The following is a 72089-nucleotide window of genomic DNA, read 5'->3' as shown; positions in this document are numbered from 1 at the left end:
TGTGAGTGTTAAAGTTTTTGGTGCACTGGTCTCCACAGGACAGTGTAACAGGAGAAGCCTGGTGGTTAGCCTCCTTTTTCCTGGGTTCAACCTCCTTTGGGCATGACCTCTGGCAAACTAGTTTGGGTCTCTGCATTTCAAGGGCCAAGGGAGCTGCTTCTGTGTTTACTGTTAGAAATAAATAAAATGCTGTTTCTATGTGCTTTGTAAGCATTGAACCCTGCAAATTTTGGTTTCCGCCCACTGTGAAGTTCTACCATGGGAGGCATCTATGGTTGTGTTGTTGCAAAACAGAGAAATTCAGATCTTCCAAACTCTTCTTAGTTCAACATCATTCCTCAAATGTTAGTTATTTCAGAGCCCTGGAGTGCTTGTTAAGCACAGATGGCTGTGCCGCACCCAGTGTCAGATACAGAGGGTCAGGGTGACCCAGAGTTCACATATTTAACAACTCCCTCCCAGGGGATGTCAGTGTTGCTGGGGTGATCTCACTTTGAGGCGTTATCTCATTAAAAAGGCACTGGTGTGGATGCCGAGGAAAGTGCTTAAATCCTGGCCTCAGGGGCAACTGCCCTTTGCTTCTTGGTACTTAGGAATCCAGAGCAAATTCATAAAGTTCTAGTGGATCTTCAACCCAGTCCCAGCTGCCTTTTTGAGTTGAAAATAAGAATTTGGGCTAAGAGTACTGTTCTTTTACAACCTACCCAAGGTCTACGTGGACCAGAATGACAAGAGGAACAGGGATGGGCTATTAAACCATGGTGAGGAAGGGTTAGATTGGCAGGTGAAAGATTGCCTCAACATGGGGCCTGAGGCTGTGCAAGTTCTTTCACTCCAGCAAGGGTCTGAGATACTGCCAGCTCCTAAGAAGACCTGATGGGCCACAGAACTCAGACCTGAGCACCTGGCTTGGAAGCCACCCTCAGGCTTACTTTTCTAGTCATCTCTGACTATGTACATGGGCAGATTGGAGCCTCATCCACTTGCTGCACTTGCTAGGTGCTCAGTGACAAGGGATAAGGTTATGTGGACTTCCTGAGATCATGTGCCCTGTTTCAACTTGAAAAATGCTTGAATGTCTAAGACTACATGGACCTCTAAGGAGTTGGGACCAGGAGCTGACAACTAGCAGGCATGAGTCGTCTCAGTATCTGTATGTTCCCTTTGCAGTTTATGAGCCCATCTGAGGTTCCCACTAAAGCTCATGTGTTAGAGCCCTAGTAGCTCAGTATGTGACTATATTTGGAAATAGATCCTTTAAAGAGATGATGAAGTTATTAAAATGAGATTATATAGGTGAGCCTTAATCCAATGTAACCGGTATCCTAATAAGAAGAGCTTAGGACACAGACTCAGAAAAGAGAAGACCATATGAACACACAAGGAGAAGATGGTTACCTTCAAGCCAACAGAAGAGACTTCAGGAGAAACCAATCTGGGACAGCTTTATCTAAGACTTCCAGCCTCCAGAACAGAGAGACAATAAATTTCTATTTTAAACCGTTCAGTCTATGAGTACTTTATTTTGGAAGCCCAAGTACACCAATATACCTATCTTCAAACCTTCAGGGACAGGCAACCCATTAAAAACCTTGCATTACTCATAGCATGTAGCTCAGTTCAGGGTTATGATTTGGCCTCAAAAAGCATGTAAGGATGGAAATAGTAATGACTGGGATTCATTCTTAGCATGTTTAGTTAAATGAATTGATACTTAAAAATATTAAAGTAGAGGCAGAGGAGCATAAACCAAGAGGTAGTCTATGTACCCTCTCTGTCCTGGCCTGCTGTCTCCAGCTCATGGGGCTTCACAGATGAACTCTCATCTCTTTGGGTTTTGAATATCTCAGTGTAAAATGGGGGTAAAAAAGGTATCATTCTCAAAAGGCTGCTGCTAAAGTTTGTGTAAAATGATTTAAGAATTTAGCACAGTAACTGACAGAATACAGAGCTGGCTATTGTAGAAGCTTCTTCCAATAATAATTATAATGATAATCAAAAAAGGCATAGTCATTTTAGAAATTCACCATGGCACACTGCAGAATTAAGTATATTTAGAAAGATAAAATCTAGTTACAAAGAGGCTTTGAAATTTGTTTAGAACATTTGCCTAATGAAGAGTGTTGACAAAGACCTACCTCTGTTTTTTTTTTCTCTCTTCGGTCCTACAGCTTTAATTTGTATTACTGAAGAATGAAAAGCATTTATTAGAAAATGCCAAATAATCACTGAAAATTAGAAGAGATTAAAAAGACACTTGAAGCCTCATGAACTCAAAGTTGCAACATTTTTACATAACTCTTTTTTTGTCTTTCAAAAAAGTCTATTAAAATGTTCTATTTGCATTTATCAAGTTTATGATACATATTATTTAAAAAAATCTAATTCCTTTCAAGGCATGACCCTTGAGCCAGCCCTCCCTCTTCCTGCCTGTGCCCCATTTCTAGCTCCCTGGCAGTGGCAAATCCCCTCACTTCCAACTGGTTCTTCATTTCAATTATGTATTTATATGCTGATTTACATCTTAATTTTTTTCTGTCTTAGGCATTGTCATTGAGTTTCTTTATAAAGATGGGGACTTGACCCGATGCTTACCAGGATGGCAGTGGTGATGGAGTGGAGCTGGTGCTCGACTCACCACATGCAATAGGCTTCTTTTATCTCTGACCACATTGCCTTACTCCCAGAATGCAGGATGGGGAAAGCAGCATGTCCAGCATCTTCACCTTTAGGAGTCCAGTAGCTTTCTCTCCACATGAGATTCGTATAGCTGTCACAGAGAAGAGTCATAGTGAGTAGGGTTACCTGGACAGAAAGGCCACATATTTGGTTTCCCCTCAATCTTTTATATCAGCCTGGTATCACAGGTCCCAAGTTGAGGGTCAGGTCACAGCCTCTCCACTTCAGGTCAGCCCTAGAGATCAGGGATTCCTGAGCAAACCAGGTGGATATTGTATCCTTATTAACCAGACTTTTGTCATCTCCAGGAAGCAGACAAGAGACGCTCTGAGGTCTTTTTCTGAGATGAACTTTTATCAACCCAGGGCTGATGTTAACCTTTGATTCTATCCTCCTCCGTCGCCGCCTCCTCCTCCTCCTCCTCCTCNCTCCTCTTCCTCCTCCTCCTCCTCCTTCTTCTTCTTCTTCTTCTCTCTCTCTCTCTCTCTCTCTCTCTTTCTCTTACACACAAATACACATTTGCACCCACACATATATCACACACAAAGGCACACAGGGATGATATGTGGCTACATTTTCACCCAACTTTCTTCTCAGTATAGTCATATTGCAGTTTTGGTGAAGTCCCTATTCAGGGTTTATGTTTTATGACTGTGTCACAACAGTTAAGTCCTGTATTCTGTAAGTCTACAGTGTACTATGATTGCTTTCCCCACCCCAATATAACTTTTTGTTTTTCTTGGAGTTCATAATTGTTTTTGTTTGTACTTTTTTTGGGGGGGGTTTACTTTTTTAAATTTTTATTTGTTTTAATTAGTTATATGTGACAGTAGAATGCATTTATGCACTTTGATATGTCATACATAGATGGGATGTAATTTCTCACTTTTCTGAGTGTACATGTTGCAGAATCATATTGGTCATGTAGTCACATATATGCATAATAATGTCTGTTTCATTCTACTATCTTTCCTATCCCCACACCTTCTCCTCTCTCCTCCCATCACTTCCCTCTACCTAATCTAAGGTAACACTATTCTTCCCTAGTGCCCCTCGCCTTATTGTGAATTAGCATCCGCATATTAGAGAAAACATTTGGCCTTTGGTTTTGTGGGATTGCCTTATTTTGCTTAGGACTTTTCAAACTGAGAATGTATTTTCAAATTCTTCTCTAGTTACTTAAGATATTTATACCAGATTGTCTTTTTTTTTTTAAACCTTTATCTTATTTTATTTTTTAACGTAGTACTGAGGATTGAATCCAGTGCCTCACACACATACTAGGCAAGCGTATTCCCACTGAGCTACAACCCCAGTCTCCAGATGGTCTTTTAATTTTGACTCTTCCACTGAAGACCAAAGTCCAGATCCCCTGTATCACTGCCATTCTGGCACCTTTACCTGGAGTTCCTGCAGGGAATTCTCTGCTTCTGAAATTCTATGTTTCCACATTCTTTGATTCATTCTCTCAGCCTTATGGAGTACAAACTCCAGTACCTTCTTGAGAATGAGAGAAAGGAAGGAAAATTTCTGATATCTTGCACAGTTGAAAGCGACTATAGTCTATTCCCATATTTCTCTGGATGATGCTACACTTTGAATGTTCTCCCAAAATTCAGTTGTTGAATTCTCTACTTCAGTGCTATTAAGGTGGGTGGACTTTGGGAGGTGACTAGGTCCTGAGGGCTCTGTCCTCATAAATGAGACTAGTACTCTTATAAAAAGAGACTTGAGGGAGCTTATTCATCTTGTCTGTTTATACAAGGACACAATGAGGAGATGGATATCTAGGAAGCCTCACCAGGGACCTAATCTATTGGCTTGATCTTGAACTTCACAGCCTCCAGAACTGTGAAAAATAAATTACTGTTGTTTATAAATTACCTACTTTAAGATATTTTTTTTTATTGCAGCCCAAATGGAGTAAGACAGCTGGGTATAGAATTCTAGGTTGGAGATTACTTAATGAGAAGATACTGATATATGTCTATGGCTTCCACTGTGGCTATGGAGAATTCTGATGTCACATGACCCTTGGCCTTTGATGTAAATATTTTGTGATTTTACTCTAGAATACATAGGGATTTTTGGCCTGGGTCATTCATTGTGCTGGGCTCTTATAGGAATCCCTTGCCCTGGAAATTCCTATCCTGTAGCCATCAGTATATATTCTATTAGGGAGTGAATTATACTACATCTGGCTGGTTCACCTGATCCTAGCAAATCATTTTCCTCTTCCCAGCCGAGACTGCCTGGGGTCTAGAGGAAGTTGACTCACTTCCTGATGCAAATGACAAATTATCAAAACTGCTCTGCTTGCAAGTGAATTTTCCATATATCTAAAGTAATAATGGTTTAACAAGGAGCTTTAAAAGCACTGAGGCTTCATTGAAAATAAATTGTAGGACTTGAAGAGAAACGTCCAATCTATTGTGAGTTACTGAAAGATATATGGTCTATTCAGAATTCCGCTTTGGGTTCATCCCAAAAAGGAAGGTCATTTCCCTCTTTTTGACCTTCAGTAACTCAGGTGTGGGCAGTTATCAGATACTGAGCCTTGAAACCAACAGAAATTGCTTAAATTCAGATCAGCCTCAGTCTAATTGGTGATGTGATCTTTTCTCCTCTAAAAGAAGCTTTTGGAGTGTTTAATGGAAAAATAGCAGTACTGCTTATATGGTTCACAGTGGGAGGTATGACTGTGGGCTATATAAATGCTACTTTTGTCTTTGCACCATGGTGCCAGGCAGGTATGACAATGAATGGATTGAGACTGAAAACTTTGGGATTTTGCCCAAGACAGCACTGATTAGCTTCACATTTGGTCTTTCTGCTCCAAGTTTCCAGTTCTTCCTGTTCTGGACTACACTGTTCCCTGGTCCTCAAATGCAAATATATGTGCATGGATAGCCATAAAAAGTTGTGGCAACCTGTGGAGTGATCCTGTGAGGTCAGCCGGAAACTAAAGCCCATCTCCTGGGGGTGGGTGGCTGCATTGCCTTCAGAACAAACCAGGCAGGAAAAAAAGTTCTTTTTAGGTAGCACAGGATCTTTACAGGGGCCCTGAGCCTGGATCAGTCTTGGCTGGGTAACTGCTCTGCGCCTGAAGTTTCTCACCTGCAGAATGGGAATGGAAATGCTGGCAGACTTACGATCATGGAACTCTAGGAGGACCCAGATGAGCAAGGTGTCTGCTAAAAAGTATTAGAAAATGTTAAACTTGTGACTCCTTATGTGGAGTATCCTTAATGTGGACACTAGGAAATACCAGTTCATATAGAGGATGCTGTGCATTTAGGCAACTGGATGGGTTTCTGTCTACATGACACTTTTGCTATTTAAGAGAAGAGTGACCTGTATTTCCTTGGACTGACACTGGGACACTTGCCTCCAGGTGGGTGAGAAAGGGCATCTCTCAGAGCCCTGAATGGAAATGGAGCTTCTTCCTTTTTGGTAGGTGTGGTGCTCATGGAACTTCAGCCAGGAGGGAGGGAAGGGTCTGGAGGAAGCAGAAGGGACTGCGCCCATCTCCTCTGGACCTTTGTCAGGTTTCGGAGGTGATGAAAGTATCTGTTTCTGTGTCCATTGTGTCAATGCTCCCAGGGTCAGTGAGGCCATCCAGAATCTTATCAACGATGAGTGACATTGCAGGACCTGCTGCAAATGGGAAAGATGAGCTGTTGGAAAGAAAGGATGGAAAGGTCTGAAATAAACCTTCTGGGGCTTAACTGTTGAATTTATTTTCCTGAGTTGCTCTTGTTATTAATGGCAAATGCAGAATGAATTGTATGAGGACATTTTTATTTAGGTTTTTTTTTTCCTAGCTTGAGATAGGATAGGATTGGAATCAGGTTTTCCATGAATTGAGCATTTAAAAGGATCATCATTTCCTAAGCATTATGATATCCTATATCTTAAGAGGCAGTTACTGAGGTTTAGAGGGACTAAGAAAGTGGGACATGTTAAATAATACTGAGCGTCAGGACTTAGGTTGGAGCCTGGGGATCTGACCCCAAAGTCTTTGTGGTTGTGTCACTTTGTACTGAGGCATCTCATCACTTCCTGCTAGGAACAAGCTGCTCTTACAACAGATGAAAATCCTGTACTCTATTAGATTCAGGAGCAACCTTCCAAAACTCATGTTTTGGAGTTCACAATGTGACCAAACAAGACCACATTCACATAGAGTCATTGCAGATGTAAACAGTTAAGGTAAAGTCATAATGGAGTAGGTTGGGCCCCTAATGCAGTAGTAATGTTGTGTTTATAAGAGGAAAAGTGACACCCACACACAGAAGAACATCCTATGAAGATGAAGGCAGAGACTAGAATAATGCCACCACAAACCAAGGAATACCTGGGGTCACCAGGAGCTAGAAGAGGCAAGGGAATACCCTCCCTAGAACTTTTGGAGAGAGCATGGGCCTGTCAATTTTGGACTTTGGTTCTCCAGAACTGTGAAAGAATACATTTCTGTTGTCTTGAGCCATCTAAATTTGTGATAATTTGTTGTGGCAGTGACAATAAACACATATAGCAAACACTGGAAACCACCTTGTCTGAGTGCTAGGACTGTTTGGATACTTTAGACATAAACTTTCCTTCTTAACAGCTGCATTATGATAGCACTTGCTATTTGGCCTAGTCCAGAGTTGATATTGCAAGTTGCTACTAATCTATCTCATTGCCCTTCCTACGTACTGGGAAGTTCATAAATAAGAAGCACTTTTTAGTCAGCTCTCTGCTTTTGTAACAAAACCCTGAAATTATCAGTTTATAAATAGGAAAGGTTTATTTTGACTCACAGTTTTGGAGGCTTCAGTCCATGGTTTCTTGGCCCCATCTTTTCTGCACCAGTGGTGAGGCAGTGTGTGAAGGTGCAGGCACATGGTGGAGCAAAAGCAGTCACCTAATGGCTGGAAGGAAGATAGAAAGAATACATGGAACTGGCAACCTGCTGTTCTTTTTTAGGGCACACCCAAAGATCTCCCATTAGGCCACACCTCTTTCTTAAAGATTCTTCCTAGTGGTACCAAGCTGGGGACCGAGTCTTTATCACAGGGGTCTTTGGGGACATTTCAGATTCAAACTATAGCAACATTCAACCACTTCCCTCCACAGAACAGAGTAAGCTGCCTGGATTTGGGGGTTGTCAGAGGCTCAGAGGAGCATCACAGGGCTCTCTGCATAGGCAGAGTGAAGAGAGCAAGCCTTGGAGAAGCAGGATCCTGGGCTCCAAGCCAAGCAGTTCTCTCTGCAGAGCTTGGGCCCTGGAGGGGACCTAAATGGGCTGATTCCACAGCCCTGGAAAAGTGACAGGAATGCTACACTTCCAGCCTGTGCCCACGGACCCATTCTCTGAAGGACCCAGGCCTTTAGGCTCACACAGCCTAAACCAAGCTGGGCTGAAACCATATCATCAGTGGCTGTGATTTAAAATCTGAGAACCTAACTGCAAGGAAGGGTTTATCAGTGACCTCAAGAGCCAACTGGAGGCCCTAACTAGTTTCCTTAGCAGGCATCCCCAGAGTACCCCCATCTGGGACCTCTGAGATTTCCTTGTAATTGTAGGTTTGGTGAGAACAGCATGGAGGTTTAGTGTCTTCTCATCCCAGACTCAGGGACACGTTGACACCCGTCCGACTTCACTGAGCTTCATCACCAGCATCACTGGGTACAGGTGGCATCTGCTATGCTTCTCCCCTGCAAAGCCACCAGTTTTCCCTCCTCATATTCTGTTCTTTGTAAGTGACTCACGGAGTCCAGCTCCCCTTCAAGGGGAAGGAGGGAAATGAAATCCCTGTCCCAAGGGGGACATGTCTATCTATGTGAGTTTGTGTCCCCTACTTTACCATTCTGACTCCCATCTCCATTCCTGTTGTTGAATTTTGTCCTCAGCACTTAGCATACGGGGATGTGCTGCCTATTTATGGGGTTTCCCCTTTCTCTCCACTAGGACCTCAGTTCCAGCAGAGCTGGGGTGTGAGCAGGAGTGGGAAGGAAGTGCAGAGGAAGAGAAAGAGGCACTCACTTGAGGTTTGTCTTGGCCAACTGTCAGCTGTGTGATCTTGGGCAACCTGTGAGGTATTTCTGAGCTCAGGCTGAAAAAAAAAATGGAATGAGGAGGCCTAGCTAGTGGGGATGTTGTGAGAGATTAAGGGGAATACATGTAAAGTGCTCAGAACCAAGAAACTGTGGTATCATTTTTAAAAAAGTTTCTTTTTTTTGTTTGTGTAGGGCAAAACTGATCTAGTTATTATTTCCCAACTGATCTAGTCATTATTTCTCAGAATGTACTGAAGCTCCTAAGGAAGTCCTTCCTGACTGACTGACTTCCTGGCTGCCTGCCGCCCTTCCTCCCTTCCTTCCTCACTTCCTTCCCTTCTGTCTGACATCCTTCCTTCCTCCCTTCCTTCTTGTTTTTCTCCCTTCTGTCCCCTGACTTTCTGGTTGGGATGTCTCTCTTTCCTTCATTAATTCACAGACTCCTGCAGACCCTTGTCTCCCTGCTGGGACCGGACAGTTTGTAAATCAGAGCCCATGATTTCATACAGTCTTATTCCAGATTCCCTTTTAGCTTTCCCTTTGCCCACAGGAATTTAAACTTACTTTCTTGATGTGTGATTATTTTTAGACTCTTCCTTTCATGATCAGGGAAGCATATGAAAGCTACCAGGAACAATGCAAAGAAATGCACGCTTCAAGAGGCAGCCTTGGTTACAGGAACACTGTCCTATGGAGCTCAAAATTCCCAAATGGCCACGGGAGGAGGTGACTCACTACTTTAAACCAAGACTTTTTTGTCTCTCTTTTTTTTTGTGAAATACAGAAGCCCCATGGCTCAAAGTTAAAAGGGCCTGTCAAACTCTCTCAGATTCAGTGTCCAAAGTGTAGAGTGGAGTGGGCTGTGTTTGAAGCCTGTTTTGAGGCTCATCTGGGAGATGGGGGAGCCAGCACAGACCTGTCCATGAAAGCCAGTGGTTAAACATAGCCATTATGAGAAGATCAATTATATAAACTTACAAAGAAATAAATCCTATTAGAGCACAGGTAATAACTATACAAAGTATTATTTTCAGACAATTTTATATTTTCTACATCTATGCTCTTAAGGTTAATGTCACCTATTATGTCTATGCTGTAGGTTACTATATAATGATGGCATTTTACTGGTAGCCTGTAGTTGGCTACTGTGGAGCATTTACACCATGGAAATAAGCAGACACTACATATCTGGATTTTTCTGTTTGCATTTGTCAGCACTACTGGCTCTTCCCCAAAACTATGCATCAGCCTTTCTGAGACTGGGCATGGACCTTTGTACTTTTGCAAAGTTTCCCAAAGGATGTTGATTGGGCCAGACAGGCAAAGTCTATGGAGTGGGTTTAGGAATGCTGATCAGCCTACCCACTCATAAAAAGCTGGGATTTCTATTGAACCATTTCCAGTTGGTGCTTTAATATCTTCACATACAGGGAGCTCACTCTTGCTCAGCAACCAGTGGAATAACACTGCCTACACATACACATGAAGTGCTGGAATATGCTCTTTTATTTTTAAATATTTGACAAAATAAGTATATATTCAAGGAGTACAATGTGATGATTTAATATGTGTATATGTCATATACTGTATACTATGGTCAAATCAAATGATGTTTCTATCATCACTCATAGTTATTTTTTTTGTGTGTGTGTTGGACAGGCAGTCAAAATCTGCTCCCTTATCAAATATCAGGTAAATAATAAAATATTGTTAACTCTCGTCACCATGTTATAATTAGATTCTCAGAACTTAATCATTTTACAGCTGAAAGTTTGTATCATTTGACCACCATCTCCCCAGTATGTGCTAGGTATTGTTCTGGGCCCTGGGGAGTCATCACCAAACACACAGTTAGCAATCCTGTCCTTGTACCATTTATAATGATTTTCTGTAGAGCTAATACCTAATGGGAAGTAGTAGTTAGCTAAGAGGCTGTTTTTGACATCTAACTCATATTTTGGTATGCCCCTTAATTTCCATGTCTCTTCCATAATGGGAATTGTCAATGTGCAAAGATTGGTATCTTTCTGGCAGCTTCCACAGTGGTTCAGGCTTTGCAGGTTGCTGGAGTGGGGTGTAAATCCTGTATTTGCTTCAAGTGAGTTGCCAAACTTCCTGAAGACATGATTTTCTCACATTTGGAGTGGTAATGCTTCTTAGAGTAGGTGAGATTTTTATTTATTTATTTATTTATTTATTTATTTATTTATTTATTTATTTTTTATTGGTTGTTCAAAACATTACAAAGCTCTTGACATATCATATTTCATACATTAGATTCAAGTTGGTTATGAACTCCCAATTTTACCCCAAATACAGATTGCAGAATCACATCGGTTACACATCCACATTTTTACATAATGCCCTATTAGTAACTGTTGTATTCTGCTACCTTTCCTATCCTCTACTATCCCCCCTCCCCTCCCCTCCCATCTTCTCTCTCTACCCCATCTACTGTAATTCATTTCTCTCCTTGTTTATTTTTCCATTCCCCTCACAGAAAGAAAAGGGAAATTGCATGGTGATGGAGGGAGACCCTCATTGTTATACAAAATTACATATAAGAGGTTGTGAGGGGAATGGGAAAATAAACAAGGAGAGATTTTTAATAAGAAAATGAAGGTAAACAGATGATCATGAAGGCATGACTAGAAGTGAGTGCTGAGTTCACAATGGATTGGCAGAGGGCAGATGGATTCTAGCCAGTCTTGCAGGCTGGAAGACTAACAGAGCTAGGGCCAGAGGTTTTAGAACAAGCTAGGAATTCAGCAGAGACCAGAATCAAGAACTTAGTGATGGGTATTGAGGGGCAGTCATATGTTCAGGGCCCATTTGATGATAGAATTGAGACTTGTAAGGTTCATCATACAGCGTCAACTGCAAAAACAAGCTCAAGTTAAGTCTACGTGTCTTTGATTAGATTTCAAAGTCAAATCCATTAGACAGAATAAAACAAGGAGCAGCAGTTGCCCTAACTGGGTGGTGAAGATGTGTTCACTCCAGATGGAGGATGTAAGTAGATGATTCTTTTCTGGGTGATGAGTTGGTGACATCCACCATCACGTACAATACAGATGGCCAGGCAGTTTGACTCAGTAAATCACTTTTTGAGGACCTATCCTGACAAATAACAAATGATATAGGGTATAACATAGTGTTGTTTATTGAGATTATTTATAATATTAAGAATTAGAAGTGTCATTAAACACTATAGAATATGCACATGAGATCTCCACCACTGGCAAAATGTAGAGCTATATACTCTAAATTGGTGATGAGAAGTTGGGTCATCCAAAATCCAGTACAATGTCAGATAAGCATAAAACTTCCATATAGGAAGCTATTGTGGGTCAAAGTTCTGGAGGATTTGAGAGAGAGAGAGAGAGAGAGAGAGAGAGAGAGAGAGAGAGAGAGAAAGAAAGAAAAGGGAGGGAGGAGCATGCACAGAGGCTCTCTACAAAGAAGCAGAAGATGAAGAAGTAGAAGCCCTGAACTTGTTGGAAGTAAGAGGTATCAGTTTTAAGCCCAGAGGGTATGGGTATAGGGAGCCAGTGGAAGTCCCAAAACATCCTTCAAGGAGTTGAAGTTGAATCTCAGAGCAGGGAGAAGCTGAGGACTGGATTCAAGGTTGCATGTACAGCAGCCAGGAGGGCAGAACACCAGGAAAGCCTGTGTCTGGGAGGTTCACCCTGCACCTCTGTCATGAGTCCTGCCATCAGCCTAGGCAAGCACAGCCAGCAGATGGATAGCATTCTCAAAGGACGAAGGCGAACAAATCAGCACCATGAAAGACAGGTGTTGATTCAAAAAGTGGAAATGACACTGGAGGAGAGAGAGAAAAGAGAATGTGGCTTGAGCCTATAAGACAATGAATGACACAGCCTTTCAAAGAAGTGGGAATGTTGGTATTTTCACTAATGATATTTGGATTCAATGACAATACTTGGATATATCTTTGGGGAGAAAAATACCTCCCTTTGTAATATAATTAATATTTCTGGAAGCTAGTTTTGAGAAGTTACATACTTATATACACACGTATACAGTACTGAGGATTGGGCCCAGGGTTGCTTTAACACTGGAGCTACATCCTTATCCCTTTTTATTTTGAGGCAGAGTCTTGCTAAATTACCAAGGCTGGCTTTTTTGCAATCCTCCTGTCACAGCCTCCTGATTTGCTGGGATTACAAGCATCTTCCACCAAGGCAGGCTGTACTATCCTTTTTAAAAGGTGTCATCATCCATGGCTAGCCCTAGCCATCTAGGCTGATGACACGGCACCTTGGGCCTTTGAGTGAGGGGTGCTGTGCATGGCCTAGACTACAAGGGAAGGGCAGGGGCCAGGCACAAGGAGAGGGTACTCACAGGGTCCTGGGGGGCATTTGGAACTTGTTTCCATGCCAAGAGGCTCCTCTATCACTTCTGAGGTCAGGGAAATTCCCTCATTCATTCACCATGGGGCCTGGAACTCAAAGCATGAACCTGGAGTCAGGGCCTTCCAGATCCAGCTGACAATGTTAAGCAGCCCCCTCTTCTGATAGATAAGAATCTTCTCTGAACATCCAAGCTGCCAGACATATGTCTACTCATCCTCCCTGTGAGGCAGGAGACTGTGAAGCTCAGGACCCCCTAGATGTTGCTTAACTGACTGAGACTGAAGAAGCACAGGTCTTGTGACTTCAGCTTTCATGAAAGTCAGAAATCAGCACAAAGTATTAATAAGTGGACCCTTTTGGCAGGGGGAGTCAGTCTTTAAATTATGGGAACTATTATGGTTTCAAAAAACAGTTTTAGACCCCCTGACCTCTACAGATTTTACATAGGCAGGCTGTGTTAGAAATGTTGGTAATATATCTACTTATTATTTTTAAAAATAATTTTTGATATTTAAATTTTTATTCAAAATTATTATTATTTAAATTGTGTATATGATGGGTTATAGTTTGATAATTCCATAATGCATATAATGTATAATGCTCAATTCAAGACTGGGGGAGTAGTGATAGAGTGTTTGCCTTGCATACCCTGGGTTTGATCCCCAGCACTGCCTAAAATAAATAAATAAATGCTCAAATCAGGATAATCAGTTTACCATCCCCTTAAACTTTATCACTCCTTTGTGTTAGGAACTTTCTAGTTCCTCTCTTCTATAAAATATATAGATGAGCATGGTGATGAACAGCTGTGATCCTAGTTACTAAGGCAAGAGGATCATTAAGCTCAGTACTTTAAGATTAACTTGTATAATGTAGAGAATCCTTGTCTCAAAAAAAAAGAAAGAAAAAAAAAAGAAAAAAATCCTATATATACTGCATATATATGTATATATATATATTGTTTACTGTACATATATATTTGAAAACTATATAAATTGCAGACTATAGTCATCCTTCTGTGTTTCCTAACAATACATCTGTTTTTGTTTCTATGATCAAGATGTACTGGAAACCAGAACCACATTCTTGGTGCCTGAGCAGGAAAAAAACTTGATATTTCCATTAAAAGGGTCACTGCCCGTCACTCTGCACCATGAGAAGTGCTGACTATCAGTGAAAATTCCAGCCACTTCAGGGACTAAGAAAAAACAAAAACAACTTTTGAAATGAATACTTTACAGAGAAAATTATTAGAGAAAATTTGGAAAATGTGCTACGGATAAATTAAAAATGTGCATGTGTCCCATAAAATGTGATCTACTGTGCTAAGTGTCATCCATGCACACCCAGCCTCTGCCAGCCCTGAGAGAGCAACTGCAGAATCAGCAGATCCCTCTGAACAGCACAGGGTTGGGTGGACTAGAGGCCACTTCCATCGTCCTTTGCCAAGGGGTGGAGCCCAAACATTCCTGACTGAATTGGAAGTCCTGACCCTGGGACTAATTTTGCAAATGACAACCAAAATCTTTTTAAAAGGGGAAGGCCTGGAAGGAGCAGCAGGAGGGAGAAGCTCCCAGAGTTGCAGAAGGCAATGTGCTCAGTGTTATCAGTGAGTGAAGATTTAAAGGATGGGCCATTTCTGTAATCCTTAATCAGCAAACATTCCCAGCTTGGAGCAACCATGTGGCTGCACGTGACTTCTGAATGCCACTTTCATTTGGGCTTGTAGTTCACTGTGCTGAGTCCCCATCCTCCGATTGTTCTGGGTAATGAATTGATGATTTTGTTATACAGAGATGCTCTCAACCTCCTCTAACATTCTGCTAGACACATAACTTCATGTTTCTAGCAGTCTTGTAGAAAACATTTTTATCCCCCACGTTTTAGTCAGCTTTGTGTTGCTGTGACCAAACAACCCAACGAGAACAACTTAAGAGTAAGAAAGGTTATTTATTTATTTATTTGTCTGTTTTCGAGCCAACAGCAAAGACGTTTTATCTAAATACAATGCCATTGTTATTTTTGTTAGAACTATTTCTGTCATTTCAATACCTATACCAAAATGAAGAAATTCAGGTACATTTATTCATGTCAAAAGGAAAATTAATGTTGGGATGTGAAATGATTTAAGAAGATTTTAGAACTCTTTACACTTAGAATAAATTAGTTCTTTTTGAATTTTCTATTTTATTTGTTCTTTTTAGGTATACATAACAGTAGAATGTGTTTTAGCATATACATATGTGGAGTATGACATTCTAATTAGGATCCTATTCTTATGGTTGTACATGATGCAGATTTATGCTGGTTGTGTATGAAAATACAAGACTAGGAAAGTAATGTCTGAATAATTCTACTATCCTTCCTATTTACCTCCCCCTCTGTTCCCCTTTGCCTAATCCAATGGACTTCTATTGAACTTCCCCTCCCCACCCTCCCTTGTTATGGATTAGCATTCATATATCAGAGAGAACATTTGGCTTTTGGTCTTTTGGGACTGGCTTATTTCACTTAGTGTGATAGTCTCTAGTTCCATTCATTTATCAGCAAATGCCATAATTTCATTCTTTATGACTGAGTAATATTCCATTGCGTGTATATGTACCACATTTTCTTTATCCATTCATATCCTGTTGAAGGATACCTAGGCTGGTTTCATAGCTTGGCTATTGTGAATTGAGCTACTATAAACAATGATGTGGCTGTACCACTGTAGTATGTTGATTTTAAGTCCTTCGGGTATATACTGAAGATTAGGATAACTGGATCAAATGGTGGTTCTATTTCAAGTTTTCTGAGGAATCTCCATACTGCTTTCCAGAGTGGTTGCACCAATTTGCAGTCCCACCAGCAACGTATAAGATCTCCCTACATCCTTGCCAACATTTATTGTTATTTGTATTCTTTATAATTGCCATTCTGACTAGAGTTAGATGAAATCTCAGTGTAATTTTAATTTGCATTTCTCTAATTGCTAGGGAAGTTGAACATTTTTTCATATATTTCTGACCATTTGTATTTCTTCTTCAGTGAAGTGGTTGTTCAGTTCAGGAGAGGTTTATTTTCACTCATAGTTTCAGAAGAACCTCTGAACAGTTTATGGTCAGCTGAATCCGTAGCTCTGGGCTTGAGGTCAGGTGGAGCATCATGGTGGAAGGGCATGGTGGTGGAAAGCAGCTCAGGACATGGCAATCAGGAAGCAGAGAGAAAGAGCTATGCTCACCAGGGACAAAATAGAAACTCCAAAGGCACGTGTCAGTCACCTCCTACCTCCAGCTTACAGTTGTTACCCAGCGAATCCATATCAGTGGACGAGGCCCCTGATTGCAGCTCTCATAATCTAACATTTTATCTCTGCACTGCCTCATGTATGAGTGGGGACACTTCATATATAAACCATAACACTCTGATTCTTAGTGAATGATGACATAGAAAACAAGAGACATGAGCATGGTGGTAGGGGACATGGGCCAAACCTCTGTGAGGGACCTGGACAGATGCCCCAGCTTTGCTGGAATCCTGTCTCCCAATCTGTAGAACGGAACAATAGCACTATCACTGGAGGTGATGACACACATAAACCTGATGGAATTGGGTTTTTATTCATATTCATTATTTTAGAATTTCTCCTTTACACAACTGTTGTGAAAATTTCATTGGCCTTCATTTGATTAATTCAAGAGCAATTAGAATTCCTTCCAAATAAGACTGCGCATGGCTGATTAGCAGACTGTGTGAGCCTGTTTATTTATAACCAGCATAGTGATTTGATTTCGAAGAGGTAATGAGAAGGGGCAATCAAAAGAGAGTAGGATGGGAGAGAGACCATTTCAGCGAACAGAGGCTTGTGGTCATTTCTCCAGGGCCTGAGGTTGGTCACTGAGGGACCAATGGGAAGAAGGGACACTCCACCAACTCTCACTAGCAGTGACCAGAGGCTGGTGTTGAGGCAACTCAAAAGCCCTCCCTCTTGCCCTCTGTGCCTGTCACTGAGCTAGGCACCAGGGTGCAAGTGTACTCTGAGAATCTGATTTTGAATTAGCACTAAGCCGTTTACCTGGGAGGTGATGCCAGAAAGCACAAATAAGAAAAGGGGAAGTGCGGGGGGCGGGGAGAGGAGGTGGTGAGTCACTGGTGTGTTACTTACATGTGGCTCTGTGGCAACTATAGCTCAGTCCTGGGAGGAAACTTTTGGAAACCCTCTCCCCACACACACACACATACACACATGAATCAGCATTGTCCTTTGAATGGCGAGGGAGCCCAGGGTTTGTGCACTTACACTGGAGAGGGCTGCTGCTCACTATCAGCAATTGCTTCCAGGTGGTGGCTGTGTGCATGCACGAGGGGGTGCAGATCTGCCACTCTGGAGAAAACTGCCAGGCACGGAAATGCAAACTTGAGGTCAGGAGCCACCTGAATGGGCCAGAGGACCAAGTTGAGCACTGACATTTTCCTCCTCTTGAGGCTGGACTCTAATGGGTAACAGGAAGAGATAAGTGCTATAAAGGAAAGTAGAAAGCTGTAAAGAGACTGACTGAGGGATTGAGGGATGGAAGGAGCTTCACTGAGGGAAGTGGCCACGTGGAGACCTGGGGAAAAGGAGGAGTCAGCAGGAGACAGGGCAGTGTCCTGGGTAGGCTCACACCCTATACAAACACATGGAGAAAAGGCAAGGACATTTTCATTTTTCTTGAGTTTTTAAGGGAGATGTCACTGCCCCCCCCCCTCCCCCCCCATTTATGTGTTAAGATGGCTCTGGTCTCCAAGTGGAGCCTGGAGGCAGGAGGGGACATGAAAGTCTAGTTAGGAGGCTGCTGCATTGGTCTGGGCAGAATGGTGGTTGGACTTGGATGACAGCTGAGGGAGAAGGAAAACGTGGGTGGATTTGAGGCACATTTAGGAGTGAACACTGATGGGCCTTAGCAGCTGACTTGACATGGGAGGTGACAGCAAGGGAGGTTTGGAGGGTCATCTTCTTGTCCATACATAAAGGGCTGGGAGAAGGGGTGCCACTGCAATGAGACCCCCTGAAACTCAGCATGGCTCCAGCTCTCTCTTCCTTTTCTCCTGGACCTGGTTCCTCCTCACGGCAGAAGGCTGCTTTAAATCCTGTCCCCTCTGGGCCCTCCAGGTGTGGGCCTGGAGTGCTGGGGCCAGGTAGGCGTCTTCTTTAAGGCAGGAGCTTGGCTGTACAGGATGACCAGGGGCCTCTGGGCTGCAGTCCTGGCTGGGCCACTCTTTATTGTCTCACCCTGGACAGTTCCATGAAGCTTTAAAATCTTATTTTTGATAAGAATAAACAGTGACATATCATCTGGATAGTCAAGGCCAAGTTCAGCAAAATTAATATTCCAAAAAAATCAGGATTCCGATTTCCAGGGAAATACATTATAAGAGAAAGAGGGTTGCTGTTCTGGTCATTCTCATCAGTCTTCAAGAAAGAGTCTTGTGGTCCTGCGTCACATTCACTGTTCACACAGATCTGCTTGGTTCTTCATAAATCTAGGACAAAGGCCCCTTGGTCATGTGGTTCTGTAACACTTGTTCTGCTGGCCCTGTTTTGAGGTTGTACTTATAAAGGTGTCACAGTGCAGAGGTAAAAGGCCAAGCAGGCAGTGGGGTGGGGGTCCCTGGTCCTTTTCAGGAGAGAAATATCAGTCCCCTTCTGTACAGGGTCATAAGGTCCAGGGCAGAAGTGATACTTGACTAGAGGCTTAAGGACAGGAGGGGAAAAAAGACAGTTGCCCATATGTGTGACCCAGTTTGGCTCACAGGGTCACTGAGGACGATACCATACTCCTAAACAGGAGCCTCCTGAAACGTTCACCTGGCAGTGGGGAGGACAGAGCCTGAGACCAGACTGGCTGTGTTCAAATGCTGTCTGTGGTCTTGGGCAAGTTCATTATCATATCTCTGCCTGTCTTCTCTTTAGTACCTACCTTGTCAACTGTTGGCAGGACCAAATGAATAACTCCATGAGGGCTCTGGGAAGCATCAGCAAAGTGAGTTGTTAATGTGGGGATTTGCCGCAGTCTGGCTGGGCACAATTCAGGAGCCACTTGTCAAAAGAAACGAACTTTATTTTTAGAACTACACACACCAAACAAAACAGCTCCTCAGGAAAAACCCTCAGAGCCCCAACTGCCACCACTGGCTTCCCACAAGCCTCTCAACCTCCCCCATTCCTCCTGCTCTTGAGGCCGATTGGCTGGGTCCTGTGGGCGGAGCCAAAAAAAGTCCCCCAATGAGCAGCTCCTTAGTCTGAAAGGGTGGGGGAAACAGCCCAATGAGCATCACCTCAGAGGAGCCAATCAGCTACATGTTGCTGGGGCCGCTGTGAGCCAATCATCAGCTGGCAGTCTGAAAGTTTGCTGGGGCCCCTTTGGCTGTGGCTCTCAACAGGGATTTGGCAGCTTCTGCTTCAGTTGCTGCTCTTGTTTGGAGTGTGAGCCAGTAGCCTGGACATAGAGGAGTAGATGGTTTTTAAGGGAAAGGTTAACATTTTCTTTTCTTTCTACTTTCCTCTTCTTGTTGGCAGAGTCACTCCTACCAAAGCTCACGTGCCTTGGGGTGGCATCTTGTAAGGTTGGCTTCAGTTATCCTTTTGGGTATTTAGATGAGAGGTTGGCAAACTGTGGCTCTTGGAGAAAATCTGTCTGGCTACTTGTTTTTGTATAGGTTTAAAAAATTTTTTTTTTAGGTTGGGGGAAAAAAAAATCAAAAGATTAATATCACATGACACAAAAATTATGAGGTTCCAAGTTTAGAGTGTATAATAAAGTTTTATTGGCACACAGTGATAACCATTTGTATATTGCATAAGACTGCTAGTAATGCTACAGCAGTAGAGCTGAGCAACTGAGACAGACCAAATGGCTTGCAAAGCCTGAAGTACCTGCTTATTATAGAAATTAGCTGACCCTGGACCAGGTTGTGAGCTGTCTAACAAGGATGCCAGGTTAACCCAAGTGGAAAAGAGTGCAGGCTGGCCTCTGTGCCTGTTTCACTGGTAGGTAGGGGACTTCTGCAGTCGCTCAGTCACCTGCTTCTACAACCAGGCATGAGAGAAAGTATGGAAGCTGAGGGTAGAGGGCTGCAGAGGGAAGCCCGGGGGGCCATTGGGTGCTGTGGAATGCTGTGGCAGCTCTCAGACTGGGCAATATTAGGTCTGGTGTCCTGATGGGCACTGAGGACTCCTCTTTGCCTTCTCTAGCCCAATGTTGTTAGAGTCTGTAAACAAGTCAGGATGGCACCTGGCATTTTGCCAGGGGAATGTTAGAGTTCGTAAACAAGTCTGGATGGTGCCTGGCAAAATGCCAGAGGGAGTGGTTTGAGAAGTAACAAAAGCGAGCCATTAAGTGTGGAGATTCCTGATTGGTTGACTGCTGTATCTAGTTTATGTTAATTAGATAAGCTGTGTGGAATGTATAAATACCGCTCCTGTCCTGCAATAAACGGCTCCCACTCCTGCTGTATCAATCTAAACAAGTTCCTCGTCACCCCCTGGTTAGTTTGCCCAGCCAGCCGGGCTGCGGCACAATGTAGCTGTTTACCTGACAGCAACTAAAGAAGGATCATTCCAATAAGAGGAATGGCCACTTGCATCTTTAATTCATCATGGTTTCATTTTTAGAAGGTTTCCTGGCTACATTCACTGAAATCCAGGTCCTTTGGTGGCTGGTGAATCATGCAGGTGGTCCTTGAGTGATTGAAGGTGAGCAGGGAAAGCAGCAAAGGGTCATAGCTCTGCTCTGCTGAGGAGGACAGGCTGCCCCTAGGATGGCCAGGCACAGAGGAGTCAGCTGCCTGGGCTCATCAGTTCCTCCTTCTCCATTAGCCTGTTGTGCTTCCCTCACATCCTGTCAATGGGTTCTGTTTGCCCTCTGGGCAATGCCTGGTGGACTCAACTTCTGTCTCTATTTCCTCCCACACAGGGCTCCATCTGGTGAAGGCAAGAACCAGTGAGGGACCATGTATATTGCATTCAAGTAAGCAAATGGGTCCAATTCTCAGACAACCCATAGTTTAAAAGATGTCTGCTTGCCTGATTTTGGTTTTATTTTGTAGGGAAAAGTCAATTTCTCTTTAATTGATTGAGTGAAATATTTAAAATATACAGAAAAATATATTAAATTATTAATAAATAAAATTTTGTGTTTCAAAAATTCTTAAATCTTTTTTAAAATTTTTAATTTTAATTGGCATATGTATACTTATTTATGGGGTAAAGTATTATAATTTAATCAATGTATACAATGTGTATGATCAAATCAGGTTAATTAGTATTTCCGTCTTGGAGTAAAATATACATACATATGATAAATATATGTCTTGGAATAATATATAATTTACCATTCCAGCACCTTTGACTATCTAGTTTTGTAGTATTCTGTAGTTCACCTTGTTGTACAACCATTACCCCCGACCATCTTCAGAACTTTTCTTCTCAAACTGAAACTTTATGCCCATTAAACAATAAGCCCCCATCTTCTCTCCCCCAAACTCCATTTGCTTTTTAAGATTTATCCTTGTTGATAACATGTGAATAGCATGTTGATTTTAACTAATATATAGTATTCTACTCTATGGATATATCACACATTGTCCATTTCACTATTGGTTGATATTTAGGTCATTTCAAGTTTTTACTTGTTCCAAGTAGTGCTTTAGAAAAACACACCAGAGACTTATGTTTTTGTGCATGCATCTCAGAGACGGAGTTTTTAGAGTATCCAGAATACGGTTGCTGGGTCCTGGGGTAAGCTCAGTTTTCATTTTTACTAGACATTCCCGGCTTGCATTTCAGAGATGTGCTTCCAGAAGTATATGAAAACTCAAACTTGCCTACCATATCTCCAACATTTTGTTAGTGTGGAACTTGGTAGATTTCTTCTCCTAAGTCTTGAAGTGTCATATTAAGTAATTAATAGAGCAATTAAGAATTCTTATTAGAAAGAATAACCATATTTTCAATATTTTTGATTATCTATTTTTTGTGTGTTTATTTATGCTGGGACAAGGGACATGATTAAACTTTTGTATATTTCACCATTTTGATGTATTTTTTTAGTGTGAACTGTCAGAAGTTTTTTGAAGGATATGGTGAAGGTATAAAGATTAAGTGAGAGAGATAAACTATTTTAGAGAATAGAGAAAAGTTAGGTTTAAATGCCAGGACCCAGATCCAATAGAATCAGAATCAGAAATGAAACCAAAGCACCAGAATAAGACCTGGATTTGTTGATCTTTTAAATTGCATTAATAATATTGAATTTGCTTTAGAAATATTTAATTTACTCCCAGTTTGGGAATTATCTTATGTTGTTTTTGTTTTTGAAAGTTGGAGGCAAAAGAGGGGCAGCTACTTTGAGATTCGATAATAGCATTATCATTGTGATTTGTCTAGATGTCGAGGAGACCCAGGTAATGCATTACAACAGGAAACAAATGAAAACAAAAACAAAAGAAAATAAGAAAAGTGTAAAGATGGGGAGGTCTGGGGGCTGGGGTTGTGGCTCAGTGGTAAAGTGCTCACCTAGCATGTGAAAGGCCCTGGGTTCCATCCTCAGCACCACATGAAAAAAAAAAAAAAAAAAAAAGACAGGGAGGTCTGTTAGAATCCTTCAAACCGTAAGCACAGGAATACCTGACTCAAATGGACTTACTCAGAAGGTTTCCTCCAAGCAGCTCTGGCTGGGCTGTGCTGGCCCAGGCTTGAGGAACCCCTGGCCAAGGCCAACCGCATAAAGAGGTGTAATTAGAATTTGATGTGGGAACACAATAGCTCCTGTTTTCACCCACACAGCTTATTTCCTCACAATAAACACCTCCAACTTAAGGATAAATAAGGTTTGTTATTGAAAGAAAATGATTTGAAACACAACTTTGGCTTTCACCCAAACCAGCTTGAGGAAAGCACTTGGCTCATTTTGCAATGAGCTGATGTCTTTTAAGTCACCTTGGATACTCAGCTCTGAGAGGGGAGCAGAGAACTACAGGCACCAGTTGCCAAGACTAGTTAGTTATTGGTTCCTAGCAAATTTTTCTCACAGACTACATCACTGATCCACGTTCAAATGGAAAAATAAAATAGAGTGATTTTTCTTCCCATTCTAGGCAGTGTTTCAGGTGGGAAAGCAGGAGTTGCTTGGGGGTGCTTTCTTTTGAATTTTTTTGTTGGTGCATATAATTATATATAATAGTGGGATTCTTTATGCCATATTTGTACATGCATGTAATTTGATCTACCTCATTCCACTGTACCTGCCCTTTCCTCTCTCCTCCTTGCTTCCCCCAATCTGCTAGTTCTACTGTATTGCTCTCCCTTTTATTATTATTATTATATTATTTTGGTTAGTGCATTATGCTTACATATAAGCATGATTCATTGTGGTATATTCATATGTGGACATAGTGTAATTTGGTAGATTTTGTTTTCCATTTCTTTCTTCCTGTTTTGACCCCCTTCCTCTGCTCTCTTGGTCACTCTTCTATTTCCATGAGATTCTATTTTTTATTTCTGTCTCTGTCTCTGTATCTCTTTCTTCCATTCCACCCTTGACTTTATGAGTCTGGCTTATTTCATTTAGAACAATGTTCTTCAGTTCCATCTACTTACTATCAAATGACATACTTCCATTCTTCCTTAGGGCTGAGTAAAACTCCGTTGTGTTCTACTCAATGAACCACCACATTTTTCTTATCCAGTTGTCTGCTGATAGGCAACAAAACTGGGTCATATCTTGTCTATTGCAATTTGTGCCATTATAAATATTGATGAGCCTATATCACTATTGTATACTGATTTTAGTTCTTTTGGATAAATACCAAGGAGTGGATAGCTGGGTCATATGGTGGTTCCATTCCTAATCTCTTAAGGACTCTCCATACTGCTTTCTAAAGTGATTATACTAACTTGCAGTTCTGTGGGGTTATTCTTGTTGACTGGAATGCATTGGAATTCTGGAACTGCCACTATGTCTTTGGATAGGAAACCCAAATTCTGAAAGCTCCCAATAAATGGTGTGTCAATACTACTCACTTCACAGGGATTTTTCTCAAGGAGTAAACAAGATGATATTTCAGGGAGAAAATGGGAAAATACACAGTGTTCTTTGCGGTGCCAATAGTAATGATAATGATAAGAATAAGAGTAATTGATGAGGAAGAACTCCTAGTTCCTTTTTCTGAGTATGTAGATAAGAATTTTATGTCCTTGCCCAATTTCAGTTCTCTCTAGGCAGGACACAGGTAAGTGGACACCACTGGCATTTTTCCTTCATTTGGACATTGAATGTGTGCTGCTTCTCACCAAAGACCCTTTATAGGACCATAAGACTCCAGGATGTGGTTACCTTTTGCACAGTGTTCTGAAATAATTTTCTGAGGTGTTGCCCCCACATCTTTTTGATCTCATTTTGGTAGGACAGTCATGCTTTCTGGAGACAATTGGGTACATGTTGTGTACTCATTAAATGATTGATCATTACTTGTATTCTGTTTGGATCTGGAGTGTCCCCCAAAGTCTCATGTTCTAAAGCCTTGGTCTCCAATACAGTAATGGGAAGATGGGGCTCCAATGCAGAGGTGGGGCTTTAAGAAATTATTAGACCATGAGGGCTCTTAACCTCATCAGTGTATTAATGCATTTGATGGATTAATAATTAAATAGTCCACTTAAATGGACTGTTGGGAGGTTGGAAGCTATAGAAGTTTGGACCTAGTTGGAAGGAGGTCAGTGGGGTTGTGCACTGGAAGGGTATTTCTTCTTTCCTTTCACTCTTTCTGCTTCCTAGCTGCCATTAGCTGAAAAGCTTTCCTTCTCTACAACTTTTTGCCATTATGTTTTGCCTCACTCAGGCCCAGAGCAATGGAGCAGGCTGACCATGGACTGAACCTATGAAACAATAAGCCAACATAAATCTTTCCTCCTCTAAGTTGTTTTTCTCAAGTATTTGTCACAGCAACAAAAAGCTGACTAACTCAAAACAAAGTATTGATTCTACTCTGGGATGTTTAATTTTGTGTATTAACTTAACTGGGCCAAAAAGATATCCAGATGTTTGGTCAAGCATTGTTCTGAATGCTTCTGTGAGGGCTTTTCAGATGACAGTGCACTGAGTAAAGCAGACTGCCTTTTCCAGTGTGGGTGAGCTTTGTCCAATCAGTTGAAGGCCTGAGTGGGCCAAAAAGGCTGACCCTCCCCCAGGCAAGAGAATTCTTCTTGTCTGATGCTCTTCAAATGTGGACAACAACTTTTCACTGTCTCAGAACTCAAAGGGAAACATTGGCCCTTTCTGGATTTCAAGCCTGTAGGCTTTTGGACTGGAAGTACACCTTTGGCTCCCCTGGATCTCCATCCTGCCCATTTACTCTGCAGATCTTGGGATTTGTCAGCTTCCATAATCATATGAGCCAATTCTTTGTCATGAATCTGTGAATGCATACATCCTATTTGTTGTTCTCTGGGAACCTTGACCAACCCACATTCAGACTCATTGGAAACATAACATCTAGGTTTGGCAAATATGCTAACTTGGACCTACAAATCACAACACTTTATTTTTTGACTTCCAGAAGAAGTCATTGTGTATACCTCTCCTTTTGCAACTGCTGAGAGACTTCATATATTTCTCATCACACTAACATTATATCAATAGTCAGACCTGATTCTGATAGAGTGACATGAACTCCTAAGACAAAATAGTAATTTTTGATCAGAGATTTTGGAAGTATGTGACTCAGTGTATACATTTTTTTTCTTTTCTGGAATTAGTACACATTAAGCACATTAATAAAAATACCTACTGTGTCAGACCCTGGAGTTGCAGTGTGTCTCACAAGTGATTTTAATCCAGTGAGATTCTAAAAGTTCTTGAAAGTACAGGGTCACCAATGATGCTATTTTGTTTCAGATCTATTAAAATTTGACCAAAGGGCTCTATACAGTTCACTGATGATTACTGATGATTACAACCCATGCTCTGAATTTTACGAACAGTAGTTTAGTATGAGGGGATTTTAATTACAATGTCTTGGTTGGGGAGCTTACAGGAAGACAGAAATCATATATCATGAACAATAGAGACATCTTGGGCCTGATGGGTTCTCCCCCCAATCAGCATGATTTTAAGTTGCAATCTCTCTAACCCTTGGTGGACATATTTATGAGTGAATTTTTTTCTATATTTGATGGAATGTCATGGGAGGGGTTACATAATCTGGCACCAACACTGTTCCTGGGCAAAGACAGCCATCCCTGCATATCCCATTTTTATCTTTGAGTAATGACATCATATTCACAAGGTACATAGTGAGATATGCTGTAGGTGGCAAATCAAGAAAGAACATGTTTTCTGTGTAGAGTGAGAGATACACTCTCCTTCCCCTGGGGCACCCTAGAAACAGCCAGGCCACCTCCTCACCTCCATTCTCTGCTGGCTTTTTCTTGACAGCAGCAGAAAAGTGCTGGAAGCTTGCTTTTGCATTGGAGCAAACATGGGCAATTGCACGTAATGCTGATGTGCTTTGTGGTTGTCTTGGTCTCTACTTGTTCATGCCCTGTGGTTAACATGGACAGGTGTGGCTCTTCTGGAATGGCGTCTGCTGTAAGTTTGCCTGGAAAAGATTCTTTTGCCTGGAGACATTTCATACTTTCAAGAAAGGTTTGGTACTGAAGAGGTGTTTATTAGCGGTTTACAGTCTTTCTCTGTTGAATTTACCACAGGTCAAATTCCTGGACATTTTCATTCTAATTCTCATATCCCTTCCCACAGATTACATAATTCATACAATTCTTCATTCCTTTGCATTTCTGTACAGGTTTGATTTGTTAATTTGTGACTTATAATATTCTGTCAACTGGACTTATGTATTTGGTCATTAAATAATTTAAAAAGTTATACTTATTGGAAAAATATTGCCAAAAAGGACATTAAAGGGGACAATTGGTGGAATTTAAATACAGACTGTGGATTAGGTAATAATATTGCATCAATGTAAGTTTTCTAATTTTGATAATAATACTTGTCTTTGTTCTTAGGAACTATATACTGAGGTAAATTAGGGGACATTTTTCAACATACTGTCTCAAACATTTCAAGATTAATATATTCACACATTATTATACTATCTTGAATTGTTATATGTATACAAGGTTATGTATATATACAAGTATATATGTACTTGTACTATCTTGTTCTATTCTAATAATCTTTCATGTTTGAAATTACATCAATGTAAAAAAGATAACAACAGATTTTTAATCCCAGGGACTTAGGAGGTTGAGGCAGGAATTCAAAGTCAGTCTAGGCAACTTAAAGAGATCTTGTCTCAAAATAAAATAAAAAGGACCTGGGATGTAGCTCAGTGGAAGAGCACCCCTGGGTGCTGTGAAGGAAGCAATTATAAGGTATTTTATCAGGGTAACCAGTTCACACAATTATAAGGTATATTATCAGGGTAATCAAATATGGTCTTGCCATTTATCTTCTACCTACTACATTTTATTGTCATTATTTGCATGATGTCTGAATATAGGAAGGACAGTGTGTCTTCCTTGAGCCATCATAAGGCTTATGACAAAAGAGAGCAAGTCTTCATTCCACACCCCAGTGCACAAAGACCTGAATCTGCTCATATCATAACTGCCATTCCTGTTCCTGCCACATGGTGTCGCTGTTGGAGATGGAGTGTGCAGATTCCTCTGTGCTGCACTGAGCTCAGGCTCCTGTAAAAGCTACTTTGGATCTGGACAGCGGTTAATATGCAGGTACACATCCCTGTATAGAGGAGAGGGTGATTAGCACCCTTGAGGGGATGTGATTGGGTTTCCTGATGTTGGTATAGTTTGGACCTTGATGGTGAGATAGGCTGGATTAGGAGGAGAGGAGCAGAAACCACCTGCGGGTTCATGTTCCTGCCTGATACCAGGTATTGACTGTAGACTGAATGTGACATGTGGTGGCCAGGAACAGAGAGTTCTTACAGAGAGGGTGGGGGCTCATTTTGGGGTCTTTGATAGTTTATGTTCCTGGGCTTGTTTGCCTATTTGTAAGCTAAGCCCATGACACATTTTCATATTCAATAGATTAATGATTTTGCAGTATCTTGGCATTTTCTGTGGTAATATTGCAAAATGGCTGCAATGCTTCACTCCTCCCGTGTCATGACTTTTGCAATGTGACTTGCAGCTCAGCTCATTTCTCTCGCCTTGAATCTGAACTGACCTCCCTGTCCTAGCCTGTTAGAGGATGAGACCCCAACAGTAGAGAGGAACTGTTCACACTGAGGCCACCCAAGACCAACCAGCCCCAGCTGACCCAGCAGCTGACAGCAGACCCATGAGTTAGTCCTGGGATTAAAAAAATGCTCAAATCACAAGAGGAATAGATAGCTATGTTCTAAACTAGATTGTGGGCTGAATAATGCATACCCCCCAAATCTACTTACATGGTGAAGGGAACTTTGTAAAAGTGATTAAAGATTTCAAGCTGAAGAAGGTATTCTGGAATATCTATGTGGACCCAATATAAGCATGAGAAACACAGGCAGGTCAGACAGAAGACAAGGAGTAATTGGGATGAAACAGAGATTGGAGTGGTGCTACCAATGAGTTCCAGAAGGCTCTAGAACCTGGAAAAGGCCAGGGATGGGTTTTCCCCTGGAGTCTCAAAAGAAACCATCCTGAAAACACCTTGGCTTGAGCCCCACAAGACTCATTTTGGACTTAGGACTTTTGTAGCTATGTAAGAATAAATTTGTGGTCTTTTTAGTCAGTCAATTTGTTTTAATAGCGATGGGAAGCTTATATAGCCAGTAAGCTTTGGGGTGGTTTATTGTGCAGCAAAAGTTAACTGATACATATATAGCTTTGTGGAAACTTTAGGAGAATAAAATTGATAGCAGATGGTGTTATGGCCACCACATGTCACATTCAGTCTACAGTCAATACCTGGTATCAGGCAGAAGTCATGTGAGAGACAATGCAAGAAAGTTTAGAGGTAAAATAATTGGATTATGAGAGCCTTAACCCAGTACATTAATCTGCAGATAGGGATTAACTGGGTGGTAACTGTAGGCTTGTAGGGTGTGTTTGGTGGGTTTGGTCCCTGGGAGTGTGCCTTTGGGGGTACATATTTTGTCTTTGTGGAACAGGACTCCCTCTCTTTGCTTCCATATTGTCATATCCTGAGCGGCTTTCTTCTGCTACACTTTTCCTCCATGAGGTTCCGCCTGACCTTGGGCCCTGAGCAATGAAGTCAGTCATCTATGCAAACTGAGACCCAAATAAACTTTACCTTCTCTAAAAGTGTTCTTGTCAGGTCTTTTGGTCATAGTGGTGAAAAACTGACTAAAATGGAAGGGCATGTGTTTAGACGCGCCGAAGACTAAAAGTAATGCTTTATTTGACATTTTAAGGAAAATGTTTTAAAAGGTGTACGTGTTGAAGGCTTGATGCTCAGCATGTGGCACTAGGGAGGTGGTGAGAACTTTAGGAGATGGGGCTCAGGGGAAGAAAGTTAGGTCATGAGATATGCCCTTGAGGGGACATTGAGACCCTTGCCCCCTTCCTGTCTCTGTGTTTGCTTCTGGGTCACCATGAAGTGAACAGATTTCTCTGCTACATGCTCTCTGCTGTGGTGTGCTGCCTTACCACAAGCCTAAAGCAACATAGCTAAGCAACCATGGGCTGAAACCATGAGTCAAAACAAATCTTTCCTACTTTTAAGTTGATTTTCTCAGTTATTTTTTCAGCAATGGAAACCTGACTAACATAATGCCTCATTAAAATCATGATGGTTCCACCCAGAGATATTTAAGAGGCAGATATGATAGGGTCACAAGCAGGGGCTTTCCTGATTGGCCTGGCCTCACCTCTTTGCCCCCTGCCTCTCTTCATAGCTGCCCCTCTCTCTGCCTCTGTGACTGGGGCATTTTTCTTCCTCCTTAAATTTTTTTTTTTTAAACAAACTCTCCTATCTCCAGTTTTTCAGCCACATCTTCCTCCTAAGCTGCACCTTTATTTTTCCTCTTTGGTTCAGCATGTGGGTGGATGACTCCTGGGAAAACGACTCCTCTTATATTAAAAGGTCTCAGGACCACACCCAGCCTCTTCTGAGGATGTGGCTTCTTCCACCTGCTGGTATGGTTTGGATGTGAGGTGTCCCCCCAAAACTCACATGTGAGATTTTGCAAGAAGGTTCAGAGGAGAAATGATTGGGTTATAAGAGTGTTAACCCAATCAGTGATTTAATCCCCTGCTAGGGATTAATTGCATGGTAATGAAGTGGCAGGGTATAGCTGGAAGAGATGGGAGTTAGGGCATGGCTTTGGGTCTATATTTGTATCTGGCGAGTGGACCCTCTCTCTGCTTTCGATCAACATGTGAGTTGCTTCCCTCTGCCACACTCTTCTGCCATGATGTTCTGTCTCACCTGGAGCCCCGAGGAATGGAGGCAGCCTTCTAGGACTAAGATCTCTGAAACCATGAGCCCTCAAATAAACTTTTCCTCCTCTACAGCTGTGCTGATTGGGTCATTTAGTCACAGCAGTGAACAAGCTGACTAAAACACCTGCCCTCATATCCTAAGCAAAGGCCTGAAGGGAAGTCAAATGCTGGGGTTGGCCATGGGCATGATGCACATCATCGGATGAATTTTCTAGAAACATCATGAGCAAAGTGCTATGGGAACATGGGGAAGGAAAGGCGGTTTCTTTGAGGAGTCAGGGAAGGCCTCCCTAGATAGGAACAGAGTGGATTTTGTATGGTAAGTAAGATTGAAACCAGGAAGGGTGTTCTGTCTGCAGGTGCTGCACTATAAAAGTGAAAAGTACAGGATGTGAAGGGTAATTGTAAAAAGTTAGAAGGGCATGATTCTTGCTCAAATATTTTAGTGTCAAATATTTGTTTAGCTCATTCATGAGGGAACCAAGCCGATAACACTGGTTTCAAAGATGTGAAAAATAGATAGCGGATAACAGAATGATGGCACAAGATGATAAAATCAGCTATAAAACTGGATAATATAGGTCAATAAAAACCTATCTTTGAGTTTATCAGCTCTACTAGCAGAAACCTTTTTTAAGTTATCAACATTCAACAAGTTATCACCTGGCCTTATAGAGCCTGGTCCTTCATCAACAGTAAATGTGAGACAAATAAATTAGTTTTCTAATGTTGTGTAACAAATCCCCCCAAAACTTACTAGCTTAAGCCAACCAACATTTATTATCTTATAACAGTTTATGAGTGTCAGGAATTTGGAAGCAGCATGGTTGGATGGTCCTAGATCAGGGTCTTAGATGAGGCTGGGCTCACACTGTAAGCCTGGGCTGAAACCATCCAAAGACCCTGGGGGGATCCACTTTCAAGCTTATTTAGGTGGTCATGGGAGAAGGTTCTGGTTCCTCTTTACATGAATGGAGACTCTTTTTAGGGGTGTTCATAAGACATGGCAGCTGTTTTCCCCCAGTGAGATAAAGAGAAAGGCGATGGTGAGAGGAAAGAGAGGAAGAGGAGGAGAAGGAGTGCCTGAGGTGGAAGTCATAGTCTCTGAGCTGACACGTCATCTCTTCTGCCATGTTCTGTGTTCCAAGTTGAGTCTCTAAGTACAGTTCGCTCAAGGGGAGGTGCATTAGCTTCCATACTTTTAATTATTGAAGAGTATGTGGACATTTTTTTTGAGGATCATCTCATTGCTTCCTCTCTAAAAGACCTAAGGAGCTTCAGGCAGGCATGTTTTATACAACTTTTTGTAATGAAGATGTGTTTGGTGGATGCCAGGAATCCAATGGGGCTGGATAGGAGGAGAAAAGAGATATGGCCAGAGGATACTGGGCAGGCTAATGGAGCCCTGTGCACCATGCCATGCTGAATCTCTGTTCTGTGGATCCCAGTGGGGACTCTGAGCACCTGAGCAAGTTCCACAGCTGGTCCATTAGACAGGAGTTTTAGGAGGATCTTGTAGTTGTAGAGGACTGGGCTGATTGGGAGTAGGCGTAGCGAGGCAGGGAGTCCAAGTGGAGAGGTTGGCCATGAAACTTGAAGGAAGATTGTGGTGAAAGGGATGTAGTAGAAGCTTTGAAGGAGATACTGGAGTCAGAATTGGTCAACATCTGGGCTGACTGGCATGTAACAGGAAGGACAAAGTGGGAAAGATGGCAGAGGCAGGAAGTGCTGGTCAGAACAGGTTGGCATGATTGGTATCTCACCCTAAATTCCCAAGACCTTCTTTTTTTTTTTTAATTTTTTTTTAAGAGAGAGTGAAAGACAGAGAGAGAGAGTGAGAGAGAATTTTTTTTAATATTTATTTTTTAGTTTTCAGCGGACACAACATCTTTGTTTGTATGTGGTGCTGAGGATCGAACCCGGGCCGCACGCATGCCAGGCAAGTGCGCTACCACTTGAGCCACATCCCCAGCCCCCAAGACCTTCTTTATTTACAGGAAAGGAGAAGATACCTAGTCTGGAAGTTGAACCAGGAAGGGTGTTTGGGCAGTCCCAGGTGGTCCAGGGTATGAATAGGCCAATGTCTTGGATCAGAAATCTTAATAGCATGCCCAAATCCTTCCTTCCTTTGGTGTGAGGGCTGTTCTATGGCAATACTGTTGTATTGAAAACACATTGGTGCCACAGTCTGTAGGGTTGGGTGGCAGGAAGTTCCATCTCCTGGATAAGGTGGAGACATTTCCTGAGGGGGTCAGACAAGTCCTTCCTGCCCAGCACATTCTGGAACTGGTGGCTTGGATGCAGGGAACACAGGTGGATAATTCTGAAATGGTACCTGGCCTTGAGCCAATGGAAATCTCACTCTCCCAGCTCTGAAACACATGCTTCCAAAAAATATGATGCAAAGAACTGTAATATAACACAGCACATTCTTCAGTTTTTAGGAGAACAAGCAAGCACCCAGTCTGCACAGACCACACCATGGTGCACCATGGGTTGGAAGACTGTGTCCCTGGAACCTGGTGGCATGTGTCTATTTGGTCATTCTGAAATAGACCCATGCATGGCCTTTGGGAGGTGGGGGCTGGGGGAGTGTGATGGGGAGGAACAGACAACCTAGGATGGGGTGTTTATGAACAGAGCTAGACAACACCCACTCTAGAGCTGTCCCACAGTGGGACAGGGAGCCTGGGCATCTATTCACCCTCAGTCATTTGCTAGTTCACTCATCTACTCATCTGAGGATGCCTAAGTGGACCTCACATGTTTTACTAAGTGGAACATTTGTTTTACTGTTGTCCTTTGCTGTCTCCAGGGATTAGTTCTAGGATCCCGCTTGGCTATGTAATCTATGGATGCTCAAGTCCCTTATATAAAATAGGACTCATATGTAACCTACCCACAGCCTCCTCTACACTTTGAATCATCCTTAAATCATCCTTAAATTAAGTGTTGAGGCTGGTCTTGAATTTACAGTCCTGCCTCAGCCTCCTGAGTTGCTGGGATTACAGGTGTACACCACCACGCCCAGCTCAATATTTCAACTTCTGCCGGGTTTATTGGTATGTAACCATCCTGTAGGTTGAGAACCATCTGTACGTATTCTATACTCATGACACTGAAGTATGATATTCTGATAATAGAATATACATCAAACTATTAAAGAAAAATAAAAGAGTTGAAATAAATAATATTTAAATTGGTTTAATTACAGATGCAATCTTTTTCCTTTACTAAAATAGTATTAGAGTATTAGTAATATGGTTGACCTTACTTCATTGGTTTTGTAAATCTTGGTCCACACCTGTAGCAGTTTGAGCTACCAAGTTTGGGATCTAAATTTAAAGGCTTCCTTGGCTGGAGAGGACCCCATCTGACACAAGAGGCTCCCAAGGGACCCAAGGGGAGCATGTTGGCCATACTTTCTAAATCAACACCCATGTTTTTGGTCCCATTCACCAACAATGCAGTATTGAGTTGAAGTATTTAGGGACTAAATGCAACAATTAATTTACACTATTTAATTGAAACTATTAGGGACTAGTGATATAACTCAGTGGCAGAGCACTTGTCTATCATGCCAGAGGCCCTGGTTCCATTCCCAGCCCTGCAAAAAAAAAAAAAAAATAGTGCCTATTAAACTTTCAACTGTTTTTGATGTCACTTTTTCTCACATCTTATATATTTAAACAAATATTTAAAAACAGAGCTGGGGCCATGGCTCAGCAGTAGTGCACTTGCCTGGCACGTGTGAGGCAATAGGGTTTTATTCTCAGCACTGCATACATATAAACAAATAAAAATAAAGGTTTATCAACAACTAAAAAAATATACATTAAAAAATATTTAAAAACAAACACCTTCAATATACACCAAAGCACTCTGGGAGCATTTAAAACAGGTTAGAATATTCTGTTTGCAAGTTTCTTCAGTATATGAACATAGGTTTTTTTCTTTAAATACATGACATATTTTTATTGGTGACAAAATTGCATAAGGTTTATAAAAGCCCCCAAAATGAATTTTCAATTTCTATTTAGGGTGAGTTTCTTTGAAAAGTTGTTCCTTTCTCATGCAATACTAAAAGTTACCTTTATCTTGAGATAGCAGTTTTAGAAATTCTGCTGGGTTACATATCATGACTAGCCCTTGTTTACAGGAAACAGATCAACCAAAGAAGTAGCCATATTTTTGTAAAATATAACCATCCACCTAGTGGCCTGAGTACATCAGATATATACGGAGTCACTAGCAGAGTGATGCAAAGATTCTTTTATGTAAGTCGATTCATGCACCCAGGTGCATGCAAGTTGTAGATAGGGGTCTCAGGGTTTCCTGTAGTTGCTGGGGAATTCCCCCTCTTGCCTCAGGATAGTGTATGGACTTCCAAAACTGCAACACTGGACTGGAGAGAGCTCATGCTTACACCCAGTATCAGAAAACAGTCTTTATTATATTCCAGTGAAATGAACATAGAAAACAGTTTGCATATCCTTCCCATACCTTGTTGGATTGATTGTCTTGTACCATCTTGGGATCATGCATCCAACTTGGAGAACACTGAGACAAGCTTAGGGCTTATAGGAACATAACTTGGGCTGTCTTTATGGCCAGAGCCCCACCTACACACTAGTATCTTCTGAAAACTAACCCAGAAACTCCATAACACTCTCAGGGCAGATGTCTTAGTCCTTGTGGGCTGCTCTAACAAAATGTCATAGACTGGCTTATAAACAACAGAAATTTATTCCTCACAGTTCTGAAGGCTGGAAATTTTAAGATCAAGGTGCTGGCAGATTTGGTGTCTGGTGAAGGCCCACTTTCCGGTTTATAGTCAGCATTTCCTTACATGGTGGAAAAGGTAAAGAGTATCTCTGAAGTCTCTTTTATAAGGGCATTGTCTTAGTCCATTTTCTGTTCCATTTAGTATACTTAAATTGGATAGCTTATTAAGAATAGAAGTTTATTTTTTGACTCATGTTTCTAAAGGGTGAGAAATTCAAGAGCATGGTGCAAGCATCAGCCTGGCTACTGGTGATGGTTCATGTTGCTCTATAACATATTGGAAATTGGGAGGGGAAAAGGGCATGTGTAGAAGAGGCACAGATATAAGGGGCAGCCGTGTCAGAGGACTACTCCAGTACTCTGAGAATTAACCTAGTCCTTTGAGGAAGACATTAATCCCTCTTAGTGATCTAGTTACCTCTGAAAGGCCCCCACCTCCTAACACTGCCACAATGCCAAACAAATTTCAACATGAGTTTCAGAAGGACGCACTATATTCAAACCATAGCAGGCACTAATCCCAAACACAAGCACCCCGCCTTCATAACCTAATGGGTTCCCAAATGTCCCACCTCCAAATACCATCATTTTGGAGAGTAGGTTTTAACATATGATTTTGAGGGAATATAAACATTCAGACCACCACAGAAGTTATGGCTACCATTGTCACATTGACAAGGAAGTTGCTTTCAGACTTTTCCTCTGCCAAAGATACCCATTTATGGATCACCAGGTATTGAGCTTGGTTTCTTAGATGTATGTTTCTGATTCTTATCTCTTTATAAGAAAGATGAATTATTCCCATTTTACAGATAATGGAACTGAACTTTGAAAGGTTTAGGATCTTATGCTAGAAGATGGCAGAAGTAGAAGATCAAACTAGCTGCCTCTAATTGCCCCTCCCTTCCCACGAGTCCCACATGGCCATCTTGTTACCTCTTCTGGTCTGCACATTTTACTTGGCAGTGGGACAGGACATCCTGCCAGCATAGAGTAATCTCCTGCTTTGCTGTAATGAAACATTTCCCTAGTCTTGTAAGAGCTGATCCCCAAATGTCCTATCCCTTCCTACTCAAGCTCAGGGGAGGGGATATAGGAATTGCAGGAAAAACCTTGGTAGGGACACTGGGTCAACACTGATATTTTAAGAAAGCTTTGGCCCTTCCTTACCCTCCTGCAGTTAACTGTCATCGCAAGCACAGACTGCTGCTCTCATGGAGCTGTCCCTAACTTGAATAAATTCAGAGCTTGTCTCCCAGGTCCAAGGTGGTCAACACACCTCTGTGAATTGGAAAAGCCCTTCTTATCTCACCACGGGTGCTGAATTCCTGAACCACCCAAAACATGTAGAACACAAATCCATATCTACTGGGCCAACTAGGACTTCCTGTTTTTAAGTTCTGGGAGTTTCTTTAAAAACATAAACAAATGAAGGTTCTTTTGGACCTCAAGTAAATATTCCCTAAGAGAATTTTGTGTGAATCATGAATAAGCAAAAAGTGGGCTGCATTTCCTTCAAAAATATACACATTTCAGAGGAAAGGGGCTTGGAAAGTGCATCCTGGATTCTTGCTGAGTGGGAAAATATCTGGAAAAATGACTGGACCTCATTATTTTATTTTTTTAGTGTTAATTATATCATCTAAATGCTATTTTTGAGGCTGGCATGCTGGTAAAAACATTCTCCATGTTCTAGTCTCCCATAGGACAATTGTTTGCTGTTGAGAAAACTTGGTTTCAGTCTTATAATCCACCCTGTAAGAGCGGGGCTGAAAGCCACCTTTTGATTCTGAAGATGGAGAAAGGGGCATCTGGAGAAGGGACGATTTTGCTAAAGTGTGAACTTGGCTCCCAGCCTGTGGATTACTACCACATTTCTGTTGCACATCCACTGATGCAAGTGGAAGGAGAAAGCACTTAAAAATATAAAGGAATGTTAAGGATTCACATCAGGTTATTCTTTGTTTCAATGAAAAAAAAAAAAATACCCGCACAAGGCAGTTAAAACAGAAAGGGAACTTATGGGAGAGAAGGAATTTGAGAAAAAGTTGAGTAGGCAGTTCTGGGACCTCTCATCTAGGCAGCCATGGTGGCCAGGATATGGTCCCATCTCTGAATGTTAAGTTTATGGTCCAGACTCCCAGAGATAGGATGTTGGGTTCCAGGGTAGGACGGCCTATTCCTAGTCACAGGAAGTGACTTGCCTTCTGTGTTTTCAACCTTAAAAAACTAGATATGTTCACCAAGTATTCCTCATCAAACTTCTTATCATTATATGGCATCTGTGGTTTTATTGATTTATTAAAGCACTGCCTCTTTTTCTCCCTCCCTCCCTCCCTTCCATCTTTCCTTCTTCCTTTCTTCATTTCTTCCTTCTTTCTTTGGAGAAATATGCATTTATTTTGAATGATAATAGCTAATCAAACAATCAGTTTTCCCTCTTGTGAAATGGTGATAATAACAGATGATACAATAACATCTTCTCTGCTTAAAGATGGCACGTTCTTCCTATGAATTCACATGGTCTTCCCATGACTTCCCATGGTCTTCCTATGTCGGTCTGTGTGAGTCTGTATCTTAATCTCTTTTTATAAAGATACCAGTACTATAATGATTTATTATATAACCTAGCACTGGTCTAAGGATTTTCTATGTATTATCTTATTCAATCTACACAAAACGCCACGAGGTGCTGTTATTGTATCATCTGTTATTATCACCATTTCACAAGAGGGAAACTGAAGCATGAAAGTTTCCACCAAGGAATTGCAGCCTAAGGCTGGGAGATGTGTGCTCTGCTCTTCCCAGGGGATTAAGAGGACCATGCAATTGTTCTAGGCAGTTCAGTTCCATGGTCAAGACACTCCCCTCCCCAACGCTGACTTTAGTACAGAGCCTCTTGCAGCAAAGGGATGCAATCTGTGACTGAATGACACTGGGATACTGAATTTCTGGGATACTCCAGAGGTCCCTGATACCAATGGGGAGAAGACAGGCTTTGGTGAGCTCTGAGCTGATTAGACACAAGACAGTTGTGTGTGACACCTCAGCACCCACATGGGCAGGATGGTGGCTCTTCCCAGCAAGCCCTGAGTCACCTTTAGCTGCTTTTTTTTTTAGGGGGAGGGGGGTAAGTTCAACTTTGGCCTCATCTATCAAGGCAAAGCTATTGTCTTGCTTAGAGGTTGTGCAACCAGGAAGTCAGTCTCAATGGTGGGCCCCACGCGTATTTAGCCCATCAGTGTGCAGTTGAGTAAGTAGCTCATTTCACCATCTTGTGGAGACCAGAGAAAAGAGATTGCTGAGCACCTCACAGGCTGGCTTGGGGCTTGGTGGTACTGGATCCTTGCTATGACCCAGCGTGAGTCAGATGTCTGTGTGGGACTCTTGCTTTAGTGGATTTTTTTTTCTGAGGGAAGTAAGGAGAGATATAGGCCTCCTAATGCCTCAGTGGGCATCTAGTTCTTCTACCATGTTTTGTCTCTCAATTTAAAGTGACTGGACTTCCATTTCTCCATGGCTTGGCAGGGTACAGCAAGGGAGAATGTTTCCCATTCCCCTCCTCCTTGGCCTTTCTTCATCCTCCTTCCCTCCTAGTTTCTTCCTTGTTCTTAAAAGGGATTATGTAGTGCCTTTTAGGTCTATAAAACATATTCTTTTGGTTGGGAGTCATCTTAGATTTAGGCACTACCATTTTTTTTTTTTTTTTTGCATGAGTGATTCACTCAAGTCATAACTTGCAGGATATTGGAGGAAGGGCAATGCTGCCATCTAGTCATGAAAGCCCAGTTCAAGACAGCACTGTATAAAGTCTTCTTAGATTGATATGCCCACTATAGGTGGCCTTAACCCCCAGATCTCCTCCCTAGCTCCTCCTTCCATCCCTCTCTAGATGGCAGGGGCTATAGGGAGCTGCCTTTGTTAATCCAGGTTGCCACAACAAAGTACTGAACTGGATGGCTTAAACTACAGAAAATTATTTCCTTATGATTCTGGAGGCTAGAAGTTCAAAATCAAGGTGCCCACACTGTTGGTTTCTCCTGAGGCCTATCTTCTCTGCTTAAAGATGGCATGTTCTTCCTATGAATTCACATGGTCTTCCCATGACTTCCCATGGTCTTCCTATGTCGGTCTGTATGAGTCTGTATCTTAATCTCTTTTTATAAAGATACCAGTACTATGGGCTTGGGCCCCACACTTACACCCCATTTTAATTTAATTACCTCTTTTAAAGCCTTGTCTCCAAACAGCTACCATCATCTGTTCCCCTGGAGAGTTACTGAAACAGGTCAAGACCACTCAGTTAAAGTTATTTTTCTGATCTTCATTTTTGAAAATTGAAACTCCACTTGACTTTGCTATTTAGGCAGATTGAAAAAACTGAAAGATCCCTGGTGGAGGGAGTTGTCAGATTTACCATGTTATGGTGTGTGCATTTGTGTCACTCACCACCTACTCACTGTCCAAGTGTTGAACAGGGTATGTGCCTTGTCAAAGCTCTGGGAGATGGAGTAGGAACAATGGAAGATGAGCAGGTTTAGATACAGCTTGTGCAATGTCCCTATAGCACATCTGAGAGTGGGCAATGCAGAGACTCTGAGTCCTGAAGGGCTTTTAGGAGGGTAAGTATGTACAAGGGACACATGGGGACCAGGAGATACATTTGATGTGAGCTTGGAAGACTTCCAACCCTAAGCAGCATGGATGAGTGCCCAGGCAGAGAGGCTAGGGTAATATGCCCACAAGGTCATTCATTTGACAAACATGTATTGAGGACCACCCAGAAGAATTCCCTTCCTGTTTGCTGGCTATCTATAGTTGCAAGATAGTTGGGGGAGACACATCAGGTGATTTTGGCCTCTGTAGTTGCAGGTGGAGTTGGAAATGGGATCTGGGGTCAACTGAGAACAATGAAGAGTAGGCACTCCAGTTCAGCGTGGAGAGTGTTGAGCATGACTTGGGGCAGCAGGCACACTGCCTGGATGGTGAAGTTGGTGTTACTGCAGCTGACAGTACTGGTCATTTGGGATGGATGAGCCCCTATATTTCAGCATGATCTGGGCATCTGCTATGGTCTGTTAGGGCCTGTGAGGCATTTCCTGAACACCTGTTCAGCTACAGAGGAGGCACAGAGCATTTGGGGTCCCAGAACAGGGAGATATTGCCTTTATGAATATCTGATATCAGCATTAACTCATTTCTTTGTGGCTTCCTCTGATACAAGCCTTGTCCTGGCGAGGGGAAATCAAGAACACTGTGATCCCCATGAGCACTTAGTAAAGTCAGTCCTCTGACGAAAAACTGAGGTGATGACATTGTCTGAGATCATGAGTGAGACTTAGTCTTCCTGCTTTTTGCTAAATGTGGGGCCAGTTGTGAAAGGGTAGAGTTCTTTAAAATAGATTTTAAGACTTGGACAAAGCGTCCTTTTTCTTCAAGTGAAAAGGACAGCAGGACTATTCTTATATTCTTTGCATTCCTCCAACCTGTGGTATCTGTTCTTCCCAATGGCAACGAGGGTCTTGCCCTTTGGGAAGTGTTTAGAATTTTTACCAATATAAGGTAAATGACAATTCCTGACTATTTTATTAGCACACTGGCCACTTGAGAGGACACAAGTTAAAATACAGTGGCATTCATCTCAAAAGTCTAAGGCAATTTATGGGAGGGGAGAATGCAGGAGATTAGGTTCTGAAGACCCGTGTCCTAGATCAGGATGAGGGCCTTGAGAGGTCCTTCATAGAGTCATACATGCCCTTATTTCTTTTGTGAAAGAGGGAAATTTCCTAACCTCTTTTTGTTCACACCAGAGGAGTTCAAGTGTAAGATGGCCCAGTGAGGTGGGGTTAGGACTGGTCTTCACATCTATGTGAATCCTGCCTATCTCTCCCTTCTTTGTTGGATTTGCTCTCGGTCCAGTTCCCCTCTTTGTCAGAAGATGGCCACCAGCCACAATAAGACCTAAGACTTTCTTTTTCATAGCCAGTAGGAAAGAGGATTTGTCTCCCAGCCATGGAATACTGAACTCTTCTTTCAGATGAATTGGCCAAATTAAGTCATGGCCCACTTAGACCAACCACATGGGAGATGCTGTGCATTAATTGGCCATGGTTTAGATGCATGAGATATTCAGTGGTAAAGAGGAGGTGGAATTCTCAAGACTGAACTTGGATCATTGGACCAGCCCTGGAGCTGGGTGGGATCTTCCTCCCCAGGTGAAGGGAGTATAGAACCCCCAAACAATTGTGATTTCATGAGGGAGGGAGGGAAGTGAGCATCAGGGCCCACAATATTGCCTCAGGTTTTCCTTTGTAAAACCACAAAGTAGTATTTAGAGAATAATCTGACATTTGTAAATAACTATACTGGTAACTGAGATCATTGATAATTCCTTACAAATGACTGATCAACCTGCAAGCAGCTATCAAGCCTACATTGCTTTCAGACAGAATGAAAGACATTGCTTTCAGACAGAATGCTGAAAGGAATGGAAGGGTGTAAATCAGGATTCTTGACTTCTGGGTTCTTGCAGCGTAGATGGGAGCTGGTAATATCAGCCACATAAACGAGTGAGAAGTGAATAGCAGAGTCCTGTGCACCAGAGGGAATCAAGGCAGAGCTGGCCAGGACTTCCAGGCAGGGGTTCCTGGGGGAATGGGGGAGACTGAATTTAAGAAAATGTTTCCTTACCATTAGGACAATCTTAGGGTTTTCTTTTTGGTCTTGTAAAATGAAATGTGGCCTACTTGACACAGCAGGCTGTGGTTTAAATGTGAAATGTGAAATTGATTTCAGACTTATGGCTTTTAAGTTGATAAATATTTGTAGGAACATTATAAAGATGATAAATCAGTATCACAAAACTTAAGAAGGCCATTGATTTTCTATAGTTCTGAGTTTGATTTATTAGATTTAAAAGGACTGCTTAAGGACTATATTAGTTTTTGATGGCCACCATTACAAATTATCACAAACTTAGTGGCTTAATACAACCGAAATGTGTTATCTTCCACTTTTGTTGTTCAGGAGGCCAATGTGGGCCGCCTTGGGCTAAAGTCAAGGTGTTGACAGGACATCTCTCCCTCTGGAAGCTCTAGGAACAATCTGTTTCCCTGACTTTTCTGGCTTCTAGAGCGGCTCTGGTTTCCTTGTCTGTAGACCCTGTGCCATCTTCAAAGCCAGTGAAAAAGCGTCTCTCTGAGTTTGCTTCCAATCTCATGTCTGCTGTTTCTTCCACATTTCGGAACTCTTGTGATTCATATTGATCCCACCTAGATAATTCAGGGTAATCTCCTTATCTTATGGTCACTTGTTCAGGAAACTTTGTTCCTTGTGCCACGTCATTCCCCCTTTCCACCTAACCTACCGATTCCCAGGTTCTGGGATTAAGATATAGATCTCCTTGGGGAGAACATTATTCTGCCTATCACAAATGCTTAGGAAATTTTGCTGAGGTTTATAGCATGCTTCAACAGGCATGTGATATATATTTCACTTAAAAATGTAGTTTAAGAAGTGAAAGAGATATAATTAATGTGATTTTTAAATGTTTTTGTCCCCCAAATAAATGACTACTATCTGTGAGGACCTCCCTTTGGCAATGTGACATTGCTGTTCCTTTTATCAACAGATGAAGATAATTTCTTTACTTCTGTGAATCTGAGCTGGACTCATAACTGACTTTGACTAATAGAAAGTGGCTGAAGCCTATACCTCAGTCACCTTGAAGTGTCTGCCTCCCTGTCTTGGAAACTGAGACCTCCATATAGTGTAGAAACCCAAGCTAGCCTGCTGGAGTGCCCACATGGAGGGAAAGTGAGAGCTCAAACCAGTACTACCTGCCAGACTTGTGAGTGGGGCCATCTTGTACCCTCAAGCCCAGTCAAGATGTCAACAATACAACTGTACAAATAAGCCCAGAGGAGACCAGCAATAGAACTCTCAGATGGCCAACCCACAGAATTGTAGAAATAACCATTCATTACTGCAGTCTCCCCTTATCTGAGGTTTTGCATTCCATGGTTTCAGTTATTTGTGGTCAACTGTGGTCTGAAAATATTAAATGGAAAATTCCAGAAATAATTCAGAAGTTTTAGATAACTTTTATTATAGCATATGGTTATAATTGTTCTATTTTATTATTAGTTGTTGTTAATTACTTCTAAATACCTTATCATAGGTATTTATATGTAGAAACCCCCCCAGTATATATAGAGTTTGGTACTGTCTCTAGTTTCAGGCATCCACTGGGGATCTTGGAATGTGTCCCCCATGGATAACAGGGGTCTATTATGGCAAGTTTTGGGGTAGTTTGTTTCACAGAAATACATCATTGAAACAAACTTATAAAAGGATTTGCTGTTGAAAGAAATTTAGCAGTTCATCTGAAGCTACCTAAACATTAACCAAAGAGGAAATGAAAGTCTAGTGTGAATGTACACAAATTTTACAAAAACTATTAACTGAATAATAATTGATAAGTCAAAATTAAAGTTTAAGGAGGAAAATAGGGTTTTTAAAGTTTTGCATCTTTAATAAATTATGTATTAATTTAAAATTTAATCAAGCATCTATCTCTTTCTTGACTTAGTAGAATCTGCTGTTGTAGTTCCCACCTCAGGTCCCTTTTTAAGGTGGGAGCCCTCATTTACCAGCTGCTGTAATTGGAGCTGCAGATGGCTCAAAGCTACTTACTCCAGAAACAGCCCTCAACCCATGGGGGCCTTTTGGCCTACCTAGAGATCTCTTGGAGGGGGGGCAGACATATCCTCATTGCTGTAAAAGTCATAGCAAGTCAGTCGCCGGCCTGCGAGTGAAACAGACAGTGTGTGGCAATCTGTGCTTCTGCTCCCCATGATGTCAACAACATCAGACTCCAGGGAACTTCCTGTTTGCTCCTTTCTTCCCCTGCCATTCCTGCTTCCTGACACCTTTTCTGGATCAGTTTTCTGCCTCAAAAACCGCATCTCAGACTCTGCCTCCAGGAAACTAACTGAAGCCAGACGTCCAGAAAGTCATGTGAATGGCAATTGGTTTTAGGATGTGGCCGATTCTTGCATTTCTAGAATAGGCCATCCGTGGCGGGCTTTTGTTTCCTTAATGTATTCCCTAATCATGTTTATTACTATTTCACTTATGATATTTCCATGAATAATCATAAGGAAGAACACTTCATGTTTTCTTTTTGTCTTTTCTCAGGAGTGTGTATCTATATGCTAAATAAAAGTAATTATGGAGATTTTCCCTTTTATTTATCTACAATTTTATTTATTTTTTTGTGGTGGGGATTGAATCATACTTGTATGTACCAAATATGTGCTTGGCTGCTGATCTATGCCTCCAACTATATTGGTCTAAAACTTTAAAATGGTGTTAGAATTATCTAAACTTTGAAATGGTGTTAGAATTTAGCTACCTAAATTCCAAAGTCTTATTAGATTTAATAGAAATTATCTGGAACTAAGGAATAGATTCATATCTTTATAACATTCTCAATTTTTCCATGGTAACTCATTCGTTTCAATAGTTCATTTTTTTCTGAGGTCAGCAGTATTTTTTTTGTAGATAAAAAATACAGATACTATATGTATTTCTAGAATAATATTTTTTTATAGAAGGTTAAACAATTATTCTTTAAAAATTATTTTATTTTCCTCTGATTATTAGTTCTTTATTTTTATTTTTAATTTTGGAATTTGTGCTATCCTTTTCTCCTTCTGTAGCCTGCCATGTAAATAGTTTTGTTGCTTTTTTTCTTTTTGGAATTTAAAGTTGATTTCATTTTATTTGTTTTTATATGGTGCTGAGAATCAAACCCAGGGCCTCACTCATGCTCACTCAAACTAATGAGCTAATATTGCTTTTTAATATGTAAAAAGTACAATTCATCCCCAAATCATCAGAGACAAAACCATTAATAGTATAGTTCTCTCCCTTCATAATCTATTATACACACACACACACACACACACACACACACACATATATATATATATCATCTTTCTTTATATATTTGCACATATATATACTTTCTAATATCAAATCACCCTTGAATTCCTGAAATATGACAATTTTGACTTGACTTATTATGTTCTTTTCTGTATTGAATGATTTCATTGGCCAATATTTTGTTGAGGGTCTATGTTCATGAACAGTAGGTCTGTGATTTGCTATTTTCTTATTGTTTTTGCATAGTTACTTTTTCAAAGATTTTTGAGGGTTTTCTGTTACCTAGAACTGTGGTGTCCAATTCAGTAGCCACCAGTCATGTGGCTATTAAGCACTTGAAGTGTAGCTAGTGAGTATTGAGACATGGTGTAAGTGTGTGAAACACACTGGCTTTTGAAGATTTAACAAATGGCACAAGAGTATAAAATATCTCAATAATTTACATGTGAAATTGTAATTTATATGTGAAATCTTAGATCTAGTGAACAAAATAAAATTGATTATTATAATTAATAATACATGCCTAATCAACTGAAAACAGCTTTTCAATTAAAGTTGGGTATTAAATAACTCCATTAGAGCCAGAAAAGGAATGAAGATTGGGAAGAAGTAAAGGTGTGAAGTGGATTGTCTGGGAAGGGCTTTGAGCCTCCCAGTATGTGGGAGCTCTGGGGACCTTCTTCTATTCCCTCTATGAACGGACTCACATTACCACATGTGGTTGTACTTTAGGTCTTTTCATCTTTCTTTTTTTTTTAAATGTCCTAATTAGTTATACATGATAGCAGAATGCATTTCAATTCGTTGTACACAAGTGGAACACAACTTTTCATTTCTCTGGTTGTACATGATGTAGAATTGCACCACATGTACAGTCATACATGTACCTAGGGTAATGATGTTCATCTCATCCCACCATCTTAGGAAGAAAATGGTGGGAAATATCTCTTCCACCAAGCGGAAGGTCTTTACCATGGCTCTATCCTCAGTTCTTCAAGCAACATTTGGAGGACTCTTAGGCTACCAACCAAAAGGAAAACAGGAGGAATCAATGCAATACACAGAAAACAATTTCACTTTTCCTCAAGACAGCTGTTCATCATGGTATGTTCATTATTTTGGTTCTGCAGGGCTTTCATGGTGTAAAAGGAGGAGGCTGGTGGTTTTACAATGATGTTTAGCCAATTAATCATCTCACACTGAGGAGAACAAGCACAGGGTGGGGAAAGCAAACAAAAGATTGTTCCTGCAGTTTCTAGAACAAACAGATCATTTTATTAGACATTTTATGGATAGCCATTAATTTCTTGCTAGATAATCAAATAGTGAAGTGTTTTCTATTTACCCTGCCAGCATGAATTCCAAACTAATATCATCCTTTCGGCATGAATGTCATCACTCCAGACTTCATGGAATTTCCTAGGCCAAGACATAAATAAATAAACAAAATGAAAGATAAAATGAGAACCCAGTTTCTAGGGTGGGCACATCTTTGATGTCTTGTCACTTTTTGTGAAATGTCAACAGGGATGATCATCATCTCTTGGGAACTTAACAATTTTTGTAGCACAAGGTTCATTATTTCTTCAGTCTGGATTTTCAAGCACCAGAATTCAGTATCTGGCTCTTGTAGATCACATGAAGGAAGTTGAGTCCTGGAGCAATTCCTAGGGAACAAAGTAGGTCAAGGACAGAGCTGGAATCTGGGCCTGAATCTCAGGGCTGGTCTCAACTGGGGATGTGTGACTAATCAGTTGAGCAAATTGAACTCTGATGGCCATAAAGTGGGAATCATTTATAGAGCTATGTTGAAAAGCACTGGATATCCTCTGTGCCAAACTCCATTAATAGGAGAAAGTGCCTGAAATTCTCCCCTGCTCCCTATGATTTGCTTTTAATTCAAGATCCTAAAGAACTCCTGTGAAATTCAGATGTTATCTGGAAAGGAAGACCCACCCACCAATGACCATCTGTTGACACCTGAGATTGAGTCAGTTTATAAGTCAGCACAGGTTGGGTCCCAGGACAGTGTGAGTGCTTTGGTTGGGGTTGGGGACTGGGAGAGTCTGTGGTACCAGAAGTCAGGTTTAGGGGAGGAACAAGGATGCCTTGATATCCCCCCTGTCTTCCCCAGGCAGTCAAATTTCCTCCTCAAGCACAGCATTTATGAGGACTGAGTCTCCATGGTCTGCTCACACTGAGGAAGAAGATGTTGAGCAAAGACAGAGACTGAGGGGTCTCAGCCAGTGAGAGAATGGGCCAAGTACTCTAGAAAGACCTATCCAAAAACAGGCTCTCAGAAGGGTGAGAAGGAGCTCAGTATGTGACAGTGTTGAGGGGCATCCCTGACAGCCAGTGCAAAGCCCAGGGCCATATGACCTCAGTGTGTTTAGTGAGTGTGATAGGAGGGTGTGAGAGGAGGCTGTTGAAGGCAGCAGAGGTCAGATCACATGCAGCCCTAGAGACCATGGAGAAGAGTTTGGATTTTATCATAAGTCCAATAGGAAGGATGAAATGGATGTCTTCAACTGGAGGAATGACATGATCTAGTTTATGGATATAAAAAGATCACTCTGGGTAATGGAAAGAAAGAGGAATAAACTGTAAGAGGGAAGAGGGAAATAGAAAAATCAGAGAGGAGATTAAAATAGTCCATGAGGGTGGAGGAGGGGGCTGAGGACTTCTAGGTGGAGATTGTGGGGATGGATTTCCTTGTACTGAACAAGCACGGTCTTCTCGTATGGCTTAGCATGTTCTCTGGCATAGAAAGCCCCTGCTTCTTTAAAGCTGCAAGAGCAAGGCACCATGACCCTCTTTCTTCTCCCAGTTCAGAACTTCATCAGTACTCATAATTCTTTTTAAATTTTTTTAAATTTGTTTAGAATGCATTTATGCACTTTGATATGTCACTCATAGATGGGATATAATTTCTCATTTTTTTGAGTGCACATGTTGCAGAATCATATTGGTCATGCAGTCACATATATACATACAGTAATAATGTCTGTTTCATTCTACTATCTTTCCTATCCCCACACCCCTCCCCTCCCCTCCCATCACTTCCCTCTACCTAATCTAAGGTAAGACTATTCAACTCTAGTGCCCCCCAACCTTATTATGAATTAGCATCTGCATATTAGAGAAAACATTGGGTCTTTGGTTTTGTGGGATTGGCTTATTTCGCTTAGCATGATATTCTCTAACTCCAACCATTTACTGGAAAATGCCATAATTTCACTTTTCTTTAAAGCTGAGTAATATTCCATTGAGTATATATACCACATTTTCTTTATCCATTCATCTACTGAGGAACACCTCAGTTGGTTCCATGGCCTAGCTATTGTAAATTGAGCTGCTATAAATATTGATGTGGTTGTGTCACTATAGTATGCTGATTTTAAGTCCTTTGGGTATAAACCAAGGAGTGGGATAACTGGGTCAAATGGTGGTTCCATTACCAGTTTTCTGAGGAATCTCCATCCTGCTTTCCACAGTGGTTGCACCAATTTGGTGGGACTCCACCAGCAATGTATGAGTGTACCTTTTTCACCACATCCTCACCAACATTTTTTGTTGCCTGTATTCTTGATGATTACCATTCTGACAAAAGTGAGATGAAATCTTAGAGTAGTTTTGATTTGCATTTCTCTAATTGCTAGAGATGTTGAATAATTTTTCATATATTTGTTGATCAATTGTATTTCTTCTTCTGTGAAGTGTCTGTTCAGTTCCTTAGCCCATTTATTGATTGGGTTGTTTTTTGGTGTTAAGTTTTTTTGAGTTCTTTGTATATCCTAGAGATTAAGGCTTTATTGGAGGTGCATGTGGTAAAGATTTTCTTCCAATCTGAGGGTTATTATTAATTGTTTCCTTTGGGGAGAAGAAGCTTTTTAATTTGAATCCATACCATTAATTGATTTTGATTTTGCTTCTTGTGCTTCAGGAGTCTTGTTAAGGAAATCAGATCCTAGGCTTGACATGGTGAAGGTTTGGGCCTAAAAATTTTCTTCAATTTATTGATCAAAAACTAAGAATTTCACACTCATTGTGTCATTTAAACCTTACTAAGATGCTCTCTCAGTCAGTTCAGGCTGCTATAATAAATTACTATAGGCTAGCTGGCTTAAACAATGAACATTTACTTCTCATGGTTCTGGAGGTTGGGAAGTCCAGGGTCAAGGTGCTGCCTGATTCCTGTCTCTGGTGGGGGCCACTTCCTGGTTTTCAGATTGCCACCTTCTTACTATGTTATCACATGATGGAAGGGCAGGGAGCTCTCTGTGGACTCTTTTGTGTGATATAATATTATATTATATTACAAAATTAATCCCATTCATAAGGGCTCCATTTTTATGACCTAATCAGCTCCTAAAGGCAGACCTCCTAATACTATCACACTGGGGGATAGGGTTTAAATATATGAGTTTAAAGAGACCCAAACATTCAATTCATATCATTCCACCTCTGCCCCTTTTCCTTCCCAAATTCATGTTCCTGTGTACAAAAATGCATTAATTCCACTCTAATAGGCTCCAAAGTCTTAACTCATTCCAATATCAGTTCTAGTGTCTATAGCTGGAGTTCTGGAGTCTCATCCAAATATCTAAATCAGATATGGATGAGGCTCATGGCATGATTTGTCTTGAGGCAAAAACCCTCTTCACTTATAAACCTGTCAGACTAAACTAGTTTTGTGCTTTCAAAATACAACATGGGACAGGCGTAGGATAGACATCTCCACTCTAAAAGGGAAAAATAGGAAAGAAAAATAGAGGTAATGGTTCTTAGAATGTCTAATACTTAACAAAGCAGATTTTATGAGATCTTAAGCTCAGAGAAGAATTCTTTTTGCTTGATGTTTTACCTCCCAGAACCATTGGGGATATGCTTTTTCTGTCCCCAGGGCAAAGGTCATCTGGCTTATTGAAGGTGAGTCAAGGCACCTCCCCTTAGAAACTGAGGAGGCAGCCTTGATCTCTGAATCTCCTTTGAGGCAATTCTTCCCCAATATTGAAACATTTTCAGAGCCAATTAGCTCTATGATCTTTAAGTCAGGTGACCTTCCTTCTTTCCTTCTTATCTCTTTCTCCAAAGGAGGTTTCTTGCTGGGGTATTTGATTAAGTCTGCAGCTCCCATCCATACTATCTCTCCATCAAAGAGTCACTTGGCCACCCTCTTAGTATTCTTTTCTGGTTATACTTTCTCATTTTTTTTTTTTGCAATATGGATAGCCTGAGAATTTTCCAAATCTTGAGAGCCTAGTTTCTTTTTTTGCTTAATCCTGAAGTCATTTCTTCTTTCTTGAATTTGTGATAAACAATCAAGAGGAACCATGCCACTCTTTCAACACTTTGCTTAGAAATTTCATCAGCTAAATATCTGATTTCATCACTCAAATTCTACCTTCCACAAAACACTAGAACATGAACACCACTCAACCAAATTCTTTGCCACCTTATACCACGGTTGTCTTTTTCCCAGTTTCCCAAAACACAATCCTCATTTCTGTCTGAGACCTCACCAGAATGCCCCTTATCATTCACATTTCTTCCAATACTCTGTTTATAGTTACTTAGGTGCTCTCTAAGAAGATTCAAGCCTTCTCTGCAACTCAACTCTTTTCTTTCTGAGTTTTCACTAGAATCACTTTTAAAACTCTCCTCACTCTCCTAAATCTTGGCTGCTTCTAACATGCACCTTCAAAACTCTTTAACATCTTCCCATTACCAAATTCCAAAGTCACTTCCACATTTTTGGGTATTTTTCACAGCACTTCCACTTTTCAGTGCTAATTTCTGTCTTAGTCCATTTTAGCTGCTATGACCAGTTATCATAGATTGGGTGACTTTAACAAACGTTTATCTCTCATAGTTCTGGGGGGTAGGAATTCCAATGTCAAGGCACTGGCAAAATCCCTGTCTGGTGAGGGCCTTCTTCCTAGCCTATGGATGTTGTCTTTTCCCTGTACCTTCACGTTATGGAAAAAGAGAACCAGAGCTCTCTGGAGTCTCTTTTATAATGCCACAAATCCCATGCATGAGGGCTCCACTTTCATGCTCTAACTATGTATTAATGACCTCACCTCTTATACCATCAACTTGGGGATTAGGTTTCTACATGTGAATTTTGGCAGGACACATACATTCATTCCATGCCTATCCTACACAGGATTAGCCATTATGGTTCTCTCATAGGTGAAAAATGCCATGGCTGGGACAGCCATCAGCTTGTCCAGTGTCACACAGCTAGAACATTGTGGTAAAGACGACAACCAAATGCACATCCATCTAGTTTCAGAAACCTGTTTTCTTCCTACCAGTTGGTTTGAGCATGGCAGAGATATGGATAAGATTGCTTCTGAATGGGACTGGAGCAGACATGTTTTCCTATTCCCATTCCCCAACCCCTGCCCCATTCAAACTCTACCCAAGCATATATTTTGGGTAAATAACTATCTGGTGCTAAATGATAAACTCATTTGTTCTGAATTTTTTAAAATTGCTTTGTCCAACAGAGGAGTGGAGATCAATAATACCCTATTAATAATACCCTAATAATACCAATAATACCCTAATAATACCTCTGGAAGCTGCACTGGGATGATCTGCTTAATCATTTTAAATCCATTGTCATGGATTTAAAAGTGGCATGACAGGAACCTGGTGTTATGCAAAGGATAGAGATGTTCACCCACAGAAAGGCATCTGTCAGGTGTGTGCCAAGAAATGGGCAGGTGACTCCATGACACTTTGGTAGCTTTCCTAAACCTCTCCTTTAGGTTGGAAATCCATTTTTCATGTGCAAAATCCTATTGGCACAGAACTATCTGGAAGCCCCATTCTCTGGATGGCAGCCAGTGACCCCAGAAGAAGGGCTTTCATCTATGGACACGACTCAGACACCTTTCAGGTAGCATGTGCCATGCAGGACAGATGGGTATATGGCCCAGATTTGAGGGTTACCATGTGTGCTTACCTCACCGGGGCCACCGGGGGGTGGTCAAGGATTCCATTTCCTCTGCCTTCTTTCATTGAGTTACTGTCCATCTGATAGCAGTTCCTCTTATGTTTTATGGAAATATAAATCTGGATGCATTTCTCTTTGAGTGAGTTTTTCAGATTTGTACAAGCTGGATTTATCATTTATCATTGACCCCTGATATATCCACAGATATCAGTGGGATTCAATATGAGACAACCTCATACATGATAATGTAGAATAATAACAATAGCTAACACTAATAAGTGCCAACTGTTTGCCAGAAAGCATGGTCATCAATTTTCATGCCTTTTCCCATTTAGTCTTTTAAAATACCCTGTGAGTCACATCTGATTGTTGTCCCAAGCCATCCAATTTATTCAAGAAACTGAGCACCTACAACATGCCCAGCATTTCTCAGGACTGGGTAGCTGATATTAAATAGGAAGGGAGGATGCCTGTCCCCATGCTGGTGGGGAGAATAGACAAGAATGCTGAGGCTTAAAGAGATGAAGTCAAGGGCAGAGTCATCCAGTGAGACTCTTAACCCAGGGCTGCTGATAGGTTTCCTTGTTCCCACCTTAGTCTGACAGTGGAACTACCTGGGGAGCTCTACAGAGTACATAGGCCTCTGCCTGCATGGATCTGGCAAGTGGCCTTTTAGTCATGGTAGAGTCTTTTTGTTTCAGTTAATAAATAACAGCAAATTGATGAACCATCTTTCTCCAGGTAACAACTTCTAATAAATATCTGATAGATCTAGCTTGATGCACCAAAGAGGTGAGAAATGCTGTCCACACACAACCTCTCTGAGTCCTTCTAATCCACCATCACCCAGCTGACTCTTCCTATCCAGGTGATGTAGCTTCAGGTCCAAAAATTCTGAATATTTGAGTCCCTGAAAAGGCATTTCTAAAGACAGGGTTCTTCTTTTCACCTAAACAGGAGTCTCCATGAAGCAGTAGAGCTGAGTTGGTTTTATTAGAAAATTACTTAAACTGTGTTTCAGGCTCACATGGTCTGAGGAAGGGACATGGGGGAAGTGACTCTTTGGGGTCAAAGTTCACATTGAATATTCCCAGGAGAGGATTTGGTTCTAGTTTGGTGTGAGGAAACTATTGTTCCTCTCCCAACCCAGGGGTTCTCCAGTGAGAAATGCACTGGAATTATCCCCAGTACTTGTTAGAGCACAATTCTGTACCTGTATCCAGGTTCTGGTCCAAGGCATCTGGCGTGGGGGCTAAGAATTTGCCTTTCCATATTCTCAAGGGATGCAGGGGCTGCTGTTCAGTTCTCCATGTTGACAGCTAAACAATTGTCCTGTTCAAATGGGAACCTACCGGGAAGTTCCATGGAATCCCCTAGGGGTTCCATGAACAGACTGGCTGAGAACAGAGTCCTCAAAGTGAGTTCCCCTGACCTTCAGCATTACCTGTAAACTTGGAAATGCACATTCTCAGACTTTGGCTCAGATCTACTGAATGTGAAACTCTGGATTGGGTCCATCCATGTGGGTTTTAATATGTCCCCATCAGGAGACTGACGCACACTCAAATTTTGAACCATCTCACTAGAATATCTTTTAGACAAGTCAATCGAAGGCCAGAGGTTAAAGGACTTTAATGACATCACACAATCAGCCATTGGCAAAGTTGGAATGGAATCACACTGCCTATTCTGATCATTCCACCATTCCACTGGCTCCCCTTCCAAGAATCCTGCTCAGGGTCCAGGCCCCTGGTCACTTGGAGACACAGGGGCAACTAGGGTGGGCTGTACTGATAATCCTTTTCTCTACAACTTCTTCCTACAGGCACAAATCCCTTGTTCAGGCCAAGCTGGGGAGGAGGAAATGAAAGCAAAAAGGCAAATAAGCCCAATGAAGGAGGATTGCTCACCTACAGTTTGGCAGGTCTGGGCTGCAGATCTTGGCTGTCATTCTTAGCTCAGGAACAATATGAAGAACCAGAGCACAATGTTGTAAATCCAACCATCAAGACTTTAACCTGGGAAGCAGCTGCATGGTATCTTTTTAATGCTTTGGGGAGTTCAAGATTCTCTTTGCAAGGAACAAATTTTGCAGAGAATAACCAAAGTTGTCTAAGGGCAACACAGTGACTATGTCTCCTAAAAATAAAAAGAATTTTGCTTATAAAAGAGATGGCTGTTTAAATGGGGAAGTTTATTTGCATATAAAAAGGCATTTAAGTAAAAAGGTGTGTTCAGACTTGGCTCTGCCTCTCTAAGCATCAGAAGCCCAGAATACCTTGCACTGGGGCACATTGCCCTTGGATACAGAGCCCTGAGAGAGCAAGGCTTTAGGCCCTTACCTGGGTCACTGCTCCTGTGTTCCATAGCAGCACTTCTCACACTTGAATGCACACATGCATCTCCCCCAAATCTTGCTAAATTGCAGATTCTGATCATGGAACTCTGGAGCAGGGCCCAGGAGGGGTTCTGAATTCTGACAAGTTGATGGGTTTCCTTGATGTTTTGATTCATGAACCACATTTTGGGTAATAAGGTCCTAGAGAATGCCACTGAGTATGGATGGAGGACAAGTGATAGAAGTCTGTTTTACCAGTAGCATTGCATTATCCTTGAAGGAAATCAGGCACGTGGCAAGTAGGTTGGGAGTCAGGTGAGCCCAGGTCTGGATCCTTGGGAGTCTCAAGGCAGAGAGGAGGAGGAGGCTCTGGTGGAAGCATCAGGTTGGTCCTTTCTCTTTCTGTATTGTCAGAATGGGATCAGACAGGAATGTATCAGGACTTAGGTAAAGAGAAATTTCACTAATTAAATGTCCTGTAGGGCAATAAAGCTGTAATAATTGGGATTATTTTTCTACATCTATACAAGATCTCCAAAATACTGTGCAATTTCACTGGAAGAGACCACAGTACTGCAATAAGGGAGGGAGACGACTGCTATCTGGAACAAAGCTCAGACGTGGGATCTACAAGACTTTCCTAGGTCAGATTGGCAGAAAGGAATTTTCTTTGACAGGGAGGAGTAGGCTAAGCTAGGGAGAACCATTGTGGGAAAGGGATGGACAGATGGCAGTGATAAGACAGTTGAGCAGGAAATGGCCAGACAGTTCCTCTCCTCCCTTCCCTTCCTCTGGCAGAAACCTCCAGAAGGGACTGTCCACAATGTGCTGCTGTTGCAAACTGAGGGAAAGAAAGAAACTCACCTCATATTTGATTATTCAAATCTGCAGGAGTTTTGTCTAAATTGGCCACGGAGACAAGTGTCTGTGTCTGAGCTTGTCACAGGGAAACAGGAGACCTCAGTGTGTCTTATCCAAGCTGCATGGGGAGGGTTTTTGGTTGGTTGGTTTGCAGTACACTGTCTCCAGGAGTGAAAGGGTGGGGAGGGGATTTCTTAACTGTCATTGCTCTCCATGGACACGGGCTCCAGTAAAGGTTAGCACTGTCTCTGCCTGACACGTGGGCTGCGTCTTTATAATTTGTCATTCCTGTCCGAGTGCAGTTTCCTAAAAATTAAAAACAAGACTCCTGCAAAGAGAAAATGAATGTTAAGGATTAGCTGCCTATTAGTAAGAAACTCAGTGCAAAATCTTAATTGAAAGGAAATAGAGGAATAGGATTTCAACACGCCCCCAAAAAAATCTTGACATAAGTGTGCTGTTGGAGACAGCACTGACTAATTAATGTCCTGTAGGGCAATAAAGCTGTAATAGTTGGGATTATTTTTCTACATCTATACAAGATCTCCAAAATACTGTGCAATTAATTTCACAGTACCTAACCTCAAGTAATAGTAAGTAAAAGATCAAATGTAGGTGCATCCTTCAAGATAATTAAATAGTCCCTGGGGGTCTTGTTAAACCTTGCCCATGTGGTAGTAAAAATTCATGCTGCTCACTTTTTGTTTTTATATCTATATTTTAAATGTTTTTTTTCATAACATCCTCCAAATTCATAGAAAATTGTATGAACTGACTGGTTCAAAGCATATCTGATCAAGCATTATTCCAGAAAAGTAATCAAGGAAAACAGAATTTAAGGGCTATTCTTTTTATAATCATTGGCAGGAGAAAGTTGATGTTATTTTGTTGTTTGATTCCCCTGGATTTTCCATAAGAAATATTTTGGGAAACCTTAAAATATGAAGGTGGTGGAAAAGAGCCTGTTTCTATTAACATCACTCCACAGACTAAAAACAGTGCAGCAAGTTTCAAAACAAAAATATTTTTCTGAGGGCTGAACAATACACTCTGTCAGTCACCCAGTGTGTGAAGGCTCTATGGCAAGGTACAGCCAAGTGGACTATTATTAGTTCTCCCATGACCCCGAAGCCCTTGTTTGCACACCCAGATGGGGCCACACTTCCTAAAACCATCAAGACCCACTTTAATTATTCTGTTAATAGAAACTTGTTGTGAGCCCAGTTACTTCTTGAGTCCAATTTTTTTTTTTGCTTCCAATCTCTGTTAATTCAGTTAAATATCACGTAGCTGGAGGAATCCAGCAATTTTGTTAACAAAAATAAGCTGACTTATCAGGTTTTAACAATCATACTGGAAAACAGGAATCATTTAGTAATCTTTCAGCTCAAACATCAACAATAATGTGATGTTTGCTCTCAGCAAACCCATCAGTGTTATAAATAATTTAAATGCCCACATTATTTATAGAGAAGGTGTTTTATTGGAATCCTTGTGAGACATTCATGGTCCCTGAGTAACTGAGCTCAATATTCCAGTAGGTATGGAACATGTTCACATAGGATCATATCACCAAAGGAGGATAAAGCTGGCAAAGGAGGGTAGAGAACACAGGCTTTGCATAGGAGAAGTGACAAGGTGATGAGGTGGAATGGGGAGGAGGAAGGTGTTTGGGCTTCATTTTCTGTGCATCCACCCTCACTATTTGCACTGTTTTTTCTTCATATAACCATATGACATTCAATATATTTTTATATATTTCCATATGATATTAAATATATACTTTATATATTCAGTGTGTTTTATGTGTGTGTGTCTCCCTATCCCCACCTAGATTGTAAGCACCATGAGGGAGGACATTTTTATTCTTTAATTAATACTCTTAGAATGTTGCCTGGTACATAATAGGAATTTAATAATATTTGTCCAATAATAGTAATAAAAAGAGTGACTAAGTGCCATCATTTGGATCTAGAATATTTCCCAAAGCTCCCTGTGTATTAAAGGCTTGGACCTCAGAGTGGTGCTATTGACAAGGGGTGGAAACTTGAAGAGGAGAGGCTTAGTGGAATGTCTTGAGGTAGTCGGGGGTGTTTAAAGGGGATTGTAGGACCCTAGTCTCTTCTTCTTCCTCTTTCTTTTTTTCTCTTTCTGCCTATGAAGTAAGCGGTTTTACCCTGCCACAGGCTCCCACTGTGAAGTACTTGTTCATCTCAGGTCCAAAACAAGGTCACTTGCTCATGGCTGGAACCTCCAAAACTGAGCCAAAATAAACCTTTTTTCTTTATAAGTTTATTATCTTTGGTATGTGTTATAGTGAGGGAATGCTGACTAACACAATGAGTGAAGCCAATTCCTTAGGAGCAAGGAACCCCGAAATTACAGATATCTGGGAATGGACAGAAATCTTGGAGAGGTTATGCAATATGGAGCTCAAACCCATGTCCAGGCTACATGTTAAACAAGTTGACTGTATTGAAAAGGAAAACAACTTGTTTTTAAGCAGCACCTGGAAGAAGAAACCCATAGTTCTCCCCACATATGGGCAGAGGCTCAGTCCTGTCTTCTGCATTTTGCATCCATGGTTAGAAGCCTTCCTACCTGACGTCTCCTAACCTGGTCACATGGGAGCTCCCTGAAGGTCCATGCTGATTCCTGCCAGCTGGACGTTTCCTGGAATTATCTTTTCCTCTTCATCTGCTTAGGTGAACTCAATTCAGCCTTCAAGACCTGGCTGTGAAGGACCATTTTGACCTCATCCAAGAGCAGGCATGTTCCCTTCATTCCCAACCTGCAATGTGTCTTTGACCATTAATACTTTTCAGAGTGACCACAATTTCACTAGCTAAGGATGGAAACCTCAGGTTGCCACTTATTGAACACTTTATGCTGGGTCCTAAGTCCTTGATATTGTATCTCACTTGGTTCTCAGAACATCCCCAAAAGTGGTTGATTGATCACCCCTGGACAGACAGGCATTGACATTCAGGGCCATTGAATAACTCAACTATGGTAGTGATGTGGCATAAACATAACAGTGGGAGCTCAAGAGGAGTCCGACTCCAATGTTAACAACATGATTACCCTAAGCTACATTCCATCAGTTGCCACATCTGTTGGGACAGCTGTTATTAAGAGTGACCCCAAGGCCAAGAGATCTTCCTCCAACTATTCTTGCTGAATGTTGGCTTCCTTAAAGTTTCCTCCAGTATTTTTGGTGAATCTGAGAGGGTCCCTCACTTGTGCTTATGTCAAATCCCCATGGCTGTCATTGCTTCCTGCCATATACCTGCTGGGCATCATGGGGTCAATGCAGCAGCTCCTGGACACTTGGGGTATGTCCGAGCTGGATTCTGGCTGTTGGGCTCCTGGTCTCCACCAGGTGTCATGCTTTCTCCTTCCAGGCACTGACCTTTAGACTGTCCACCATCTCCAGCAGGGAACAGCAGCTCCTTTAGATACCTTCCCCTGTGCCTCACCTGGGGAGCAAGATCTTGAACTGTTAAAATGTGGTCCCCAATGTAACAGCATCAAGAGGCAGCAGGACCATTAAGAAGTGACTTGATAGGTGAATGGATTAAAAATGTGGCATTTACACACAATGGAATATTACTCAGCAATAAAAGAGAATAAAACCATGGCATTTGCAGGTAATGGATGGCGTTGGAGGAGATAATGCTAAGTGAAGTTAGCCAATCCCCAAAAAAACAAATGCGGAATGTTTTCTCTAATATAAGGAGGCTGGTTCATAGTGGGTTAGGGAGGGGGAATATGGGAGGAATAGACAAACTCTAGATAGGGCAGAGGGGTGGGAGGGGAACAGAGGGGGCACCGGATTAGAAATGATGGTGGAAAGTGATGGTCAGCATTATCCAAAGTACATGTACGAAGACACAGATTGGTGTGAACATACTTTGTATCCAACCAGTGATATGAAAAATTGTGCTCTATATGTGTAATATGAATTGTAATACATTCTACTGTCATATATAAATTAAAATAAAATTAATAATAATAAAAAAGAAGCCAAAAAAAAAAAAGAAGTGATTTGATCATGGGTCTCTGCCCTCCTGAAGGGATTAATGCTGTCTTTGGGACTGGGTTAATTCTCAAGGCAGTGAGTGAGTTCTTGCTTTAATGAGACCTGATTAGTTATCATGAGAATGAGTTGTTACAGAGCGAGGTAACCTATTATGTTTTCTCTTTTTTATGCGTGCCTACTGACTGTTCTTCTTTTATGCCACACTATGATGCAGTATAAGGTCTTTTCCAGAAGTGGTTACTTGATCTTAGACTTCTAGCCTCCAAAAATGTGTGTTAGATAAACTTCTTTCCTTTAGAATTCAGTCTCAGGTGTTTTGTAACAGCAACAGAAAGCTGATCAAGACAGAACCTTTTCCATTTTATCACCTCTCTGCTGACTTAGATATGGTTTAGACAGGAGTCTCCAGGTGTGTGTGGGGGTGTCATTCAGGATTGTCCCAGTGTTGATAACTGATGAACTGAGAACATCTTTACAGTAGCCAAGGTTTGCTCAGTGGGTGTGCTCATAGGGCCTGATGATTTGCCCACGGGAAGGAAGCCCCCACCACCAGTGCACCTGAGTGCCCAGACCTACATAACTCCAGATTAAGCTTATGTCAGAAGGCACTACACACTCTTTACATGTAGGTTTCAACTGGGCCCCTGTAATGGGGTGGCTGCTCCAGTGCCCAAATTCCACAGCCTCACGATTCTATTGTAGTGCAAATAGCAATTTGGCCTCTTTTATCCACTATGGGCACATGTGAGTCTTCCACCTTGCAGTGCAGTGTTCTCCCTACACATTTGTTGAGTGAGGAAGGGAATGACATGATTGAATTGTATATCAGGTAATTTTCACTGGGTCTAGTATTGAGCCTTAATTGACTTTAAATGTGCTTTGTATTTTAAAAAGATTTTGCTCAATTTTTCTGTGAACCTAAAACTGCTGTAAAAAAGTAATGTCTATAAAAAATAAAAATAAAGACATTTGGTGTAGATTACAATTAAAAAAAAAATCAGATCATTGCTGAATGTTTTTTTTACAGTCCAAGGAGGGCTTATAACATGGCTGAAAGTTTTCTGCCAACAAACACAAATAAGTTGAAATGTTAATCTTTTCATCAATAACCACTCAACTAAGGACTCAACCAAATCTCTGGGGCTGAGTTCTGGAATTGTACAAGTATGTGCTCCCACAATAGTCTTTATCATAAAGAACTGATTTTCCCCCCATTGATTTCTAATTTAATTGCAAAGTGATCAGAGAGCACATAAAACCTGTCTTTTGGTATCTGCAGAGCTTTGCTCTGTGGCCTTTTTTTTTATAGTTCTGGGATGGCTTGAAATAAGCAAGGTGTCTCTTAATGCTCCAAGAGCCGTCAAAAGGAAACTCAGCCCTCTCTCTGGGACTCCTGCATCCATTGAAACATCCAGGATCTCTCCCTTCTCAGTTCCCCTTGCTTCCCATAAGATGACCCTTGGGAAAGACTCTACATTGAAAATTGTCTAGAGAATCTTTGAAGCCATTTAGGAGACAGAGCTATCACCAGATGAAGCTGTTATAAAAAGAACCAATGTCAAGACCATGTTTAAAAATGGTAGTGGTGGAGCTGTCAGAGTGCCATGTTCATTAGACTGACAACCAACCTGGTTGGAATTGTCAGACCAGTTTGGCAGTAAACATATTAACAATAACAATCAAAAATAAGTGCCTGAAGTTTTCACAGCATCTTACTCTCAACAAAGCATCATGCATTCAGTTGCTTCTTGACTCCTTATGATGAATCTTTGACATCTGTTTTGTCTTGCTGCAGGAATCAGGGATTCCCTTAACCCTGCTTCTCTGTTCCACTCCCCAGCGTCCTTCTGTGGCCCAGATGTGAGTATCATGTCATGACACAGGATATCTGGGTTCTGATCCCTGGTTGCATGCTGAACTTTGCTGGGTGAACTTGGTTAAGTCTTTTGGGAGTTTTGATTTTTGAAGATTGAAGCAAGCTGGATCAAATCAGTGACTTTTCAGATGAAATATTCTCAGTGTATGAAAATGAGCTGCTTGGATTAAAGTATGGAATAATGGAAATGAAGTCATATATATATATATATATATATATATATATATTTATTTATTTATTTATTTTGGGAGGGGTACTGGGGATTGAACTCAAGGGCACTTGACCACTGAGTCATATCCCCAGCCCTATTTTGTATTTTATTTGGAGACAGGGTCTGACTGATTTTCTTAGCATCTTTTGCTGAGGCTGGCTTTGAACTTGTGATCCTCCAGCCTCCTGAGCCACTGGGATTACAGGTGTGCCCCACCACGCCCAGCTGAAGTCTATATCTGATCCTCTCTGATTTCCCCAACTTTTGTAGAATCCTCTTAAGCATTTTTACAAGCACCAGGGCTTCACGGAATTTTTTGACATCACGATATGTGAGTCTCTGTTGACATTAACATTTTGTGACATTTTCTTTCCTCTTCTGTAAAAGCAAAAAAGGTTGAATTTACTTGTCTGCAAGGATTAGTTGATTTCTGTGATTCAACACCAGGGCTATAGGGATGAATGGCCTGCTGTCTGTCACAGGGTAAAAGTCTTAACTTCTCCATGCAGGAGATGCAATTTCTTCTGTGGAAACTAAGAGTGGTCAGATGTGGGCAATCAGCTCCCCACTATTTCTGAACAGTGGGGCTGTTGACTACTGGCTCCTGGGATATTGTTTTTTCACACAGCATCAATTTATATAAAGCTTTTCTTTCATGCCACTAATATGGTGTAAAGCAAGGATCCAACTTCATTTGCATGTGGAAATTTGCAAGCACCACTCCTTGAAAGAACTGCCTTCATCCTCATCAAATGGTCTTGGCACACGGGTTGAAAATCACTTGATTATATTTGTGAGGGCTTAAGCCTGAACCTGTTACTTAACTACATTGGTGTATGTGTTTGTTTTTATGCTGTTATCACACTGTTTTTGATTGCTGTAGCTTTGTAGTAAGTTTTGAAATCAGGAGGACTTCCAACTTTGTTCTTTTTCAAAATTGGTCTGATTATTTGGGGTCCCTTGAGATTCATATGAAGTTTTAAATGGATTTTTGTCACTTCTGTAATGAAATGCCATTGGGATTTTGATAGGGATTATATCACATCTATAGATCACTAGACAACCTAAATCTTCTGAGCCATGAACAAAGGATGCTTTTCCACTTATTTCTGTCTTCAGTTTCTTTAAGCAAAGTTTTATAGTTTTCAGTGGACAAATCTTTCACCTCTTTGGTTAAGTTTACTCACAAGTATTTTTTTATGCTATTGTAAATGGTATTGTTTTTTAAATTTATGTTTTATATAATTTATTATTAATGTATAAAAATACAATCAATTATTGCATATTGATTTTGTTTCCAGCAACCTCACTGAATTCAATTTTTAATTTTAATAGTGTATGTGTGTGTGTGTGTGTGTGTGAGAGAGAGAGTTTTCTATATATTAGATAATGTCATCTGTGAACAGAGACTTTTTTACTTTTTGTTGGCCAATTTGGATGCCTTTATTTCTTTTTCTCACCTAATTGCTGTGGCTTGGATTTATCATACTCTGCTGAATAAGCATGGTAAAAGTAGACTTTTTTTTTTTGTCTTTTTTTCCTCTTCTTTAATCTTAGAGGAAAATATTTCAGTCTTTCATGCTTGAATACAGTGTCAGCTCTGGGTTTTTTAAATATACAATCTTTACTATGTTTTGTTTAATAGTTTTTAGTTGTTGATGTACCTTTATTATTTATTTATTTATATGTGGTACTGAGGATCGAACCTAGTGCCTCACACATGCTAGGCAAGTGCTCTGCCACTGAGCCCCAACCACAGCCCCAGCCTTTACTGTGTTGAAGTAATTTCCTTCTACTTTTAGTTTCTTGAGTACTTTCATCATGAAAAAATGGGGAATTTTTGTCCATTTTTAACCTCAGTTGAAATGATCATGTATTTTCCCCCTTTATTATGTTAATGCCAATTTTGGTATGTTGAATCACCTTTCATTCCAGGAATAAGTCCCATTTGGTTATAGTATATAATTATCTTAATATGCTGTTGAAATTGTAGTATTTATTTTGTTGAGGATTTTGAATTAATATTTATAAGGGCTATTTATCTATGGTTCCCTTTTTCTCATAGTGTCTTTGTCCTTCTTTAGTGCCAGAGATAAGCTGCTCTCATAGAATGAGAAGGAAGTACTCCTATCTCTTAATATTTTGGAGGAGTTTGAGAAGTATTGGTATTAATTCTTTAAATGTTTGGTGGAATTCATCAGTAAAGCCATTTACTCTTGGGCTTTTCTCTGTTGGGAGGTTTTGATTACATAGTCAATCTCCTTACTACTTACAGGTGTATTCAGATTTTCTATTTCTTCATTATTTAGTCTTGGTAAATTATGGATTTCTAGGAATTTATTAATTTCATCTAGCTTATCCAAAGTGTGTCCCACAATTATTCATAAGATAAAAATCCCTTTTATTTCTATAAAATCAATAGTGATGATCTCTCTTTCCTTTCTAATTTTACTTACTTGAGTCTTTTCTCATTTTTTCTTAGCTAAAAGATTTGTCAATATTGTTGATCTTTTCAAAGAACCAACTCTTGTTTCTTTAAATTTTTTTTCCAAATTTTTAGAAATTATATTTATTTCTTCTTTAATTTTCATTATTTCCTTCCAACTGGTAGCTTTGGATTTAGTTTGTTCTTCTGTTTCTTTGAGGTATACAGTTAAGGAGATCACTAGAGATTTCTTTTTTAATGTGTTTCCAGCTATTTATGTCTCTCTTCACATTGCCTTTACTACAACCCATAAGTTTCTGGAATGTTGTGCTTTCATCTTAATTTGTCTTTAAGATACTTTATAATTTCCTTTGTGATTTCTTCTTTGACCCTTGACTGTTGAAGAGTATATTGTTTAATTTCCATATATTGCAAATTTTCCAGTATTCTTCCTTCTGTCAATCTCATTTCATTTCTTTGTGATTGGGAAGAAGACTTTTTTATGATTTCAAACTTTTAAACTTATTAAGATTTGTTTTGTCTTTTTAACATAATCCTGGAGTGCATGCCAGGTGAACTTGAGAAAAACATGTATTTTGTACTAAAATTATACATTTTAGGGGGTGGAGAGAGTTTACTGTTTTTTTTTGTCTGCTAGGCCCAGTTACTCTCGTGTAGTTCAAGTCCTCCATTTCCTTATTGAGCTTATATGTGGTTGTTCTATTCATTCCTGAAATATACTACTATTGAAATATACTACTATTATCATAGAACTGTCTCTTTTTTTCTTTAATTCTGTCATTGTTTTACTCAAATATTTAGGAGTTCTAATGTTTAGTAAAAATATATTTATAATTGTTTTATCTGTTTGGTGATATTATCTAATGTTTTGTCTCTTGTAATAGTCAGTGAACATATCTACACTTAGAATTTTTAATTGATTCTTATTATTTATACTGCTACTATAACAATAATGCCCTATGGCATATCACATACCATTTCCCCTGTGTGCCTACACAGGTCACACGGTGGTGGCATTTAGTAGCTACTTCATTAAAAGGCTCTTCATTGATGTTTTGAGAGACCTTAGGTTCTGCCCATTTTAAAATTGTGAGGAGCTAAAATAAAACTTTGCTTTTCATGATGTTGTTCAGAGGCCTAAATGAGATGAAGAGTGCAAAGGGCTTAAAAGAAAGCTAGGCATAGCGTAAAGTTTTGGTACGCAGAAACTTTGGCTGTGTCTATGTGGGTATTCTCACCTCATTGACAGCAGTCTCCACAGCCCTCCAGCAATGGTCCAATGCTGATGGGGCTGGCCCAGCTTCACTGGGGGCATATCTCTCTAGTCCAAACCTCCTTCTCAGTAAAGGTCCCAGTCATACTTGATGGCAGCTTCACTGGAATGCATGGATTTAGGCCGACCTTCATTGCTGGGCCATGGGAAAGAGAGCTCTTAGAATTGACAGTAGAATAAGAAAAACAGAACAAATCCAGACAAGAGACAACAAAGCACATTCATCTGACCTGAATATTTCTCCTTTATAGTTTTTTTTGGGTAAGGATAAGTATTAGAAGAATTCACTCCCCTGTTTTCTCCTAGGCAAGGGTTAATATCCTTCGAGAGATGGGGATCGAGATGGTTTTAAAATTGAAGAGTGAGAAGCTTGCAAGTAAATGTCTGCATCTGAGATGTCATGTGATGTGGTCCAGAGATCTAGCTGGCTCCTGCCAGAGGCTAATACCTGACAAGGGTTCTTTGCATGATGTTCATGTTCTTCAGTCCTTTTTACCCAGACACAGGGACCCAGCTGTTGGTTCCAACTGGCAGTGAGATGGGCTGATTGTGTGGGCTACTCTGCCCCACAGCCCAGAGAGGGAAAAGACTGTAGTTTAATTTATATTTTCCTTTATGTCTGATCATCAGGTAATACCACATTAACACCCCCAAGCACAGTGAGCCCAGATCTTGCATGAGTGGAGGTCCAAGTGTCAGGGCCAGGTGAGCAAATCCTGGGCTGAGTTCAGAAATTAATTGTGGCTGCATAGCAATCAAAGGTATGTGAACTGCCTACATGTGCATGAAGACATCTCTGGACTAATCTTGTCCTATAAAGCTGTTAATATTCAGACTCTGGGGCAATCCTAACAATCAGAAATAATTTTACACTCCAGCTTCGAAAGCTCTTTTTCCTGACCCCCCCCCCAAACAGAATAAAACAAACAAACAAATTTCATGTTCCATTCATCAGTGGAGTTGATCATCCCAATTTTAGTGAAGAAAGGAAACCAGCCACCATACCCACTGGTCCTTGTTCTTCCTTCACAAAGTAATTTGAACTTTTTTCAAGTCTTCCTTGAGCTCTTGTCTATTAAATGTTCATAGTGTTTAAACCATGGCAGAGCCCTTGTACTCAAGAATAGGGGTCTGAAATTGCTAGGTGATAAATGTAGCGATGTTTCACAAACTTGAAAAATTACTAAATTTTGATGACGTTAATTATGAAGAAATGACAAAAATCCTTGGTTCCCACCATTGCAGGTATGTCCCCCCATCAATTTAACAAAATGCACATATTTTTCTGAGTCATAGGGCAACAGATATTTATATTAGAAGATGGAAAGTACTGAGAAGGGAATAAAATCTCCCAAAACCACCTCAGAGAAGGTTAATGCTAACACCATTGAAGTATTTTCTCATGTGAATACCATGCAGATTTAAACAATTAAACTGAGTTAGAGTCTTACAGAATATATTGCTGTCCAGCATTGAAATAGATTTCCATATACAAATATTTTCCATGGCATGAAAATGTTTCTTTCAAATGCTATTTTTCATGACTACCTAGTAGTATTCAGTTAACTGTAACACCCAAGTTTATTTAATCTATCTATTTCCTATCATTGACCACGGTAGCTATTTCCAAAATTTCATAGTTCTAAATAAAAGAGTGTCAAACCTTCTTGGGTGTACATATTTGCATTTAGTTCATTCTTTTTTCAGGATAGATTCCTACAGTTAGAATGACTGGGATGTGATGCATCACATATTGAAGGTTTGCCAGGCTCCCCACCATTTGTCTTCCATAAATGTGGCACAAATTCTGCTTTCCACTGCATTCCTGTAACCTACTGTCCTTCCAGCCACTGTGTACCTGTGCTCCTCATTGATTTCAATGTGTTTTTTAAATGAGATAGTCAGATGTGACCTAAGAGGAGACACAGGAGAGACAAGAAAATAAGAGAAGGGTCACCACATCCCCTGCAGAGCCACAGGAGAAGGACCAGGTTTTTATCAGGTGGCAGAAGGCAAGAGGGGAGAGTGTGGGCCATAGCTTTTTATTTTAGTTTCAATGGGAAAGGCAGGAAGGGCAGAGTCTTCAATTTATGATTAGTAGTTTAAGTAACTTTGGAGGGCTTTGGTGTATTGTGTGGTCTCTAGTTGCCTGGTGCCTGGCTCTAGGCTGATTAAGGCAGAGAGATATTGCCTCCTGTGGTGTAAGGACCAGAGAGAGAAGGAAGCAGAAGTTTGGCTCTGAATTTTTGGTTGGTGTGTCAAAGCCTTGCTCTGGACTGGAGTTTCTATCTCTAAGAATTGGCTCACCCAAAAAGGACAATCTTTCTCCAGCTACAAATATCTTTATTTTATTTTATTTTTCTTTCTTTGCTTTTTTGATGTTAGCAAACAGCATAGTATACATAAAATTAAAAACATACTATGATACAAGTTAAAGAAACTCATAAGCCCTGCTCTTATGTCTGAACAGCAACACAGCTGTACTGCCTAGGGTATTTACAGGGACAGCAAATCTCCATTCTGTGATGATTCCACATTCAGGTTTGATAAGTGTTGGGAAAATGGAGGTAGGGTTTGTAATGTTTGGATAGTTTAAGCTATTCATATGTCATTAATATCTTCTTACTAGTTAATATAGAAGGAAAGCATTTCCCCTTGGAATTCACCCCAGGGCCTCAGTCTAGAACTGCAATCTCTCTTGCCAGTCACTGGACATACTGTATTTCTCTGGTTTGGGAAGCTTTCCAGGGGAGCAGGGAGAGAAGGGGTCTCAGGACAGGTGGGTGTGTCAGGGAAGGCAGAAGGTCATTGAGACACATTGTAATCCATGTTCTCCGTTTACCAGGCTGACCCTTGTCAGGAATCTGGTAGGCCAGGAAAAACTCTTCTGGCAGCAGAGGATTTATTTCCCTTCTCACATTGGCAGGGACAATCTAAGTCATAACCACTAGGACTTCTGAAGGAACTTCTGTCAGAGATGCCAGTTTGTCAGCTAAATGTCTTCCTGCCACTTTGTGAACAAGGGGCACAGTGTGACAGTTCTGTATAGGAGCTCAGCGTGGCAGAAAGGGAACTAGCAGGTAAGGCTATTAACATAGAAGTAAGAGTAGTAACAATAGTGATAGTTATTAAGCATCTCATGGTACCAAGCCCAAGAGACAGTCTTCTTTGAGCATCAAAGGGCATTGTGAGGTTACACCAAGTTACTTCAAACAACCTCAAAACCACTGCATGGTTGAAATGATTGTCCTACCAGTCTGAAGTGGCAGGCAGGTCAAGTGGCAATTTCATCTCCAGAATTACGGACAAGTTCTGTCATTTTGCCCAAGATTCTGTGGCCAGAATTCAATGCAAACCGAAGTCAGTCTCACTTTCTCCAATTGAGAACATTCTTTCCTATTTTGCATTGCTGTTTTCAAAGATGAATGCAACATTTGTGTTGTGGTTTTTTGCTGAGACCATAGAAGCAACATGAGATATTGATCACACTTAGCTAGAGTTTAGAGAACTTGAACTTCTCCCCTGCACAGACTAACCACCAGGATTAAATGTTTTCTCTCTGAGGGATACAAAGAGGGTCCTTTCTTTTCTGTTTATTTTTATTATTATTTATTATATCTGTGTGTATCTATCTATCTATCTATCTATCTATCTATCTATCTATCTATCTATCTCACCAGATTACACTCTGACATTATCACAAGAGCAATGAAATACAACCAGCTCCAATTCAGTCCCCCCCTATCCTCCTCACCTCCACTCCACCAATCTGTCTTCAATCCCTTTACAATTTACTTTTTTTAAAAAAATTAATGTCCTGTATATGTATACAACCCATGCTGGGACCTACTGTGCCATGTGCATGAACTCACATATGAAAGTTCTCTCAGATTCATTCCATTGTTTTTACCTTTTTTGATCTCTTCTTCCTTCTTCTCAATCCCTTCATCTAATCTACTGATCTTTCCTCTATTTTTTTTTAAAGAGAGAGATGAGAGAGAGAGAGAGAGAGAGAGAGAGAGAGAGAGAGAGAGAGAGAATTTTAATATTTATTTATTTTAGTTCTCGGCAGACACAACATCTTTGTATGTGGTGCTGAGGATCGAACCCGGGCCGCACGCATGCCAGGCGAGCGCGCTACCGCTTGAGCCACATCCCCAGCCCTATTTTTAAGAAATTCCCTCTCTCGGTTTTTTCTTTTTCTTTTTATCCTGCCCCCTTATTTTGGATTAGCTCCTGAATATCAAGGAAAACATTTGACATTTCACTTTTTGGAACTGGCTTATTTCACTTAGCACCATAGTCTCTAGTTCCATTAATTTATGGGCAAATGCTGCTATGTCAATATGACCGAGTAATACTCCATTGTGTGTATATACCACATTTTCTTTATCCAGTCATCTATTGAAGGACACCTAGGTTGATTCTGTAACTTAGCTATTGTGATTTGAACTGCTATAAACATTTATTTGGCTACATCATTGTAGTATGCTGATGTTAAATCCTTTGAATATAAACCAAGGGGTGGGATAGCTGGGTTATATGGTGGTTCCATTTCATGTTTTTTGAGGAATCTCCATTCTACTTTCCAGAGTTGTACAAATTTGCAGTCCCACCCACAATGTATGAGTGTACTTTTACCTCCACATTCTTGCCAACATTTATTATTATTTGTATTCTTAATGATTGCCAATCTGACTGGAGTGAAATGAAATGTAGTTTTGATTTGCATTTCCCTAATTGCTGGAAATGTTGAATTTTCTTTCATATATTTGTTGACCATTTGTATTTCCTTTTTTGAGAAGTGTCTGCCTAGTTATTTTGCACATTTATTGATTGGGCTATAGGTTTATTGGTGTTGAGCTTTTGAGTTCTTTGTATATTCTGGATATTAATGCCCTGAGGAGCAGGTAGAAAAGATCTTCTCCCATTCTGTAAGCTCTCATAGAGAGTCCTTTCTTGTCTTTAGTGACAAAGCTTACATATAATGGTATCTGAAGCCAGAGGTCAAAATCAGTGTCTTGGCTTCTAACAGACTTCTTATTTTACAATGCACCCAAGTCCCTGCCCTGCAGAAATGACAAAGTTTGTAGCTGAGATTTATGGGCAGCCATATCTGCCAGTCCCCTGCATGCACCCTTCATTCTTCCATCCATCCATCCATTTGTTTTTTTCATTCATCTCTTCACTGATTTTTTTGCTATTAAGCAGCTTGAAAATAAACTGTTCTTGTATCAGTTAGGATAAGGTTGGTTGTGCTATAGTGACTCACAGTCAATGAATTTAAGCAACCAAAGTTGATTTTATGTGCAGTTTCCATGTCCACTAGAGGCTGTCTGGAGACTCTGCTCCATGTCATTCTTACTCTGGGACTCTGGGTGATAGAGTGACCATGACCTGGAACATTGCTGGTCACTATAGCAGAGGGAAGGAGAACTCTGGAGGCAACCAAACACTTGGGCCTACAAAGGGATGATTGTTTCATTTCTGTTATGAAGACCAAAGCCAGCTGCATGGTGTCACATGTGCAGGGGACCAGGGAGGCCAATCCCTTTCTGATCCCGGAGCGCCAGTGTGCCCATTGCTTGCTCAACAGCATTACTGACCACTAGTATCCCTTCTGTTCTGCAGACCAGTGGTTTCTAGTCCCTTGGTGATGAGACAGTTACTCACCTTGATTAAAGCAGGAGCTGTTCTTTGGTCTGGGGCTGATGTTGACATGAAGGATCAAGCATGGCTTTTAAAAGAAGGGGAACAAAGATCTCAGGCCACAGGTTGGTAAACTTTGCCACTTGGAAACTGTTTTCCTCACAGAAAATCAGTGTTTCTTTGCTGCATATGAGGGAGATAGAAAAGGGAAAAGCAAAACAAAACAAGCCGCACGTGCACCACCCCCAACAAACGTGTCCTCAACTCCTCCCCATCCCTGCCTTTGTCCTTTGTTCTCCCTCTTCCTTCTTGGCCCACAAGGCCACTGTTTCATTTGGGTCATTTGAATCACTCAAGTATTTCCTAACTTGAAAAATAAAAAGAAAAAGAAATGGCCCCAATGACCAATACCAGAGACATTTTATAATTGCTTGTCTCCCCCCTCCCCCCAATCAGTTTTTTGGCTCCTTGTCTTCCCAGAGCTGTGGCTTTGCTTTCTGTGCTTGGTGCTTTATTTCTTCAGACTTGGCCACAGGAAACTTCCCCTCCCTTCAGGTGACTGCAAAGCCTGCTGTCTACTGTGCCTGGGAAGGACAGGCAGAGTCTACAGGCCCCTTGCCACCTGGCCTCATGTCTGACGGGTGCTGCATGAAATTGCTTGGAGACAAGAAATTGCTTGAAGCCAGAGACCACAGCTTGTGGCTGTATCTGGCAGTCACTTCCTTTCCCCAGGCAAATCATAAATTTCCCGGTGATGGGCTGCTCTCTTTGGGAACATGGGATGCACAGTGGCAGCCGGAGGTCTTACAGTATCACAGAGATATGGAAAAAATGCAGAAATATTTGGGACCAACTGCTATCCTTCTACCCACTTTGCACTCTGTGGCCTTGGCTTCTGGCCTCTTGACAACACAATGATCAAGATAGGCATGGTCGACCAGGAGGACTCTGCTTGGGGACACGAGGGGTCACACCCTTGACCTGAACATGGAGGCTCCAGGCTTCAGAAAAGAGATCAAGTTGATAAGGCTGAAATCAGGGTCTCCTTGTCACCCACAACCAAGTGAAGCAAGGACCTAGAGTCACACTCCCAGGTCATCAACACTCTGACTTGCAACCTTCCCACTAGGTCCGAAAGGAA

At 41.0% G+C, this 72089-nt stretch overlaps 1 long non-coding RNA gene across 1 annotated transcript; it reads left to right on the top strand.

Moving 5' to 3' along the window:
- Window positions 1-21037: 21037 nt before the first annotated feature.
- LOC125619066 lies at window positions 21038-55589 on the top strand. The gene is made up of 3 exons (XR_007350548.1): window positions 21038-21091; window positions 46210-46389; window positions 54078-55589. It is a non-coding gene; the product is annotated as an uncharacterized LOC125619066 (long non-coding RNA).
- The last annotated feature ends 16500 nt before the right edge of the window (window positions 55590-72089 follow it).

The sequence above is a fragment of the Marmota marmota genome, unplaced genomic scaffold (assembly GCF_001458135.2).
Source record: "Marmota marmota marmota unplaced genomic scaffold, marMar, whole genome shotgun sequence".
Classification (NCBI taxonomy): domain Eukaryota; kingdom Metazoa; phylum Chordata; class Mammalia; order Rodentia; family Sciuridae; genus Marmota; species Marmota marmota.
Note: the sequence above shows the minus strand (reverse complement) of the source record. Positions and strands in the feature narration are given on the sequence as shown.